Source organism: Dermacentor albipictus, chromosome 3 (genome assembly GCF_038994185.2).
Source record: "Dermacentor albipictus isolate Rhodes 1998 colony chromosome 3, USDA_Dalb.pri_finalv2, whole genome shotgun sequence".
NCBI classification, from domain to species: Eukaryota; Metazoa; Arthropoda; class Arachnida; order Ixodida; family Ixodidae; genus Dermacentor; species Dermacentor albipictus.
Genome location: NC_091823.1, coordinates 41,427,001 through 41,498,928, shown reverse-complemented (window position 1 = coordinate 41,498,928; position 71,928 = coordinate 41,427,001). Strand labels below are relative to the sequence as shown.

The 71,928-nt window shown below is 46.0% G+C and overlaps 3 protein-coding genes across 5 annotated transcripts in view; 1 reads left to right on the top strand and 2 right to left on the bottom strand.

The window, feature by feature from the left end:
* LOC139057696 (cytochrome P450 3A14-like) overlaps positions 1 to 14,185 on the bottom strand; it is a 26,555-nt gene extending 12,370 nt beyond the window's left edge. Inside the window, exons 1-7 of the mRNA XM_070536432.1 lie at positions 14,127 to 14,185; positions 11,308 to 11,404; positions 10,512 to 10,564; positions 10,284 to 10,380; positions 6,989 to 7,114; positions 3,515 to 3,752; positions 2,670 to 2,800 (exon numbers count right to left, since the gene is read on the bottom strand). Coding sequence (XP_070392533.1) covers positions 2,670 to 2,800; positions 3,515 to 3,752; positions 6,989 to 7,114; positions 10,284 to 10,380; positions 10,512 to 10,564; positions 11,308 to 11,404; positions 14,127 to 14,185 — 801 coding nt within the window. The remainder of the gene's footprint in view (positions 1 to 2,669; positions 2,801 to 3,514; positions 3,753 to 6,988; positions 7,115 to 10,283; positions 10,381 to 10,511; positions 10,565 to 11,307; positions 11,405 to 14,126) is intronic.
* Positions 14,186 to 21,227: 7,042 nt separating this feature from the next.
* LOC135902506 (cytochrome P450 3A14-like) lies at positions 21,228 to 57,375 on the bottom strand. Of its 3 annotated transcripts, XM_070536583.1 has the most exons (14): positions 57,247 to 57,375; positions 54,554 to 54,650; positions 53,747 to 53,799; positions 53,310 to 53,406; positions 50,669 to 50,794; positions 46,958 to 47,195; positions 46,133 to 46,263; positions 36,454 to 36,541; positions 34,663 to 34,732; positions 33,565 to 33,673; positions 32,783 to 32,874; positions 31,279 to 31,419; positions 23,701 to 23,863; positions 21,228 to 21,472 (listed from the first exon to the last, which is right to left on the bottom strand). In XM_070536583.1, the coding sequence occupies exons 1-14, from the start codon at positions 57,303 to 57,305 to the stop codon at positions 21,383 to 21,385; spliced, it is 1,554 nt and encodes a 517-aa protein (XP_070392684.1). In that variant the 5' UTR covers positions 57,306 to 57,375; the 3' UTR covers positions 21,228 to 21,382. The 3 variants fall into 3 exon arrangements, with proteins under 3 accessions (XP_070392684.1, XP_070392685.1, XP_070392686.1); XM_070536584.1 differs by lacking the exon at positions 23,701 to 23,863; XM_070536585.1 differs by lacking the exons at positions 36,454 to 36,541; positions 46,133 to 46,263.
* LOC135909723 (uncharacterized) lies at positions 40,301 to 42,877 on the top strand. Its single transcript, XM_065441813.2, has one exon. It carries the CDS (start codon positions 40,333 to 40,335, stop codon positions 41,521 to 41,523), a length of 1,191 nt encoding a protein of 396 aa, XP_065297885.2. The 5' UTR covers positions 40,301 to 40,332; the 3' UTR covers positions 41,524 to 42,877.
* Positions 57,376 to 71,928: the final 14,553 nt, after the last annotated feature.

The window sequence follows — 71,928 nt, the reverse complement described above, 5'->3', positions numbered from 1 at the left end:
CCCAGCAAGGAATTCTGCTAGTCGCATCAGCTGTCACCTGCGAGTGGACGCAATATGACTACATGACGGCCGTGTCATGTAAGTAGAACAAAGCTTTAAATATGTAGTAATATACCTTTGACACAAATGCCGGCAGTATATTGTCTACAGTCATCTTGAGTTACTCAAACTATTTGTTGAAAAGCAATGAGTTAGCCAATGAGCTACATATATACATGCAAAATTTCACATGTGTGTTTTAGAGCATAGGTCGTATTTGAAATGTTGTATAGCGTACTCAGAAATACGTATTAAAGTTGTTGTTCCTGCTATTACGCTATCATTTACGTGTTTTCTTCCCCTGAGTGTTGAATATGGCCCGCAAAATATGAAAAATAAAGAAAAATATATTTAAAAATCCAGTGCGTGCTTGCGCATCTGGACCGCAGCGCTCTCAATCCTGTTTCGAAAGAATGAATCCCGCTTGCCAATCGCAAAAGAAAACTACTGGGCTCTGTGTCCAGTGTACTTGCCCATCTTGGTTGGGAAAGTCTAAATCCGCTACGGACCTAATGATAAGCCAGCGCTGAACACGGACGCAAACAATCGAGTTTCATACAATTGACTATTGAGTCAATTGACTATAACTATTGAGCGGAATGCGGCGCTAGTATTTAATGAAGCTGCAAATAGGGTGACTCAGCTAGCATAGGAATAATGGTTAGCACATGTATTTGCATAAACTTGGTCCTTCTGGCTTTGCATATTGATCATTTTCGACAATGTGCTCCATTATAAATAATTAATAAATTGCGGCAGAACGCATCACACGATGTGTGTGGGCGGTAATGCGTTAGTATGGAATCAGTATAGTGACACGATGTACTTTCACCGTCGAAACGAGTTATGTATTAGGCGTATACTGTAGCGGGATCCCTATTTTACGCATCCCTAACAACATTTGGCGCCATGTAGCCCCGACACCCCAAAGCCTGCACGTGGCCTCCGAGATGCATGGCGCGCCAGGGCGTGCAAACGCTGAGGAACACGTCATCCGGCCGCACAACGGGCTCCTCTCTCGCGCTTATTTCTGGACACGTCGCGCCATCTGGTGGCGCTGCCGAGAAGTCCGCGCGTGGTCTCCCAACGACAAAGGTGGCGCACCGGTGCCTGCAAACGCTGAGAATCGTTCTCTCGCTTGCCGCGCAGACAGTGGCACATCCTCAGTGACTCACGTTGGCCCGAGGTTCACTGAAGTGGGGCAAATACCTATAGAATGCATGGCGCAGTTTGCTAAAGCGTTGGCCTGAAAGGAGTTCATTGAAAAGCGCCACACACGAAGCGCATTTTTGGCACAGCGTAATACTGCGTCGCGTTGCTGTCCTTGAGGAATGCCTCTTGCGTGGACTCGTTTCCCCTAAGCATCGGATAAATTTAAGGGATCTTTTCCGTCATTGCACATTCCCAGGGGCACATACACGTAGTTAGCCAAGGTGGCGTCAAAGACTTCCATTGAAGGCAAGCACACACCTCCTGGCAGGTAACCAGTGGCCCAGGTTAACATCCAACAGGTTCACGGGCGACTGGCACTGACCCAGTGGTACATACTTAGTACTTCAAGTAGGCATAAAAGAGTTTTATTCGAACAGGGGCACCTACCCAGTCCCGCGTCTACAGTGACCTATGTCGACGTGAAAGAGGTTCGTTGAAGACCGGCACGTATGTACAGATTGCCACACACTCATTGACCAAAGTTCGTATGACGGTTGGTTTCTAACCCAGTTACTTCCACACAGCAGCCTGATTATCTAACCCTTTCCATAACTGAGTGCCCAGTGAGCCAGGTAGATCGGAAAATGGTTAGATATGAACATACAGACATATATAGATAGCCCTCAGAAAGAGCGTGAATTATCCAAAAGTGCTTGCGCATTCATAATCATTATTGAAACTGTGCGACAGCAGGAATCTAAAACGGTACCATACACAAGCAGCACCATTGGAACTCGAAGCATTTATTCTTGTTGGCAGAGTCTTCTTGCCTCTTGTATTTTAAGAAAAACATAAATTGCCGCGAAGTTTAGGTCAATCAAGGCATATAAGCCGTAATAAACGAAGCGATAAGAACTTCTGAAGTCCATCCGCGAACCATCATTCCCTTGATGGCTTGACGATCACACCGCCAGTCTTTCCTCTAGTACTTATTGCAGGCAACTCTTTGATGCAAACACACTCGTAGGATTTTCATAGACGTGCGGCAATACCTTCGTTGAAACACGATAGAAAGCGCTGCTACCCAGATCCACAAGACTCAGTGAGGTTATTATTCTACATATTTCGTGGGCTTTCTTCCGCTCCCCGGAAAAAAGAGAACCGCGTGAGAGATAACGTCATGAAAGCCACTTTATTAGGTGTTTCTGAGCACGCTCTAGAACTCTTCAAATACGAATTCTGTAAGCTAAGTAAGCTAAGTAAGCTAAGTAAAAGCACTTCAAAAACTATGTTACGTAACTCAAGACAACTGCAAACAATATGCTGTTAGTCTCATTCGTCTAATGAGCTATATCAGTTAAATTTAAAATTCTCGCTGTAGTTACCCGGTACACATGGTGCACACGAGTAGGCAATATTATTCCTTCCATCTACAGCAGCGATTTCTAATACGGGAACGGCACAAACTTTGCACTCACCGAGGGGTCGCTCTTTCTCAGCTGAATCACCTTAGCTGTCTGTTCATTCAGGTCTTCAAATGAAAATTTTCCAAGGACAAGCGAAAGCCAGTAGAGCGGCTTCATGAGCCTTCCAAATGAGGTCGTGCTCTCTAAAGACAAAACATTTATGAAAAGCTGAGTTCCAGTGAGTGTTCACAATGGCTGAGCTCATTCAGTGAAATTTTTTAGTAAACTTTTCTTTGAGATCCTTGCTACACAATAGTTAATTTACCAGCCTTCAGGGAAACTCGGTGTCTGCAGCATGATATTAGAGGGGCGGTGCCACAGATAGAGCAAGCCAAGGGAAAGACGATGAGTTTAAGCAGGGATTTTCTTTGGTTCGCCACCCTGTTGGGAGGATGGGGAAAGTGATGCGTCCTATAAGAGACTGTTTTATTGAATTGAGGGTAGGGGGGGGGGGGGGGGGGGCAAGGTCGCTGAGCATGATTTTCTGGGCTTCTAGTTACTGTCACTTTATGGCGTTAGGAGGGGGCTATGGTAGGGGCGGGAGGAAATTTCGGGTGCCCTGCCCCCTCGCGACCATTTAGACTCACCCCTGTGATAGCGTTTCTTTTTTTTTTGTCGAAGGTGAAGTTACTGGTTTTCGATTTCGAGAATGTTCTATTGCAGACCGTTATTTGAGCAATAAATATATGTGATTTTGAATTTCTCCACAAGTGTAGATGCGTAGGCCAGTTGATGTAGTATTGTCAAGGATAAAATAGCACAAAGCACAGCACCAAGTAACACTACACAACACCTGGGTCATAGATAATGAATTGAAGAAGGGCAAATATTTGCCTTAGGGCAAAGGATGAACTCACGTGCGATCATATGAAAAGGTCCCTTCATGACACCCCTGAAGGTAGCCTTGGCGACGGCCATGAGCGGGTGGTCAGGCTTCCCTTGAAAGCGTTCGTCGATGCCGAATGCTCCTCGGGCTACGTAGTCCATGGAGAGTTCCTCAAACTTGCGAAGCATGTGCACCTCTTCTCCAGTGTCCGCGTACTGCCCAAGAGACTTGATGAAGATGCTTGCATCTTCTTCAATGTGTGGCATCATCTAGAGTTTAGAACGCTTGCACTGTATGTGGTGCGTTCACTACTTATCTAGAATGGCACACTGCTTGTGGCTTCGTAATAAAGATAACCGAACTTGAAGGAGACACAGCATAAGCCATTAAGACAAACAGAGTATCGTTCGAAGTCATGCAAAGTTACTCAGAATATTCCTTGCGGTGTGATTACTTAAATTGTTAGCTGAGTTTATTGATGTAAAATTTGGAATATCTGTTTTAGCGCACGCATTTGAATAGGAAAGCTTTAGCGTGTGCTCTGAAACGTGCCATGATGTTCTTCCCGTATTCCAGCTTTTACGCTGGCTCTGAAAAAAGTCCATGAAATAGTGGGCCTCCACGCCTACTTTTTATCTCTCTCAATTGTGTTCCGAAAAAAAATCAAAGTCGCAAAGCTGCGTCTCCACTGTAGAAAGAAGCGGTAGACCGTGACCTGCCAGGATGAGTCAGTCCGTAGTTGTGAATTCAGAAACCTGTCATGGCCCAACATGACAAGCGATATTTATAGCTCAGGTTGAACAGAACGACTAGAACAAGGACACAAAGAAATAAATACCATAGCCAAGCGCTGTTGACACCGGGCTCAAAACCGTTGCGCTGTTTCTGTTCTTTCTTTCATTGGAGATCGCAGCCTCCCACGTTTCAGCGTGAAACGTTGGAGGCTGCGATATTCAAGCCGGACCTGGTCGACCAGCGCGCACTCGTCGCCCGGGCCCGGAGGGCGATCCAAGCCAGAGGGTTCCTGGAATAAGGGACCCTCCCACCTCGACTGACAAGTCACTGCTTCAAATAAAGGTTTCATTCATTTATTTAGTCTTTCATTGTACCAGAATGCTCCTATGTACATTCCTAACATGTATTGTCTAGCCGATCTTGTATTGATTGCATTTATGAAACTCAGACTATTCGTTTCTTCGTCTCCTTGTTTTATTCGCACTGTTCAAACTCAGTTCTATAAATGAATCAACTAGCCCTCGTCGCGATCGTAGTAATGAGAAACGATAGGCCAGTGCTGACAGGGCCTGGAAGCGTAATGATTTCTTTTCTCTTAATGCGGTCATGCGTACTTCGTTCTTTGGAAACGAGGTTGAAAGTACTGAAAACCGAACGCACAAATCTGAAGATGCGTTTTTTTTTCATATTGCTCAGTTTTCTTAAGAGCCCGGTAAGGCGAACACCTAAAAAATCCGTCATGGAAACAACTTCATTGTCGATTTCTGATTCTCGTCCACAAATTTTTGTTCACACATTTGGTCTAAAACTGATTTTCAAAACCTTGCCTAATAAACTTTGTTAAGTATTATAGCACTTCAAAAAAAACACTGTGAGTAAATCACGACGACAAATGACAATCCCTTAAGACGTACCATGTTTTAAATCTTGATTCAACATATGTGAAACATCCGGTATTTCTATGCACGACACCTAACAAGAAATATCTTGGTTGCGGTTCTTCTGTAGCTTCTGAGACGAAAATAGACTACGTGGAGCAGCTATCCTATAACTAAAGCCTCTATACTAAATATACTGGTATACGCTGTAATCCCCTACATGCAATATGACCTGCAACACAGGTGCCCGTGGTTGAAGGGGCCCCAAGAATGTACGGCTGCACAGACACAGGGTAGGTTCCATACTTAAACGCAGCTTCAATTAGTGGTATTTATTAAACTGCTCTTTCACATGTCAGCCCCGTCGACCACGGACAAGGCTGTTGCAAGTGACATCGCCACGCGACTCTATACATTCTCGTAAGTTCATAGTTTTGTCATGTTTGCTTTAAAAATTTGCCCCGATTTTTATTTCGATTAGTTTAACTTACCACCCTATATTTCACCCAGCGCACACCTCTAGTGCAGTGCTTTGCTGAAGAGCAGGCAAAAGGCACATGGTCAGTGACTCACAGCCACGTGCGTTGATAACGAAAGCAATGGTTACCATATATGGTTGCCATATAGCATCAACGACACCTCGCACAATCTAGCATAGACCCTTTGTCTTCAGAGAAATACCTCAGGACCACATTACCTGTTTACTGAAATGGCTTCGTCATTCGTCCTGAATATAATGTTCAGCGACAGTCCCTGGCATCTGTTCTAGCGCGCCTTGACAGTAGACCATAGTCCCTCGACACGATTTTCACATGCCGCCGACAGAAGATATCGCAGATGAAGGCGACAAAGGGACTACTTCGGTTTTTGAAAGAGACGGGATTGGACAAGCGGCTGTGAGAGTGACGTCGCGTACCATGCCAGATTGATGGACTCCAACGGACGATGTGTGTGTGCTGTGCTATGTGCTCTCCCTCCCTCTCCCCCTTCCCCATCTTTAATCTCCCCCATCCCTCTCCCATGTGTAGAGTAGCAAACCGGTTAAGCCAAACTGGTTAACCTCCCTACCTTTCCTTCTCCACTTTTTCCTTCCTTCCTTCATCGTTCGTTCATCAGGTTCGCCCTTATTTTTACCGTGGGTTAGAATTTAGGGAAATGAGTTGAATCAACGTTTGACAAATTGCCCCTTACTAGCTTCCGCTCATCTTGAAGCTTCGCCAAATCCAGAGATGTATCTATGAGAGGCACATGAACCGTACGTACGAGATGAATACCAAGGATCCTTTCTTCAGGTAGATTAAATTCCCAATCGACTTAATATTTCTCTGTTATCAACAACTAGCCTCGGTAGCTCAGTGCCTATGGGATCGCACTGCAGAGTTCGTGGTCGCAGTTTCGATTCCGATTGCAGCTTCAATCTCGGCTGTGGCAGCTGCATTCCGATGGGAGCAGACTTCATGGATGCTCGAAGAGGTCAGCACATAGCTCATAAAAATTAACTTTTCTAGGATTTTACGTGCCAAACTGTGTTTTTATTGTGAGGCATTCCATAGCGGAGGATTCCCGATTCTTTTTGCTACCACCTGGGTCTCCTTAACCTGCATACAATGCACGGCAAAAGAGTGTTTTTGCATTCTTCCTCCGTTACAATGCAGCTGCCGCTGCCGAGATGGCACCCGGACCTCGCGCTCAGCAGCGCAATGCCATAGCCACAGATCTATCAAAGTTTCATGAAATTCCAATGAAAATTTGACTGACAAGAGATAGCTCTTAAGTGTTGCTGTTTTAAATATCTGTGACAGTATAAATGAGGCACACAAGGTAACATGTCTGTCTGTGAAAACACATCTGTGTACCTAGCGAAAATGTTTACAGAAAACTTGACGGGGCACCTGTTTCAGCTTGCTGCTACTGAAGCCCTGCGCAACACATGACCGGATACTTTTCCACGGGTGGCCGCCGGTGTGCAAGATGGAGTTCTTCAACACAGGGTGATTTTTGTCGGTCACCATTGTGTTCTGTAAAAACGAGAACATTCGTTACACCTCTGTAATTACCGAACAAAACGTTTTATCTGAACGCATTACCCAACCAGGGTAGCATATATGACCACTACTTGCCGCTGCTGCATTATGACTGATTGGATATCTTCAGCTTGTTAAACAGCACCCACGAAGCGCCCTAGTAAATCCTGAAGTAGCCTTCCCAGTCATCTCCATCATCATGATCGTCGTAGTCGACGTCGTCGTAATTGTCATCCTTACCAACTTACCTTTGTTCACTCCAGGACAACAGCCATGCAGCTATCTCGAATCACGCCTGTCTTGCACCAGCTGACCCCCATCTCATGCCAGAAAATTTGCTAATTTTGTTAGACCAGCTATTCTCTGCAGTCCTCGACTGCGCTTTTCTCTCGGTACACGTTTCGTAACTTTTCCTAACTGTTCCTTCCTGTCTCTGTAAAACATAACTTACACATACTGTTATGGCATAAGATTTTCAAGGCAAGAGGTTGTGTAAAAAAGTCAACACAATTAATAAGGAACATCCTGATGTCATAATGCTAGAGGAGCCACACTGTAAGGCCAAATTATCCTGGTATAGATTATTCTGTAATTCCGACGAGGAGACAAGAGCTGTCAGCACTCTAGTAAAACGTGCCTGCACGATCGTTCAGCATGATACAGGCATTACGGATGTAGACAATATATTATTCGAGTTAAAACCTACCAGAAAAAACAATCAAAGTCTATTTCTCTTTAATTTTTGTAGTAACCCAAGAAACAAGTGTCCCAATTTCCGATTACTATTCCGCAAGACTCTCACTATCACAGAAGGCAGATCCTTAGTGATTGGGGGGGATTTCAATGCTTAACACACGGCATAGGGATACAAGTTTGAAAACCCCAAAGGTAGACATGGCATCAAAGGTGATATGCCCAGGCACATCAAAGACATGATAACCATCCGTCCAATACCCAAGAATATGCATCTTACCCACCATCAGGGTAGGCGGGAAAGCAGAGCATGCAATGCACAGAAGAAATTCGGTAACAGCAAGGACGCCACATTTGTAGACGCAGCTAGATACAGACACAAGCACCCCTACACAGCAGCGGTGATAAATTATGAGGGAAAATGCCCGACGAGCGCTACAGTCAACACGCTACATGCTAAAACCGCAGAGGAAATAGCTTTTGCGCTAGCCATAGCACACACACAAGCGAGCATAAGCAACAGTGATTCCCAGACAGCCATACGAAACTTCACCAACGGTCGAATCTCCCCAGAGGCACTACGACTCCTAAAATTAGCTAATAACCTCGGCAACAAAAGTGTCGATCTCCTCTGGACACCCGCTCACACACTACCTGACGGTAGCAATGAGGCGGCGCACCGCGTGACTCGAGAGCTTACGGACCGAGCCTCGGTTAGCCCTGCCTCACAGACTACAGATAAGTGGGAGTGGGAACACGAGGGTTGCAATGTGGGCTTGTTGGTAACGCATCTTCAAGGGGAGTATGGTAGCGCGATTCAAAGACGGGACAAGAGTCCCGTCTTTGAATCACGCTACCATACTCCCCTTGAAGGGAGTGGGAAGATCGAATGACCAGATTTCACGAAATTACACAACACCATAGATTGCAGAGACGTACATTGCTGCCGCCGCACCCAATATTAAGCAAAAACCAATCTGTAGAATGGCAGCAGTTACAGACCAGATCCTATCCGAGTCCAGTTATTATGCACCTAACACACCCAGATTTCTACACGACGAACAAGGGCAGACATAGCGACTCTAAAGCCAACCTGGAGCATATCCTATGGGAATATCCGGCTCTAATACAGGATAACGGTGATGCAATCTCAAACAGCGACAGCCTCCACGCGCGCTGGGAGTCTGCGTTGCTCAGCTTAGGCCTGCAGCACCAACTCTGGGCTGCACAGCGAGCCGAGGAAGCCGCCAAGGGCCAACAACCCTTGGCAGAAACCTAGGCGGGGTCCAGGCCGACCCTACGAAATCGCAGGGCACTGATTAAAGTTGTTTGAATGAATGAATGAATGAATGAATGAATGAATATCGGTTCATGACCGCTCTGGAACCAGACGTTAACAGTGACTGCGGCAGTTGTTGCAGCTTTTTATTGTTAAAATAGAGTACACTCACTCGAAATTTTTGTTATGCCACTCGTCCATGTCGAGGACATTGTTTATGGGAAGGGGCGTGTTTTCAGTTCTCTTTCAATCAGCTTTACTGAAGGTGAACTGCATGTTGCCAAATATTTACCTTGAAGCAACGCCAGTTCGTCCTTCCCACATAACATAAATACGTTAAAAACATGCCACATCAATGAAATAATTTTACACACCTGCAATGTCATCAATAAATCAAGGGAGAACAAGAGAGGCAACGCAGAGAAATTAACCACACGCTAGTCTTCGCTCCCAATATCAGTCGATCCAAGGTAACGTACGGCAGTCAACATGAGCCCTCGTAGACTTTATGCAGCATAAACCCAATGCAGCCAGTCGTGCAATATTAGCTGCAACACGGCGCCCGAGGTTAAAGTCACCCCAGGACTACACAGAGGCGCTCACATACAAAAACAAATTATTTCACAAATACCAGTAATCAGAATGGGGCCCAGATCTGCAATGTTTTGTATGTTTGCGCTTGCGACCAGTCTTATGGCTCGTGATAACACAGTGTAGCCCAACTTGACGAGGGGAGAACATTTTGACACACACACAGTGCGGTGTATGTGCGTGTCCAATTCTTCTCTGTTCGCGTCCATTGAAGCCTGCACTGTGTTACTATGAATTTCAATGGATGGTCTTAGTCTTTGGTCTTGGGGCCCCTTCACTCACGGGCACTGTATCGCGATTGATATTAAACGCGACTATACAATGTACAACACGAATAAACGATTTGGTACACGAAGAAAAACAAGCTGATACAGAAACAAAAGAAAAGTAACAATAACGAAGGGGTTAATATTGGATGTCTAGATTTTGCTTTACAGTAAATAAGATCTAGTTTTCAAAATACTTCGGCACCATTCAAGTTGGTACCCCTTTAATCATATTAAACTGCAAATTGAAATATCATGCGCATCCACCGATATGGCACCTCACCAATAGCGCAGTAGCCAGACATTAGGAAAAGCGTCATTACAGAATACTCACACCGCGATCGACGAAGTTCTGAAAGTTGCGAACAAAGACGTGCTCTACGAAGTTTATGTCCCTGGTCACAACAAAAGGAACGTCGCCATTGTAGAACCTGCGTAGTCAAATTGCATTCGTGCCAAGCCGCTTTGAGGTGCTACATCACTTGCACAAAGCTAAGAAATATGCCTTGAGTGTAGCGTGAAAACAGTTAGTTGGTCGAGGATATCTTCAGAAAAAACTTACCCATATATATCGCCGTACTGGTCAAGCCATTTTCCTATCACTTTGTAAATCTCCTGTCGGAATATAGGTAGAATAATGCATGAGACAGCTGCTGAAGGAACAGAGCATAGACTCTAAAAGCAGTTTAGGGCTGGCAACTCGTTTACGGTCATACGAATGTCAACACCTTTTATGACTTAAGCAAAATAAAATCGTTTTTACGGCCTTTGGCGATCAACTTGCAGTCGCCCTAGGATAGTATTTACTCTGCGTGTGCCGAACCGGCGAAAATATTATTAGCGAGAGCGTCACGTCAATGAATAAGAGTTCTAACTAATAAATATATTTAAGAACGTGGCCTCCCTTCGCAGTACCAGCCTGCTTTCTATCAGTGCTTCTACAAACTATAATTTCGTGCTAAATAAGGCAGTTTTTTTTATACTGCAAGAGAAAAAAACGAAGTCTTTGATTTTTTTTCACGCTTGCTCAGCACCGGTCGTTGCTTGATTGCTCTGCTAATTCAATTCAGTGCAACCCTTTCCTATGTTCAGGGCGGTGCGCTAGACGTTTAGTGTTGGAAAAAAAATGTGGCAACGGCTGAAACGTCCCTCTAACGCATTTGTTCATTTTCTTGCTGCTTTTGAATGTAAAAGCTGCTGAACCTCGATGATAAGCCTCTTGGACACCGTTTGCAGCTGATAAAAGCTTGAATCGCAATGCTCCCAAATTGTAGCAGCAAGTTCCTAGACAAACGGCTTAAATGTGGGCCTAAAGAGAATCATTGAATGAACACCGTATAAATACACGTAAATCTTACCATTGAGTGGTACTCCCGGATATTTCCCCAGATTAGGCTAGGCTTCGGTCCTGGGATGCCAATTCTCTCGAAGTAAGAGAAATGCCACCAGCGCCATCTAGAAATAGAAAGAAAGACAACTCAAGTGCATTTCCTATTCTTGAAGTCATCGATAATTACACGACGATCACCGGTAAAAAACGACAGTGAACTTATCTTGGATTGGCTAGAGGGCTTTCAAAACGATACAAGTAATCGGGGAATCAACATTTGACAGTAGACGTCTGCTATTCTTGAAAAACTCCACACAGAGAGCAAACCAAACCTATTATCCCAGTATGCTTCTCCAGACAAAAAAAACATAATTATAATAAGCAGTACTTCATATTCAATCATCAATGTGCTCAATACCGCCACAGCACACCAAATAAAACAATGTCACGCATTAGCCATACGTATTTATGGTAGTATATTGAATACAATTAAGTGCCTAGTGTTGCTAATAAAGCTGCGAATTTTTTAGGCTTCAAAAGTTCCAAAATTTTGATTAAAGGAATTTTATTTCAAGGATACGGTGATTTCTGCTTAATTTTGTTAATGTGATTCATACATGTGCGTATCATTTTCTTTTTGCATAAATGATCGTTACTGAAATACTGCTCCTATGGCTTGCATATACCTTGCTTGAAATTTCTTTTTAAGTACTAATATAAATGCTTCTTTTTCTCAGTGGTCGCGGCAATCCCCTATATTGTTTTGGAAGCGCGCTTACTTTTCTATCATTCACACAATATTTTAATAACAAGATAAAGTAGATTGCATATAAAATAAGTTGAAGTAGAATTAAACTTTATATTGTTGCTTCTGCACGTGAATGTTGCGGATACAGGGATTGCTTGCGCCTGCGTACCAAAATATTCCTTTCGAGCAAACGCTTCCTTCAATTACACCTCAGCTTTTTGCTTCAATTTCACATACGGGGCGTATAATAAAGAATAAACAGAGAGAGAGGGAGGCGGGGCCATGTAGCACTTACTTTCAACTAAACGTTTATTGACGTCACGTTGTTTCTTAAATACGTATTCTGCCACAAATTCGCCAGGCATTGACATTTCATTTTCTCCAAAAGCTTTCTCTCTAAAGTCATTTTTCTCATAGCGCGATACATTTCATATCCGTTCAGCTTCAGTTCTCTCTCCGATTACCTGGTTACAATTCTTCCCGACAACTTAAGTTATCAAAAAACAAAAGAAACGAGTATTCTACGGTCACAAATATTGCAGTAAAGGTGAGGAAAGCCTCCAGTCTTCTTTTCGACGTTGTTTCTATCTTCCCTAAGTACATCGCTTCAGAATCTATCTGTGTATACTTTTAATTCGAATTTATTGTGCGTACGTACGTGCAAAGAAAGAAAGAAAGAAAGAAAGAAAGAAAGAAAGAAAGAAAGAAAGAAAGAAAGAAAGAAAGAAAGAAAGAAAGAAAGAAAGAAAGAAAGAAAGAAAGAAAGAAAGAAAACTACGATGATGACAGTGACCTCGAAGCGCTGGCGCTGCTATCAGACACGACTTGTTGGCCGGCCTTGACTTCCTTTCAGCTAACAGGCTCTCATATCACCCTCGTTCGCGTCTCCGCATACGCTTGTCAAATCAATATATTGTTGCGCTCTCTTTATCTGTACCAGGGGAACGACAGCATTCTTTTCCCTGTGCTTTATACTTTGATAAATAAGCTTGTAGAGAGGTTATTGTCAAGGTTAATGCCTACGACACATTCGAGGTCACAAGAACGTACGTAAAAGGCTCGCCCGCCGTGTAGACAAGCGGAGAGTATTTGCGCTTGTCCAAGGGAGTACTGCGTGTCTTGTAGTAGCAAGTGTACGTACACGTATAATATATTCACGAGCGTGCGACAGCGCACAGGCGTGCATGCTTGTCTCAATTAATTGATAGACACGTTATCTTTACTTCCTCAAGCCATATATGGTGTATTAGGCTTCCTTAACGGCATCCTAAACTAACGTTACCGACGACAATATTGTAGGCGTAAAGCAGATAAACCGTCCCACTGAGAGCATACCTCCTGAAATACGGTGCAAGGCGTTCATTCCTTCCTTTTTTCGGGGCTACGAAGTTAGAAAATTGCATCATTTAAAGCCTTACTAAAATGTCCAGTCATTTTTTTTTCATCAAAGCATTGATACCCACGTCTGCTGCTACGGCAAAAGCTGATGGTATACATCTTCTAAAACTCCTAGGTTGAATGTAAATTGGAGTCGCGCAAAAGTAGTGGGACAAGAAATACCAAAAAACAAACACAACAGGGCTAACATCCTCATCATCATCATCAGCCTACTTTAAGTCCACTTCAGGACGTAGGCCTCTCCCTGCGATCTCCAATTACCCTTGTCCGGCGCCAACCGATTCCTACTAGCCCTTACTCCCAATAAACCTTTATTCGAAGAAGCACCAGGCAATTATTATAATCTGTCAAAAAAAAATAAACAAGAACCATCTGCCTTGACAGGCATTTGCAAAGGGCGCACTGCTTCAGCTCACATTCAAGATGGGCCAACTCGCCGAAATCATGACTTTGCTTTAGGTGTTTTCACATTTATGCTATAACGCTCCTGTAATGCCGCAATGACGTCTCGAAGGCCCTCGTGCCGCAAGATCCCGTGTTGCACTCGTACACCAGAGCGCAATACTACTGCATACTTACATGCGCTGTTTCGCTTGACAATAATAAACACTGAATACGGCACCTAAATTTTAATTCTCGCCCGCTCGACATCCGAGCGTTCCTGCTAGGCAAGTACACCCGCCAGCTTTCCATCCACTCACATGAGAAGCGCTGCCAGTAGCCCAGCCGCGAGGAACAGCAGTGCACCCGTGACGAACATATTCAAGCACATTAGCGAAAAACCCGAGCTCCGCAGTCAGCGCCTTTCTATAGCCTCCGTTGGCGAGAGGAAAACCTGGGAGAGGAGGTGTCCTTTCTCCCGCTCTGCAATCCACCGTCTCTCCTTAACTGACACGCCGCAGCGACGAACAATAGTCGGTATTTGCGCACCGCAGCAAAGGTAACGTTGATGTGCGCCTGGTACTACGGTGCTCCTTGACGCCAATCTTCTCCATACAGGGTGGGTACACGTCTGTTTGGGCCGCCATATTGTGTCGGAAGACATAGAGGCGCAGTAGGACTGACAGCGGGAATTAAGGATCTGTGCGCGCTGACAGCGTAAAAATTTCACATTTTCACCGTTTGTACAATTGCGTGCATTGGATTTATTTACATCTCACCTTTAAAACAGAGATTGAAGGCTCACTGTACAGCAATACTAGAATGAGTTTCGAGCCAAGCTGACAACTAATCCTTTTTTTCCGCGGTTTCGCTTAAACTAATTTTTTTTTCATACCCAGAGTTTACGCATATGGTGTACTCCAAAGGTTTTAGCGGTTCTCCTTCAAAAAGGTGGACGCAACTGTTGACCTTAATGTTTTAGCTACGCCATGCTGTGAATTTTCCGGAGTTGTTTAAAATCGCCTATAGCACACAACGTAATACTAGTCATTGAGATGGATTACTCAGATAGGCGCACATTAATTGCACAAAAAATCAAAACACACATTGAATTACTTAAAAAGGGACTAATTAAATTCTTAATTACTTCAATGGCACGTAAAGGCTCAAAGGATAGTAGCTGGTAAGTTTGCAAGGGGTTTTCTTTCAGAATTGCGAAAAACTTCGAAAAGGTCACCACGCATAACTGTCACTCGAGCAAAACCTGAGGAAGACAACCCGAAAACTGTAATGTAGTTCAAGGGAGCTCACCAACACGTTCAATGTGCCTGAAGCCACAGGAAGGCATGCACACAAACGCGAAAGTATTTACAGAGCAACGCTGAAGCATATACCGCTTATCATAAACAACAAAAGACATCGTTTCAAGTTTACAGCTGCGGCGGTTTTACTTCCACATTCCAGCTCCCTCGTTACATCTGGCTGGTACGATCAGTGCAAGTATAAATCCTGAGCCACAACAAGAACTCCTCGAGAACATTTGTCCATCATTTGGATGCACAGTGCGTGGGATTGTTTATGAATCACATATTAAGATTCATCCCCTTGATTAAATGATTGAGAAAGGAAACGCCTAGTTTATCTGTAAATTTCCTGGAGGCCGTTTCAGAAGAAGACATGAATTTAGGCATCATGGCTAAGATGGACGAGGTTCATGTCGACTTTTTTGCTATGTTCTTGGTCACGGTGAAAAATTACATGGGTGTCACTTTTCGGTTGAGTTGGTGCACAAATGTGGGCAGCAAACGGGCAAGACGGAGTATGTTTAGTGATAAAATCATCAAGCACCTCTCATCTCACGTCGCGAGCCCGAAAATTCTATTTAGTTGAAATTCAGCACTGTTGAAATAACAAACACCAGGCAAACACGAACGCGCCACACTGACTAATGCACGCACGGCCGCTTTAGCAGCTCCGACAAGATATGGCAGATTTGCGGCGCGGGCCTTGTCAAAGGATGTCACCAAGCTGAACGGTGAGAGGCGGCGCTAATATCGAGGCGCCCTAGCTGGCACTGCATAGCATGGAAGCATGCATAATTTACTGCAGCTGGCCGTCATAGTTTACCTCCCGACGCATGCACGTGGTGGAAAGGACATGCATGTTGTCTCTTGAAGCGACACGCGCACACACACACTCACACACGCACGCAGATACGCAAAGGCACATACACTCGCACGCACCCATACAAACGCCCAAAAGAGCGCCGGCTTCTAAACCCATTGAACAAGAGTCGTCGTCCGCTTTGTCGGGCCATTATGAGCCCATCACTGAACGCCAATTTATCCGTTAGGGTTCAAACACTTGTGAGGCTCGCCTACTGAGCCTAATGTGGTGTGAAGTTATGCTGTCATTGCGCACACCGGTGCCCGAAAAGCTGCCGCTACGACAAAGAACAACTTGGAGAGAGGGAGAAACATTTCTTAAAACTAAGTAAATAAAGGTAACCCCTGTAGAGCTTGCTGTGAGGTGCCTATACAGTAAATTTAGTGTTCCGCTTCACAACAGGTAAAGCCGCAAGGTGTCGCATGGCTTCCCAATGGACACGGAAACCTCTTAGAAATATCCAGTCGTTTTAACGTAATAATTGAGATGCTGCAGCACTAACTTGTCACTAAATTTCGCCTTGGTAACGTCGAAGTTTGGGCTAATTGGTTCTGCAATATCTGAAGTTTATTCGTGCTATTTCTCGACACGGAGGGAACTCAAAAACAAACGAGGACAAGCGCGGTCCCTCTCTGTTCTTCGGTTTGGTCTCCGTCATGAAATTGACCTGTTGTACTTTACGTTCTGACGAAAAGAAAATGATGGCTTTATATGACAAATCTGGAGAAAAAAGCGCCCACGCCTTCCATGGAAGAGGGAAGACAAGTTATGCTGTTGCACAGCCCATTAAGTTCAACAATACCTCGGTACGCGCGCAACCAAGGCGTCAACTGTCTCCTTGTCTCAACCTAAATAACAACACAAGACTTGTCTGATTAGAGTGACGAGGCAACGTTCTCAAAGTCGATCGTGTAGGTCCGTTGACAACAGGATCTCGAGCGGTGCAGATATTGCATTAAGCGGGGAGTTCCTTATCGAACATTCACCTAGAACATTTTGTTCCGATAGGGCAAGACTGCCAAACCATTCAAGCACTTCACTTTGCACATCACTTATCTATCCGGACTAGAGTATGCACAGCCACCGAGGAGGTATCTGATGCTCTTTGCATGTGTGCATGCGTATCAGCTGTGGCTGTCAGCCATCTCATTGAGGATGACACGAGACTTGGTGAACGAAACACAAGGCCACAAACGTTATAAAATGGTATGTTTCGGCGGCGGTACAAAGGCAGTAAACGATTATAAGTCTTAGGACAAGAAAAGCAGACGACATACCATCAGAGCGTTCGAGTATGAGAGAGTGTTTTCTTTTAGGAGGAGGACAAAGTGAGGGAAAGTGTGAGGGTGAATCAGAAATTCTATGCCCCTATTTTTTTTTTTTAGCCAAATTACGGCCGTAAATGCGAAGCCAACGTATACATTCCAAGCGGTGGACTTTTCTTGGACCAGCCCGGCCTTAGCTGCCGTTAGCTTCGCGGCACGGCGCTGCTGTCAGTTGTTTAAAATGACGGTTGTGCTTCACGACAATGCGAGGCCACATGTGGCAATCAGAGCCGCCGATAAGCTGCGGTCATTTCACTGGGAGTGTCTGGGCCACCCAGGATGCAGTTCAGACCTCGTCCCTAGTGATTACCACGTTTTCTGTCTGGTGAAGAGGTTCCTGGAAGGGCATCGATTCACGTGCAACGATGAAGCCAAGACAGCAGTCCGATGGTGGTAAACCACAGAGGCATCTCAAATTTAGCACTGCGATGGGGCAAATGTGTCAACCGGTGCCGAGACTATGTGGGAAAATAGTGTAAGCTACGTAGAATAGTGCATATATTTGTAGTTACTTGCATATACCTTATTTTAGCTAATAAACTGTAGCTAATGTGCTAATTGTAGCTAATAAACAACAGGGGAAACATCTTTCTGAATCGCCCTTGTATAAAACTGACTAGCTACATCGTAAATTAGCAAGAGATATCTGAGAATAAAGAGAGAAAAAAATGGAAGACAGAAAAAAATGAAAAATTGTCTACACAACGCGAGACAGCACACGAACACTCGACGTATGTCACAAGGTACGTAGATACTCAGGAAGCGAAGACGTACCCTAAGTTCTTTCGGTGCTGATGGCCATCTAGACCAGTGTCTCAGTGAGGTCTCCGCAGTTAATCAGCCATCGTCAAGTCTATCTAGCGTAGTGGAGATTAGTTTACTTTGTGCACTAAAGTGAACGTAGTCGTTTTCTCACTTGTTGTTCTGTTAAACGTGTGGTTGTTATTCTGCCGAAAGCGTTAGACGGCTCAAGGGACGAAAAATCCGTGTCTGGCTATCCGTCTTTAGGACAACAAAATTCAAAGGAGTCGGACCCTGGTCCTTTGCTCTGAGTCGAACCCCCTGCTTGTGGCGTTAATTCAGGCGAAATTTATTAGGCCCTACGTCCTTTGGTGGGAGTCGAGACCTCGACCTTTCGTATAAGTTAGAGCAAAGTAGGCTAGTGATTTCTTTTAAGAAAGAGTGAAGCCGAGGCGAAGAAGCGTCAGCCCAACTTGTGGTGTTAATTGAGGGATAGTTATTTAAGGCAACTCGAACCCACGACCTTTTCGGGAGTTGAACCCACTCAAAGATATAAGCGAACCAGCCATACCTCCAAGTTGGATTCCAATTGCCATCGCGAACGTCGAGAGTCGAATCCACGACCTCAGGTGGGAGTCGAACGAACGACAGTGTTCAATTGACGCAAATTAAGGCACAGTTAGTAAGGATAAGTTTATTTAAAGCGCTCGAACCCACCATATTTATTAGGAGGGAAGCAATTTAGAGATGTCGGGGAGCCGGCGATATCTCCAAGTTGGTTTCCAATAGACATCGTGAAGGTCGAGAGTCAAAGCCACGACCTTTGGTCGGAGTCGAACGCACCACCTTTTGTGTTATTTATGGCAAGTAAATAGTGTACGGATAATTAGGATATAGTTAAGGCACTCGGACACTACTCGGACTCGGACACTACTCTGAAAATGTGCCGTGTTTCGTTTTTTGTATGTTATGGTCCTGGTGGAATTGTGCCGTGATTGTGACTCAGTGTTCTTATTGTCTCTTGTCGAAATAAACTTCTTCTAAACAACCTTTATTGAAAGGGAGGAGGGGGAAGGGGGGGGGGAGGTGTCTGAATGATCGGGCTCAAGTAAGGCCCTGGGCCTGCTTAGCTTTCTCCGCCCAGTCCACCAATACAAGCTGTTGGTTGACGTCCTCGGCCCTGAGCCACGTGGTCCAGTCAGTCTCGCTGCTGACCGGTGGATGAGAAAGCGGGAGGGAGGTGCATTCTCATATTATGTGTGTGAGTGTGCCTGTTTGTGAAAGGAGCCTGCATAGTTCGCTTTCCTTGCCCCCTGTGGTTTCGTTAATATACTTTGAATGTGGGTATGTGTTTGATTGGGGTCGCCTAAATGCTTGCGTTTTATCGAGTTGCTTGGCCTGTGGTGGCAGCGGGCGACGCATCCGCGGACGAGGCTCTGCGCGCGAGATCTCGAGCCAAACTGTGAGCCGATGCATTGCCAGGCACACTCGTGTGAGCGGGGGTCCGCGCGAGGGTTTTCCAAACGCTTTGGCGGCGCAGCGTGGGGACACGGTATGCCTGTTACTCGGTTATTCGGTACGCCGAAGGGACAAAGACGGATATGTGGTCTGTGTAGACAAGATACACAGACCACATGTTCCTTTGGTTTTAAATGTGTAACCATTTCTATGCCGGTCCAACGAGGAAACCCGCCCATCCGTTCGCCTGTCGCGTTGGATAAATCTCTATAAAGAAATCAATGTATAAAAAAATCATTTGAAAGTAAATACGCTGGCGGTGGTGAGTTTCACACCTACGACCCCAGGCGCTCAGAGCCAAGTGTCTTGCACAATTGGCTCAACACCCACGCTTGCAGATGGTAAATATTTCTAAACCATATGAATTCGTTGTAACGGGGGGTACACATCAAATCTCAAAGAACATTTTCAATAGAGACTTTGTATGAAGATTTAGTAGTGGTGGAACAGAATCCATCTCTAGAACCACATGTAGAGCAGACTTGGAGCATTGTAGACATCCAGAAAATTCCGACTTTGCGAAAATTTTATACCTAACACGCCACATCCCCAATGCCTTGATGTGGTCGGGGGATGCACGTTCCGTTGGGGTACTCTATTGCAGCATTCCATCAGCAGTCGACATGCCACCGATCTCTGAGGTCTCAAAGATCGGATGAGGGCGCAACACACACAGATAAGCAGTCAATCAGTTGATAAGGATGATAGGTAGGAACGAGTTATATGGATCTCAGCACAGATGACAATGCTTCGACGCGGATATCAAGTCCTAAAGAGACATAAGGGCTTATAATTAAAGGAGCAATTCTTATAAAGTCGATAAAGACTAATAACGGTTGATAAAGGTTGGATCAACTTCGATAAGCATGATAACAAAAACGATAAAGATTGATAATAAGGGTCAGCTCTAGTCTGATCACGTTGATAACGACTGATAAGAGCTTGTACGGGTCAGCTCAAGTTTAACAACATTGATAATGACACCGGACTGCTCGGAGATGTGCAAGTAGCACAATGAAAGGGAAGCCAGAACGCGACAAACTCATGTTCTGATCAAACGACAAATAAAAGCATGTCTGCTGGCGAGTGATTGACTTCTTCGTATCGTTGGCGAGTTTGCAGCCATGTTTTCATACTAATCCCATAGAAACAAACGTTGTCCGCATCGACGAAATTATGCATTTACACCACTGACACTGTTTATGACTAGAGAAGAAAGTGAGGCGTTCGCCTACAGGTACGGTGCAACCAAACGAACCAAATGACATGATCGCTTCTACCAGCCTCTTCCTTTCCCATACTATTTGGTCTATTCTCTGGCTGTGCACTGATTCGTCTCGATTATCCTTCCTCACTTCCTAACTAGTTTCTACGATAACCACGAACGCTGACCGTTCTTGGTCCATGTAATGTTATCGTTATAAAAGTGCTGTACTATTTTTTACACACGCTCGGGTTTGTCTGCACTTTTCCAACATTCTTAGCGCTCGGCCTTGCATCTGCACCAAAAAAAGATGTGATGGAGGAATTTTGTGTCACTACACATTTAGGTTGGATGCATTTCATTATCGCGCACAATTTTACCGCCACCCACAGCATTAATAAACCGTTTGTGTACTATTATTTAATTATAATATGCCGTGTTACAACTCCTGCAGTTAATAAAGAATATAGAACAAACACTCGAGAATGTTTATTAAAGAACATGTTTATGCGCATCACAAAGCCACATACGTTGTGATGACAAATGACAGAAAGGAACAACCCCACATATGAAGGAATGCTTACATCACTATTTAAAACGCCCACTCAGAGAATGAGTTGTCTCAGTGTTCATTCGCCAAACTGTGTAGGACAATCCAGGGCCCTCTTGCGGGCGTCGATACCATCGCATATTGGCCCAGCTCCATGGTTCCCTAAAAGGTTGCAGAACAGGCATAAAATACCATTTTATTTAAACAGTACAAACAAAAGAAAAAAGCAACACCTCAGCTAGGGCTCCGAATTAAGTCTAACGAGCTTGCGCGTTCGAACGCTCTCCTAAATCGTATGCGTTCGTTTTCGCATTCCGCCGATATCGGAATGTACTAGCTCGCCACATGGAATCGAAAGACGTGATTTCATACTCAGCAGCAGCTTTCTTTAACAGTAATTGAGCATTTTCATCAATTTTCCGCTCCTTACGGATACAGTCTTCTTGTAAGCGAATGATGAGGAGCTGCAAGAACCCTACAAAAGAATGCACCGGCAAACTGCGAGTGCTTCATTGAGTCCACATCGCATAATAGTATTTGTGTCATGCTACTTTTGCCCTGTACTACTCAAGAGGTGCCAGTCTTTCTGAGGTTACTACATTTGCGACAGCCGTAGAGATTTAACTATCATTGTAATAACTGTAATTGTTTTTCTTACATGCTGTTAACAATGTCTTATGATGTGCGCGTGCAACGTACGTAGAAAAATTTATCCGATGTTTTGATCGCTCCCGCATATTCTTCATCTGCAACCCTGTTTTATGGGTTACAGATGAAGTTATTCAGTGCGACTGTCTTCGCGCACCGTGGCTCTCTCAGGTCAGGTTACGCACCTGCGGCAAGACCTTCGATTCCTCCATGGTGTATGAGCCGTACTCAAGTAAACTTTACAATCCCAGGACTTCAGAAAAAGTCGGACTAGCCATCATCAGCACTCGAGCTACTAACTTTACTTCTCTTGTACGAGAAATACAGCGGCTACACACACGTCTATACTGATGTATAAACTACATCAACCAGTTCCGGTGGCACTGTAGTTATACCAGCAATGAGAATAACCCAGCGGTTCAACACTTCCTATGTGACTACGTCTACAGGTGTAGAGCTCGCGGCTCTCCGCGAAGCGCTTCATGTGATAAATGCAAAATTCCTCGAAAATGGCCTGTCTTCTGCGATTCAAGACCAGCCTGGCATGGAACTCACGATCAGCTCGCGTGCGAAATCGTATGACTTGCCCATCACTTGAGAGAAAACGGCCATGATATCTTTTTTCAATGGATAACAGGTCATTGCGGCATCAATGGAAATGATGATGCAGATAAGGCAGCCTGAACGTCAAACCAAGAAGACCACTGCGTCCCCATTCCTCTCTCAAGGACCAACAGTGCGAGACAACTTCGCATTCTAGCACGCACGCTCTCCTTAGCGAAGTGGAATGCCTACATAAAAGGCGCACCAGACTGCACAGACTAAACCCTTCACTGCAACTCAGACCCCCGGCCGGACTGCACAGATGTGAACCGTCTCTTCTGTGTTGGTTGTGGCTTGCTGTTGCCTTCACGAATGTCTCCTCAGTACTAATTGGAATGGATAATTGTCCTGCATGGGATGTTTGCGTATGCGAGGAGAACATTGACCACTTATTGTGCCATTGTCCTCAATTTCAAGCATAAAGACAAGATTTGTCCAACACATTAAAGAAATTAGGTGATCGTCCTCTGAGTGAACATGCACTACCAGAGCACCATCCCCACCGATCATCGGCTATGTGGAGGCACTTTTGTGCTTTCTGGGAACGTCTCGTTTGCGCAAGCGGCTTTAACTCGAGTGCTGTCCGTGCACGTCTATACACCTTCTCTTCCTTCTCTCTCTTCCCCTTCTCCCTGCCTCCAGCGTAGGGTAGCCAAGCAGACTCTTGACTGGTTAACTTCCCTGCTTTCCTATATTCCTCTCTCTCTCTGTTTTATGACGATGATTTCTACTCATCGTTGCAGTATTCACGTGCACAACTCTCTTGGAGTGATTCTCCCCTTACGCAATGCCCCTCATTAGGCCAAGGGGCAAATAGCACACGCAGCAAACGCACTATAAATAAACAGCCCGAGCTGGCGCATTGCTAAGTTTAGCCATGCTTCTTTCGTACGCTCCGTCACCCGATTGCACCACCCGTCCTCAGTCCCGCCATGCAGTGTACGCTCAGTCACTAGAATGTACAAGTATAGACGCTGTGTATTGGTTTTCCACTGAACCTCGATTCTGTACTAGATAAGTGAATCGAAAACTACAAACGCACCGTTCCATAAGAACCCTTGACTGAGATAATATAAGTAAGGTAAAGCAGTGCGGTTGGCAGACTCATTCTTCGTAGTGCAGTGTGAAATGATTGTCACCTTCTGAGACGGGCCTAGTTCCATGCGGTACTTCTGGACCATCTTGGCCACAGTGTACCTGACTTTTAGCAATGCCAGCCTCATTCCAACGCAATTGCGAGGCCCGACACCAAAGGGCATGAGTGCGGCTTTCGTGAACGAGGCCTCACTTCCTGGGAAAAACCTGCGTGGTATGAAAAGAACATGTACGTGATGAAGCCGCAAAGTTACATTTACAAACGTTCGATACCCTTTACTAACGTCCCTTTGTTTGTTTGTTTTCGTTCTGCTTTTTTTCCTTTTTTTTCAATATGTCTAGGACAGTTGGCATCATGAGTGGTGCCCGCTACTCGTTACCGTTTGACAAAAATATCTAGAAACATAGGCCGGCTTCAAGAAGCTACAAACAAAATTGAAGGAAAAAAAAGAAAGGTCGTGGAAGACATAAAGTGAGGTTATCTGAACACTCTTGGATCAATCATTGTGGCTGTGTACTATAAGACTTGTTCTTGTATGTGTTTGGTTATAGTCGACATAAGGCATTTTAGCGTTTTCAAGTGTTAACCACGGCTTCAATACGTTAATAAGTATACCAAGGAGAAGTGATGATAGGTTGTGACGGGAAATGTTGGAAGCTTATCATATTATGAAAAGAATTCACGGATTGTATTAGTGACAGATCACTCTATCTCTTCCCTAGTGAATACTTAAACGCTGCACGCATCCGCATTTGGTTATCTTCTTGCATCGTTCTGTCTTCAGAATCAATCAGTTGATGTCAGCGCTCGACCCTGACCACTGTCTTCTTCTTATCCTCATTCTCAGTCATTCCGTTTCTTTCATTGCGATAACATGCCTAATACCGGCGCTGCATTAGGTGGATGTACAATTTTCATTCTGGTGCAAGCCATCTGTGTACCTGAATGTAGTGCCTGAGTGTAGAGTGAAAGTAAGAGGGAGGTAACTGTTGTAGGACGTTTTTGTTCTTAGCTCAATTTTATGAGGTCTTGCATCTGCACTTTCCTAAAGGTAGCTTGAACCTGTCCCGGACATTAGACACCACTAGCAATTTTAAGTTCGTAGCACATCAAACTAAAGTGCATGTCTTAGTAGTCGCGTCAGCAGTTACATTCTCAGCATAATTCTCAGGTTTTCCTCATTAAGCCGTTTCAATTTCCACATTCTACTATTGGTATATTAGGAACCTAACAAATTAGTTACGCCTTTATTGTTCGGGAGAAAGCGTGCTTGTGAAATGAATGCACATGGAATCTATAGTATTATCTCCACTACCACTTTCAACAAGGCACAAAGCTGAGTGCTTCAGCTATCCTACATTGTTGGAGCTATCCTACCAGACAGGACTTACTCAATTTATTCACTCACATTCACTCGCAATTCCAGTCGTGGTTGCGCCATCGCTAAAAACAGATCACTGTTGCTTACTTTCTCTATAAGGCCGTTTATGGCCTGTATTTGGCGCTGTGACTTCTGCGCGGGACACATCCTAATCAGTCAAGAATTATTCAATCTATAAACCTACAGAAAATAATTGTTCTGAGAAAAACGCTGGAAGTCATTTTGGGCTTAAAGTTACAAAAACAGTTTGACGGGTTCCGAAACGCCTCATATAGCTTTAGGAAACATCTGTGTGACACAGAAGAAGCTCTTGTTCTGGCTTCTTTAGAGTGCGTTCTAATTCTGACCAGCATTGGCGGAAGTCCACGTTGACAGCTAAGAAAACAGCTTCGATGCCAAGTAAAGGGACGTATCTGGAAAACGTCTCTGCGACTAGGCTCCAGCTAGTGCTTACATGTAAAACCGAAGAAATAGATATATCATAGCTGTATATGACGGCCTTGCTTCTGCGAACCTGTGGGAAACACAACGTGCCTTACAATAAGCGCATAGGGAAGCCTGACGAAGTTTTATTGTGTGCAGGCAACATTCCCGTCGAGCTTTCAAAGATTCCGGCCAGCCGCCGTTTTGTTCGGACAACAAGGTAGCCTGCTTCACTCATTTAAGGGGAGATGAAGCCTTAAGTGGCTCGTGGACAAGTGGTCGAAGCCTTAAGTGGTCTACTCGAGCAGTACAAACAATATCATCATAAACAATGGCTCATACCCCCGCAAGGATGATGATGATGATGAAGCAACATTTGCTGGGCCCGAAATAAATCGGTGGTGCACGCAGGCACCAGACGGGGTGGTTCCCTAGTTACGGGACCCATATGTTTCCAGCAGCTCCTGGCCCCTGTCCGTCAGTGCGAGCTGAATCGGTAGGGCGGGGCTGGATAACAAGGTCTCCCATCGCTCAAGGGGTTGTTGGGGTTTGGGGGTGTTGGTGGGAAGGGGAGGAGGGGGGGTCTTGAGCTCTGTGCACTCTGCCAAGACGTGCGGCAGGGTACCCTTTTCTCGTCTGCAAAAAGGACAGAGCATATCGTATTCCGCAGGGTACATGCGGTTCATGAGTACGGGGTGCGCAAGCGATCCCGCCTGCGCTCGACGCAGGATCGTCTGTTGTTGCCTGGTGAGTTTGGGGTGCGGTTCTGGCAGTCTGCACCTTTCCTCTCGGTACATCCGGGTAATGTCCCGAAAGCTGGTAACCGGGTGCGGTAGCTCTTCCGGCTCGTGCTCGGCCCGGATCGACATTTCTCGGGCATGGTAGTCGGCGATGGTGTTGCCTGCTACCTGCGAGTGAGCCGGGACCCACACGAGCTCTATGGCTCCTCCCGGAGGCTTGTGCTTGGCTAGAATGGCTCGGGCCGCGGAGGAGATTACCCCCCTGCGGAAGCTTCTGTAGGCTGTCTTTGAGTCGGTGACTACGGTGTTCACGCTCGGCTGTGTGAGTGCGAGGGCCACGGCCACTTCTTCGGCAACTGCGGGGTCTGCTGTCTTCAGGGACGCGCTGACGATCAGCCTGTCTTTGGATGTAACCACCACCGCGGCACGGTCACTGTGTTTTCGGAGCGAGGCGTCCGCGTAGAGGACCCTGGGGTTCTCTTCCAGTTTCCGGGCTAGTGCTTTAGCTCGCGCGGTGCGCCTCTCGTCGTCCTTGCCCGGCGTCATGTTCCGGGGAAGGGGTTTTGTCTGAATGATCATTTTCCAGTCTTCCGGAAGGGCCATCTTGATGGGTACTGGCTCGATCTGCCATCCTATTTTGCGTAGGAGGGCTCGTCCGTGTACCGTGTGACTGAGCCGGATTCTCTGATTAGAGAGGTGGGCTTCGATGAGCTCCTCCACAGTGTTGTGGGCGCCCATGTCTAGCAGTTTTTGAGTGGACGAGTAAATAGGCATGCCCAGTGCTTGTTTCGTTGCCTTACGAAGCATCGTGTTTAGGGTGTCCCTATTCGCCTTCGTCAGCTGGAGATACGGCGCGGCGTAGGTAACCCGCGACACGACGAACGCGCGTACCAGGCGCATGGCATCGTCCTCTTTAAGTCCTCGGTTTCTGTTAGATACCCTCCGAATCATACCAAGTATCTGGTCGGTTGAAGTCTTGATTTTTGTGATGGCGGCCTGTGCCTTCCCGTCGCTCTGTAGTAGTAGGCCGAGAATCCTAATCTGCTGTGTTGGCTTGATCGTAGTTCCAGCGATGGTGATAGTCACGTTCGGCGGCAGCTCCTTCTTGGATTTTCCCGGTTGGATCATGAGCAGCTCTGATTTCTGGGGAGCGCAGCTCAGTCCGCACGACTTTGCGTACTCGTGCACGGTCGTTGCCGCCCGCTGCAAGACTTCCTCCATCCAGGCATCGGATCCGGCTCGGGCCATCCACACCGTAATATCGTCGGCGTAGAACGCGTGGTCCACGCCTTCAATTTGCTTGAGTAGATCGGGCAGGGGCAGCAGGGCCAGATTGAAGAGCAGGGGCGACAAGACCGATCCCTGAGGGGTGCCCCTATCGCCGAGTTCGACAGGGTCCGACTTCTCTTCCCCTATCCTGATGGTCGCAGTTCGGTTCGACAGAAATTCTTTTATGTAGCCAAATGTCTTTCGGCCACACCGGGTTTTGTTTAGATTTTGCAACACGCTCGCGTGGGACACGTTGTCAAATGCTCCCTTCAGGTCGAGAGCGAGTATCCCGCGCGGCGCGTGCCTCGTTGCCGGCTTAACGACCAGTTCGTGGAGTTGGATCATCACGTCTTGGGTGCTGAGATGTTGCCTGAAGCCGTACAACGTCTCTGGCATCTGATCCGTTTCTTCGAGGTGCTTCTGTAGCCGGCGAAGGACCATGCGCTCCATCACCTTCCCCACGCAGGATGTGAGGGAGATGGGCCGCATGTTGTCTATCGTGAGGGCCTTTCCGGGCTTTGGAATGAAGCGGACCTCGGCGTCCTTCCATTCCTTCGGCAACTGCGAGCTCTCCCAGGCTTCGTTAATGTGCTCTAGGAGGCCGCTGGCCGCTGTACCGCTCATGTTACCGAGTAATTTGTAAGTTATGGCGTCCCTGCCGGGTGCACTTCTCTTGTTACTGTCATCTATCGCTGTCCACAGTTCTGTCATGGTAAACGGCCGGTCCAGTTCTTCGTTGACGGGTCCTTCGTACCTCTCGGGCACCGGGTACTGGCCCTTCTCTGTCTTTAAGTACTTGGCCTTCAGGTCTTCCAGGAGCCTGCGGCCGTCTCCCTTGTACGTGTTCAATACTTTGGTGAGGTTGCGATTGGTCGCAGTTTTGCTACTCAGCGGGTCGATCAGATGCCTCAAGAGACACCACGTCTTCCACGTCGAGAGCTTGCCCTGCAGGCCGTCGCAGGTCTTCAGCCAATTTTCCTTACATAGTTTGGCCGCGTGCTCGGCGATCTGTTTGTTCAAGACTGCTATGCGCTTGGCCAGCTTTCTGTTGTGTCTCTGACGTTTCCACCGCCGCGTTAACGAGTGCCGGGCCGCCCACATGTGGGTCAGTCTGGCGTCCACGTACGGTGTCTGCGACGTCGTTGCGATTTCTTGGGTAAATTTATCGAGGGCCTTCTTCTGGTCCCTCGCCCATTCGGTGTAGGTCCTTTGTGTTTCAGCTTGTCCCGATTCTTCCTCAGACGCCTCTTGTTCTTGGGTAAACTTTCGCATCTTGTCCCAATCTGTGATCCGCGCCGTCCCCAGCACAGCCCGATATCGGGAGCCTCGGATTGTAATGCCGATCACGCTGTGGTCAGACCCCAGGTCAACTTCTTCGCTTCTCCAGGAGACGTCTAGCGTGCCTGATAACCATGACAGGTCTGGCGTGGTGTCCCTCGCGGCACTGTTGCCTCTTCTGGTGGTTACGTCCGGCTCGTTCAGGAGGGCCAACTCGTGATCCTCCATTACTTTGGCCAATGCTTTTCCTCTCTTGGACTGAAACTTATAGCCCCACGTTGTGTGAGGGGCGTTAAAGTCGCCGAGGATCAGGAGCGGTCTGGTCCCCGCCAACCCTTTCGCCTGGCTCACGATGCGGTCAAATTCGTACTGCCGTTGTGACGGCCGGCAGTACGCGCTCATTACAAATAAATTACCCGAGCTGCCAATTTCTCTCGCATGAATTTCGACCAGCGTGTGCTCGCACCCACCCTGCGCCGTGACATGTTGAGTTGCCGCCACGTTGCTGCGGACGAGCACCGCCGTTCCTCTCTCCGTGGGGTCCGTGTAAGTGACGTACCCCGGTAGTCTTGGTTTCCCGTTTGTTTCTTGCAAAGCAATTACATCAGGCTTGTTTTCTTGCCCGTCAATGTGTAATAATAGTTCCGCTTCTTTGTTGCGAATCCCGCGGCAGTTCCATTGGTAAATTACGGTGGTATCCCCCCCGGTTTTCTTCTTGTGCTTCCTACTTTGCTTCTGCATCATCCTTTCCGGACGTCTCGAGTCGATTGCGCCTTTTCGCGATCGCGCCTTTGATTTTTTCGGACCGCTCCTTTTTCAGGGATGCGAAGCGCAAGGAAGCAAAGATGCAATGACTCATACCCCGTTGAAGCAGAGGCTACAAGCGCTCACCAAGGAGAAGTGGACAGTGACTACATTCATTTAAATCTCCCATACAACACATCGAGCATCTGAACCATCAATAAATCATCGCATACATGCCTCGGAAGTACGCTACGGCCAATGATGTCCGCCAAGCGAGAAACGAGGTGAGGTGTGCGAAGCGGCGGGTAGAAGTCGCTCTACCGCGAGTGTTGCTTTCCCCTTTTGAGACGATGGAACATAAACTCGAAGAGAAACGTCCTTGGTACGAGTCTGAGCCCGCAATAAGAGTGCACGAAGCGGCAGCTAAGCGTCGAAAACGAGCAGAAGAAGCCGAACTGCTAAAGCAGCAACGCGACGATGCGAGATGACCATGTAGAGAGGAGGCGAAAGCTCGCAGACAACGGCTTGTCTCACGTGTTCTTCCCACTGCGGCTTTCGTCTCCACGTGTTGCAGCAATGTTACACGCTGCCGCACTTTTCCTTACAGCGGTGCTGTATATATGGCTAGGGTGCCATAGATTTTCGTCTCCGCACACAAAAACTATATTCATCAATGGTACATACTCGAGCAAGCACTCGTATAACGGCTCGTAGTAAGGAAGGGCTACAAGCACTCAGCAAAGTGAAGCGAACAGTGCTTACATTCTTTAGAATCATGGAAACAACATACCGAACAGCACATCGGAAATTGTAATTGTCTGCTTCGGAGGAAACAATGGTTGGTCTCGTCTAGGCTCTGCTGGGACTCCGTAAAGTGCCTAGTTTAGTAGTGTTGAGAATCAGTTGCCATAGGGAGGCCGCGCGTGGTTGGACTGTCGAAGACCAGCACGCTTACGAAGCCCAGCGGCGCGAACTTAGACAAGAGTACGACCGACAGTGGTGGCGGTGCCGAAAAGGAGTGTTTTACACGTTTATTGTTGGAGACATTTCACTTGCGATGCCACATCAATCCGGCTCAACTGACCGTCCAGTGTCGTACGTGCATCGATTTGACATAATCAGAGAATGTGTCTGCAGTTGCGAGTATGCCGAACAGTGCATATCGTACCGACCACAAACCCAATGTGACCGCCGTTACCAAGTGGCAATGAGTGATGCAATAAAGTCTTTACGACAAGTGTTTTTACCACATATTTAGAAATCCTTTGTCATCCACTGTCGCAGGGCGGGATGACGTTGAATTTTGTCTCTCCTTTTTTATTTTTTTTATTTCGATGTGCTATTCTAGAAGCTGCTTTTCTTGCCGGCTTCGTCACAATTACTGCTATAGTTAAGTTGGCCGCTGTCCACTTAGCCATTTATTTAGCCATATATAGGGAGTAATCATATTAGAACACAGCCCTACTCTCAGCCCCTCTGGCTCCGAACGGAGCAGCGACAAGTAACTTCTTAGTTTCATGTAACAACTATTATCTAAAATAGGCTTAAAACATGTCTCCTTCGAAGTAGCAAAACATTTCAATTTCTCTGTAAGACTTTCGTTGCATTCAAGCGGTAAAGTGCACCGCGTGCTTTTTTTCAAATGAGCAATATACTCCATAATTATGTTTCACTTATTTTGAATTCTACTCCCTGAGTAGTGTACTTGCTTTCCCAATGCACTAAACGTGGTCCGCAAGCTTGCGTTCCAAGGAGTGTCAGTAGAGTAAGTAGTAAGTTCACTCACCTGTCGGGATTAAATTCCAGAGGGTTCGAAAAATATCGTGGATCTCTTTGTATCTGGTACAACGCCGCCATGACGTTTGTACCTGCCTTGTACTTGATACCATTGTATTCGAAGTCTTCTTTGGCCTGTCGATTCACGGGCCTGCAAAGTAACATTTCGTGGAAGATCAAATGCAGCAGAGCGTTATATTATATACCTTTCTGCAGCTAACAAAACAATTATCAATTTGTCGATAAAGTCTTTCTCTCATAAAGTATCTTGTTGCAGAGTCGTTCTGCACCTCTGTTAACAGCACAAACAATGCCCCGGAGAGTCTCTGACAGCTTGAACAACAATTAAAACCGTAAACACGTACTTTATTTCAAAAGAAAGGAGAGATTGGCTTTTACACCCGCTTCGAACTATTATTCATTCAATGTCGCAGAATATAACATGAGACAAGTGTATTAACCAGAGCAAGCTCGAAGTTTAGCCACACTTCGAAATAAATTTAGGGTTAAAAATACGATGCCGCTGAATAATTACAGTAATGGTTCACTAAGGTGCTTATGCTTAGATGCAATAGATGCATTGTGCTTTCAACATTGGGGATCAATGGAGTCTACGGTATCGCTATACTATACTAAGTTTGCAACACGCTCCGTCACTAGGTTAAGAAGTCGCTGAGCGTAATTCTTGGCATTTAGTCATTAATATTTGACCACTCAGTGATGTGCTGCTTTAGGAAAAAGACCAGATCAATTTAATCTTCCTATTCTAGAAAACCAGTACATCATAAACCTCTTTACGTGAAAGTGTAGCTCGTATTTCTATCGTTCGCCTGATCCTCAGGTCAAGCGATTTATTTGCATGTAAATGTCCAACCGTAAAAAAAATATTCGTGATCTAGCAAATATTTCTGCAGTTCTTTGCGAATAAGGGGTGAGAATGAAATGCAGGAACGTTGCTGGAGATATGTTATTTCAGCAGGTGCAAGAAACATTTGTGTCAGCGATTCTGCTGACAGCAGCTGTGCAGCGGTCAACGCCCGCCGTGGTAGCCGAGTGCCTACGGCTTTACGCTGCTCAGCTTGCGGGCGCGGGCTCAACCCCGGTCACGGCGGCCGCATTCCGACAGGGTTCAATGCAAAAACGTCCGTGTATCGTGCATTGTGTGCATGCTATTAAAACCCAGGCGGCGAAAAATTATTCCCGAGTCTTCCGTTAAGGCGCGCCTCATAATAACATTGTGGTTTAGTTTTGGCACGTGAAATGCCAGAATCTTATGTATTTTTTTAATTGTACGGTCAACAGCATAACACAATTCACCGTTTGTACAGAATACATCATGTTGTGAGTAGCCTGCATTATTTTGCTTTTAAAAGCAACCGTAGACGGTTACCTTTGAGTCAACTAATCAAGCTGCTCTCTTGGGTACTGCTCAGATGATAATGAGCGCGCAATTTGATGCCAAGCCTAGTTCGTCGGTGGAAGTTGTCGCAGTTTGTCACACTGAGTGTACTCACGATAATCCTGGAGGATAAAGTCGTAGTGTTTCATCCACTACGTGTTCCAGGTATTTCAGCTTTTTCATGATGGTGTCATAGTCCAAGGAGCCCTAAAAACATGAATGTAAGTAATTTCGCACAGCATTCAAAGTTTCACAAGCGGCCCATGACTATTTCATTGAAAGCTTAATCTGGAACCGAAACTTCATTATCGTTAGCTTCGCATAGAATAGTTCGGGCTGTGAACCTCGTTTTCTGTGGTACGGAAAGCGGATAGAAAAACTAAGAATCTAAGCATGTTGGGTGTCCATGTTAAGCGCAAGCCAATGAATGCCTGCGAGCAATCTCATAGCATCCATTAGTGATGCCACCTTAAATAAATTTTTCATACTTAACTTGACCAGCAAAAAGTAATAACTCTTTATGCCACCACTTCGCAAATAGCTTGGAAAGAGATAGACAGGAAGTGTGCGTACGTCCCCGCACACATACAGCATCGGCCTCACATTAACTTTCCTCACCGTTTATGAAGTCAGCAGAGCGATACTTGGTGATGGCTCGAAGAGGTTAACTGTTATTTTTTTTATGATTGCAACAACCAGGCCAAATGTCATTTAATTGCGCGGTATCCCATGACTTAGTAAACAACGATATCTAGTTACAAAAAAGAAGCAGTCATCTTTGCTGACGTAAGAAAATCCAGAAATATTTCCGTGTCCGCAGCAAGAATTTTAGATCCTCAACTTTAGGAAGATCGAAGAGCCCGACCTGCATTTCATTATAATATCAGCGTCACTTACGTCGGGACCGGCGGCATCGAGGACTTCTCGCCGAAGCTTCTCTTGGACATCAGGGTGTTTCGCGAGGCAGTAGGCAATGTAACTCAGAGCCGTTGCTGTAGTTTCAAACCTGCATTTATTCAAGATACGTTAGCTGCATCTAACGTATCATCTGTGAACACAGACAATTTAGATATTCAATCAATCAATCAATCAAAGCAACTTTATTTTGCAACTTTACAAGGCGAAAGAGGTGGCCCAGTCAAGCTGCTACACTGCAGCTTGACTGGGCTCCAGCCACCCATCAGCAATGGAGACGAAACACATTTAGCATTACTAAACCTTCCTAAAAAGCACTGTACCAGACATACAATGAATCCAAGATTACATTGCAATCAAACACGCCTCTCTAAGCACATGAAATAGGGAGGCTAAGTGCTCATAATATACATACATAATACAATGGCTAGACACAACAAAACAAAACAATTTTTTTATTTTGTTGAGGGAATAAACTTTTTATGTCTTTCTTCGCTAACGTTGTGATGTCAGTATTGAGTGTGTCATAGTTATTTAATGTCGTCGGCAATGCATGCCGAGTTCTCTGTCGGTCGTACTGTGTGCGCGAAAAACGAACGTGCCATGGTGGTTGATACCGGAAAGGATATGCTGTCGGGTGTGCTCAAGTTGTGCGATATCGAGAAAAGCATCTAATCTGCCTTGAACTGCTTTCTTATAGGAACACAGTAGAGTGTAAGTGTACAAATCCAGAACATTATGGATTTTATGTTTGTTTCTTTTTTTTTTCAAAAAGAGGCGCGGTGTGTTCCATAACGTCTTGCAAAGAAACTACGCTGAATCACAATGTTGCTTGGCACTGCATTGTCTTAGTGCTTGCGTTCATATATATCAGACGCTCGATCATTCTACGAACTAGATTGCTTATTCTGTTTTATGAACTAATCTAGGTATCACCGTAGTTCTCAATTCAGGATTTGATTGTGTCTAGAGGCCCCATCAGTTCAAGTAAATTCTCATGATGGTGATTAGCATGAAAGGCGACCATAATTCAATTACTCGTTCTTTACGCATAACATCAGGTGCGCTTTTAATTCTTACCCGGCACTGAAAAGCACTGCAGCGCTCGTTATAATTTCTTCGGTGGTCAGAGCCCTCTTTCTGGCACTTCCTGAAAGAGAGCAAGAACAATTTATTTTAGCTCGTTCTTCGTAACATTCCGAGGAAATTTATACTCTCACTTCTTCTAAAGTTCTGTGTTCAATATTGTATACAATCTTCTTGCAGTCTATAATGACATTCCTTTGTTCTTCTTTATGCTCTATGTAATTTTGTCGTCTTTCCTCTCTCATGGCACAATGCTCCGATTGTAACCTGAGATGTATGTATGTATGTATGTATGTATGTATGTATGTATGTATGTATGTATGTATGTATGTATGTATGTATGTATGTATGTATGTATGTATGTATGTATGTATGTATGTATGTATGTATGTATAGATAAATAAATAACTAGACATTTTCTGTAATTTCATAGATTATGTAAGAAAAGTAACGTAGCACACGTTTTTACGTGGAGGTAGACGAATACCATAAGAGGTTGAGAGCAGTGGCAGCCACAGGACTGTTTAATGACAGTTCGTTAAAAATGAAAATCACAGCAGGAGAGTACAAACCATGAAAATACTGATTATACTAGCGGCCGCAAGCACCTCATTGTCACAATCGTAAGCCCTGACAATCGCGAGGACATCGTGCACTCTTATATTTCATTCGTGCTTAGTAGCTGGATTGTTCTTTTACAACGACTTGAGCTCGACTTCTAGGAAATTGGAGTGTTATTATGTCGTAGCTGAGCATTCATAAATATCATCAGCTCGCTCAACCTGGTTATAGACAACACATTTTCTGAAGGTAACGGGTTGATTGGTTAAAGTACAGTGAAGGCTGCAGGTGAGTGTAGTCCTGCGCTCTGAGTATCGTGACAGTGAGCACAATTTAGCGAGCGTGTGGGGTGAAAAGAGTGTTGAAGCATTAGAAAATTCTAATGTAATGAATTACAGTATACATATCGTACATATTCGATATAATGATTTTACATTCTTTTTTTATATATATTTTTCAAGACCGAATGTTAGGACAGTAGCTTCGCTATCAAAAACAACAAGCATTCTTTAAATCACTTGATCCCTAATGGAGTTAGGGGCCGTGCAATTCATGACTATCTGATAGCCGCTCCAACACCCCGCTTCGCTCCCCCAGATGTGCTTAACTATTTCTATACAGTATTTTGAGTGAAAGGTTATTTTCAGTTCACGAAAAGTGTCGTTGCTACAAGATGTGTTCGCGAATCAGCTTCATAAGCGGTTATTTTTTCGCGCCGTAACGTACTCTGGTCCTATCATGGACAAAGGCTTTGCGACTGTCTGCCAGTTGTGATACTGGTTTGAATATCACCTTATCACTCGCTGCTTCTTGAGGCCAACCCTTTCTTCTATGATTATGGCTATGTTTCGCGCTATGCACAACGCTTTTAAGCCTCTATTTAGGAACAGTATTTATTTTCATATTTGCGTTGATATATGGCGAAATGTGGTTTCTCATACTCAGTCGTATTGTGTTTCCTCTGCTATTATTGCTCTTCCAAAGATTACATAATTTATGCTAAAATTTGCTTGCTGAGCAGCAGAATAAGTCTGTATTTTGCACTCTTTGTATTCAGGATGCCGCATTTTATATCACACTAAGCAAATGTTATCCATATTTATGCCTGCTTTTTTCGAAATTTTACAGTGAGGACATCCTTAGCTATATTTTCTCTATTTAAACAGTTCGCGTTACGCAGCACGATAGAAAGGACTATTAAGGGAAACAAATTTACAGAGTCACCATTTGAAACTTTGTTATCGCCACGTTCCTCTTCTGCCTCGATGTACTCCGCGTCAAGGAGATTTTGCAAGACGTCATGCTTTCGCAGCTGTCACGGGATTGAAAAAGAAAATTAGCTCAACCTAGTCTCCCACAAGGCAATAGATCACGAAGAAAATTTTCGCTTGGCGCCAGTGATCTGGCTGAAGGAGGAGTAGATTTTAATGAACAGAAAGGAGGAGAGGTCGGCCTGGAGAGCGTGCCTCTAGCCTGCTACTCCTCACTGGGGAAAGGGAAGTGGGAAATCTGACTGACTGGGGAAAGGGGAAGTGGAAAATCTGGCTGATTTCACTCGAGAAAGAATGTGAAGCCTGGTTTGTTAGTAACAGTGGTCCGTACCTTGAATTCTCACTACACGTGGTGGACCAATTGGATCTAATATCTTAATAATTCAACAGATCGTCACGTCACGAGTGTATTAAAGCTCAGGCTTGTGGACGCCCGACAACGCATGGGCTTCGCTGATATTAATTAAATGAATGGATTGATGGATACAAAACTTTAATGAAGGTCTTGAGGCACGTGACTCAGCGCGCTGCGGGCCGCTCCCACGTTGGGACAGTCAGGCCATGACCGACCGCCGCATCGTCGGCCCTCTGGACAGCCCATAGTTGCGCCCCGGCATCGGGGCTCTTGATAGCGGAGAGCCACTTGTCATCATTGCTTTGTTCTGTGCCTCGTAATGAGGGGCAACACCAGAGCATATGACCTAGACTAGCTAAGTCATTGCAGTGCCTGCAAGAACTAGTGGCATAGGTGTCGGAATAAAGCTTGTAGAATAAAGCCGGGCTGGGATACGAGCCTCTTTGCAATAATCTGAGGGTCAATGGCTGTGCTCTATTCAACTTCTTGTGTGGAAGGAAAAGTGTCTCCTGCCGAGATAAAATTGCTGCGTAATTTCATTGTATGTATCGGTTGATCTCTGTTCTCCACCACCGCGGCACGGCGTTGGAGTTCTCCATGTTCGCGGAAAGCGAGACCTCGCGCCTTGGAGTGGGCCAACTCGTTGAGGTTTGTGGGGCCTCCCATGATAGATCCCATGTGAGCGGGGAACCACGTGAGTGTGTGGGCGGCGATGCTTTCTCCGTCGAGGATGCGACAGGCTTCCTTACAGACGGCACCAACGCTGAAGGCGCAGATAGCTGCACTGGAGTCGCTGAAGGTATTGGCATGCTTGTCGTCCTGGAGGGCCAAGACAATGGCCACTTGCTCGGCCACACACGACGAAGTGCTTCGTACGGAAGCGGCGTTAACGGTCGAACCCCTGTGGTTGATCGACACTAAAGTGAAATTGTTGCTTTTGCCATACTGGGCCACGTCAACGAAGCAGCTGCCGCCAGGGAGTTCTGTCGCATGGCGTAGGAGTGCCACCGCCCTGGCCTTCATTCTTTCTATGTTGTGCTGGGGATGCATATTGCGTGGGGCGGGCGATATGATGATGTTATCTTTCCGCTTTGTCAGAAGGCCCTGGTAGGCGTCTTCGACAGTGGCCGGGGGGACGCCCATCTCTGTTAGGAGTTGTCTGCCCACCCTGGTGCCAGAGAGCCTGAGAATCTGTTATTTACTGAAGCAATTATTTATTAAGACAGACTAACTAGGTCATTCTCGAGTGCAATTATGACCAAGCGCATCACAAGCTATCGTTAATATCCGCTAATGTTGCCATCACGCCCTGTATCAAATATTAGTCTCGACGAAATGCAGCGCTAAAATTCGCAAGCAAAAAGGGAAGCGACATGCCATCGCGCTAGTACAACACCCTTGCTGAACGCTCCTATGGCTTCCATATTTTTTCCTTGCGAATGTTCGTGCTGGTTTTCTCATTTTAGTTCCACTGTGAGCCCAGCAAGGAAATCTGTTAGTCGCGACTGTTCGTTTATCACCTGCGAATAGACGCAACATGAATATTCAGCGGCCGTTTCGGGTAACTAGAACCAAGCTTTAAATATGTTGTAATATAACTCTGACAAATATGCCGATGGTAAGTTCTCTATAGTCATTTTGAGTTACTCAAACCATTTGTCGAAACACAATTATTTAGCTAATTAGCTACATTTATATATGCAAAATTTTACCTGGGTGTTTTAGAGCTTAGGTGGTACATGATATGGTGTAGAGCGTACTCAGAAACGCCTAATAAAGTTGTTGTTCTTGCTATTACGCTAGCGTTTACGAGGTTCTTTTCCCTGAGGGCTGAATATGGCCCGCAGAATACGAAAAGTAAAGAAAACGAGAACGGGAAAGAAACGGGAAAACGGGTATTACGGTTAGCCCATTGATTTGCCTAAACTTCGTCCTTCTGGCTTTGCATATTGATCATTTTCGACAAAGTACTGTATCATACATAACAAAGAAATTGCGACAGAACCCGTCACACCATGACTGAAGACGGTAATGCGTTTGTATGGAATCACTAAAGCGACACGATGTGCTGCTGCCGTCAGAACGAGTTATATATTAGGCGTATACTGTAGCGGGACTCCTCTTTCGCGCATCCCTAACTACATTAGGCGCTGTGTAGCGCCGCCACCCCAAAGCCTGCACGTTGCCTCCGAAATGCATGGCGCGCCGGTGCGTGCGAACGCTGAGGAACGCGTCATCCGCCCACCGGGCTCCTCCCTCGCGCTTCTTTCTGTACACGCCACGCCATCTAGTGGCACTGCCGAGAAGTCTGCGCGTGGTCTGCGAGACGAGAAACATGGCGCACCGGTGCCTGCAAACGCTGAGAATCGTTCTCGCGCTTGCGGCACACACAGTGGCAGATACACGTTGATGAGAAGTTCACTGAAGAGCGAGAAATACCCATTGAATTCATGACGCACTCTGCTAAAGCGCTGGCGTGAAAGGCGTTCCCTGAAAAGCGCCACGCACGAAGTGCATTTGTGGCGCAGCCTAATACTGCGTCGGATTGCTGTTCCTGAGGAACACTTCTTACCTGGGCTCGTTTCCGCTAAGTATCGGAGAAATTTAAGGGATCTTTACCGTCATTGCACATTCCCAGTGGCACATACACCTATTTAGCCAAGTTCACGTCAGAGACTTTCGATGAAGAGTGGCACACAACTACTGGCACATACCCATTGAACCGAGCTGACATCCAAGGGGTTCATTCGCAACTGGCATAGACTCAGTGGCGCATACTCAGTACTCCAAGTCGGTGTCAGATAATTTCTTCGAACAAGGACACCTACCCAGTCCCGCGTCTGCAGTGACCCATGTCGGCGTGAAAGAGGTTCGTTGAAGACCGGCACGTATGTACAGATTGCCACATACTCACGGACCGAAGATCGACTGATTGTTTGTTTCGAACACTGTTACTTCCACACAGCAGCCTTATGAGCTACGCCTTTCGATCACTGATTAACCAGTGACCCAGGTATACTATAGATGAAAAAAAAATGGCTGTGGCTTAGGTAAGGTTAAGCCCAGGATGCGAAGCATACTAGCCTTTATTTTAGTTGTTGAACCACTGTTTAGCCTGGTGAACTGCTGTTGCTTGGCTATATTAGGTTCGGCTAGACGAAGAAACAACTCATGCATTACTGCTTCGCCTTCAAGAGTGGAACGCGACAGCGTTCCCGTCGACCCGCCAAGGGGTGTAAGACAATGGGCTACAGGGCAGCTACTACGCGCCCCGCATTGGACGCGGTGAGCGTCGAGCAAAGCAGCGTTCGGCGCGGCAATGAAATGTGCGCCTGAGCAAGAGACGCACGCCTTAGAAACAGCTCGTTTCGAAGGCAACACCGCATTCACTAGAGGCGCTTTTGTACCGCTTTGAAGCATCGCACTCGTGGCTCAGTGAGACGCGTCTTGGCTACCGAAGTGGAAGGACGTGCTATCATGTGCTCCCTTGTAGGGGCGGTTTCAGCGGCCCGTGTGGGCCGTGGTATCAGGTGTACTGAAAAGCCGGCTGAAGACTACCAGGTTGTTCTGCCTCATCTGCCCACAGGTGCTTCTGTTTTAAACACCGTTTTTTTGCATGCCGATGTGAAAGCCAGGCCATATCGAGTGGAGCATGTCCGAGATAGCCTTGCACGTCTTTCGTTGCTGCCGGAAGTGGTGGCCCTCGGGGCATACCAAATGAATCACCTGTGGGCAGTGACGTTTAAGGACGAGGAAGGCAAGAGGAAGATATTAGAAGCTGAAGCGTTCAACGTTAAAGACCACCGCTGCATGGTCATCGACCCGCGCGACCGAGGTGTCCGACTGAAGCTATACTGGCTGCTTCATGGCGTACCGGACGAAGACGTGCGAGTGGCTTTGGCGCCGTTTGGAAAAGTGACGGAAATTAGCAGAGACAAGTGGAAGGTCAAGGGCTGCATTGACAAAGGATCAACCACCCGCTCGGTGACGCTGAAATTAAATGTGGGCCTCACTGTGGACGACCTACCACACCAACTGCGTGTTGCTGAGGATATGGCGCTCGTCTTCGTTCCTGGCAGAGCGCCGCTCTGCCTCCGATGCCGTGGCATCGGACACATCAGGCGAGAGTGCCGCGTTCCACGATGTGGGGTCTGTCGTCGCTTCGGCCACGATGATTCCCAATGTGTGCGCTCTTATGCCAGCGTTACAGGCCCACTCCAAAGGGACGTAGTATCCGAACACATGATGGACGCCGCAGATGCCGAAGAAGCTAGCAGGGAGGACAACGACGTGGCGAAGACTCCTGCAAAGCCCCTTGAACCCTCCCCAGGAGCTGTCCAGGAAGCGACCCTGGGGGGTGAGCCCTTGGCTGCAGCCCCGGAAACGAAGCCAGAGACTGCGACATGCGACGCAGGCGTGAACGCAGCAAGCGCGTCATCGTCACTGCCGCAAGAAGTCGGCCAGGAAGCAACGGACGTCGAGATGATTACGACCGGAAGCATCGCTGCAAAGCGTGCTCACGAAGACACTGGCGATGCAGGAATAACTACTGCGTCGGGCACCGGCGAACCTCCAACGAAGGCATCGACTACGCGGCGGTCTATGCGCAAACCGCAGCCGAACGTGCCGCCTGGCAGTAGGGTGGCCCCTAAAACGCCTCCGCCCTAGCGGAGGACCCGTTCCAGTAGCCTTCAACGATGACTACAAGAACCCCACAGCTTCGATGTGAGTAGGACGCTTGGCCAAGCAACCCCATGAGATGGCGTCTAACTTTAAATCTAGCCTACGCGTTGCGACATTGAATGTGCGAGGAATGTGTTCGCGCAGGCGGCAGTGCCAGATTAGTCGCATGCTTTTAGAGAATGACGTTGACCTTCTGGCTGTGCAAGAAACAAAAATTGAGAGTGAGGAGCAAACAGAACAGATGGTTCAAGTTTTTCGATCTAGATACAGTGTATGTGTGTGCCATGCTGTTGGACGGTCAGGAGGCTGCGTCATTTTTATTCGCAATAGCATATCGGTTGTAGAAAAAGTGTCCACCTGCGAAAGTGGGAGACTTGTAGCATGTGATTTTATTTTTGCTGGTCTACTGTGGCGCGCTGTCTGCATCTACGCACCGAACAAAATTCATGAACGCGAAATTTTTTTTAAGTATGCTGAAGGATTTTTGAAAACAGAACGACATGTTGTGCTTCTTGGGGATTTCAACTGCGTCTGTACAGCTGAAGATAAAACGATGAGCCTCAAAGTACGCGATAGAAGCGCTGAGCTGTTGAACGCGATAGTAAATGAGAGAGAGCTTGAGGACATTGGTTATGCAATGACGCGAGATGGCCAAGCACGGTATACGCACTTTCAAGGTGATTCCCATGCGAGGCTTGATAGAATATACGTACCGGCGAAGTTTGTACCACTGTGTTCCTCTTATGAAACACAATATCTCAGTTTTAGCGATCATAGTTTGGTCTCGATTACGATTGGCGAAAAACGAAAGAGTGTCAAGTTTAATTGGTTCCTGTGGAAGTTCAATGAAAAACTGCTGCAAGATGAATTGTTTGTCACGAGAGCCAAGGAGTATCTTTCAAATGCCCTGCATACGGAAACCAACTGTTTCATATCAGTGTGGGAGCAGTTCAAATGCGACTTTAAAATTGCTGCCATCGATAGAGCATGCGTATTGCGTCACAAGGACAGGCAACAAGAGGAACAGTTACACAGTGAACTAGTGTACATGTTAGGGGTAGAACATGAAGTGCCTGGAGCGTTTAAAAAAGAAATACGAGAGGTGAAAGCGAAACTCGAGTTGATCGACGAAGATAAGTACCGCGGCGCAATGATAAGGGCGCGCACTGAAAAGTTGTGGCTGGGCGAAACGCCCAATAAGCGTGTGCTAAGTGAAGAAAAGAAGCATGCTGCAAATAAGGAGATAAATGAAATTCGCTATTACAACAAAATTACACGAGAAAGCGAAGAAATAAAACGTGCATTTGTTGATTTTTATACCGAACTTCTTGGAGGAAGAATTTATGACCCCGAGTACTTCAAAACCCACTTTCTAACTCTTATGCCAAGATTAGAGGACACGGTTAGAGAATCACTGGAATCTGAAATTACCGTGGCCGAAATTGAAGCGGCAATCGATGACTTGGGTAATGGCAAGTCGCCTGGGCCAGATGGACTGGGCGCAGCCGTATACAAATTTTTTAAGGCAGAAATGGCAGTGGCTTTACACCGAGTGATCGCTGAATGCTATGAAAAAAAGCAAGCGCCTCTCTCGTTCAGGACAGCGCACGTAGTAATGATCCCCAAAACTGACGATCCTGCAAAATTACTTTCAGTTGAGTCCTACCGTCCCATTAGTTTGACCAATACAGATTATAAAATATACATGAAAGTGTTAGCTAGAAGGCTCCAAAACGTTATTAAGTCCCTCGTTGGCCCGCATCAAACCTGTGGCATTAAAGGTAGAACAATTTTTACAAACATACACATAGCAAGAAGTATTCTGGAATGTTGTGACGCAATGCATGACCGCGTAGCTATGATTCAGCTAGATTTACATAAAGCGTTCGACAAAGTTGTACATGAAGTTCTGTTTTTATTGCTGGAGCACGTAAATGTTGGATCTGTAATTACTGAAGGCGTTAAAATGGTGTATCATGATTGCACAGCCAAATTAGTGATCAACAAAGAATTAAGTATGTCAATTCCTGTGCGGTCGAGTGTGAAACAAGGATGTGCGTTGTCCCCTCTACTTTTTGCGATATACTTGGAGCCGTTTTGTTTACGTTTGCTTGCAACACCATGTATTCGAGGCTTCACTTTTTTCAGCAGTGAAGTTAAGGTCTTAGCGTACGCGGACGACATAGCCGTGTTTTGCACTGATGCTAGAAGCGTGCAGGAAGTTGTCAGTGTTGCTAATGCGTTCTGCACAGCAACTGGTAGCGTGATCAGTTGGTCGAAATGCCTTGGATTTTGGCATGGCAACTGGCAGAGCACCCCCGAGGTGTACTGTAATATGAATTGGACCGTCTCCCCCGGAAATTACCTCGGTGTCCCGCTAAATAACTACCTCAATGCTGATGAATATTGGTCTGAGGAAAATAAACGCGTCAAAAATGCTACCGATAAATGGGGTGGCCATAACTTCTCAATGTTCGCAAGAGCTTCCGTTTGTAATATGTTTTTAATTGCAAAAGTGTTCTACGTGTTGCAAGTGATGGCCATGACAAGAACTTCGGTTCAAAAAATCCACCGAGTGTTTGCGACCTTTATTTGGGGATCGCAATGGGAGCGCACAAGCCGGTGCAATTTGTTTCACAAGGTGAAAAATGGTGGGCTAGGGCTCTCACACCTGTTTTTCAAGCAGCTAGTAAGCAGATTCTTCTTTGTGCGGGACCAAACTGATGTGTTTTTGAGAACTGTGATCCAAGCACGATTGCAGGATTATCTATCTGACTTTGTCGTGTCATCTGTTTCTTTTGGAGCTGGACCGCTCAGTCCTTATTTTCGTGAAGTGGTTACTTCTGTACGCCTGCTCAAGGCAAGGTTCTCATATGAATACTTGTGTGATGTCACGAAAAAGCGTTTGTATTCTGATATTCTCGATGTATTTTTACCATTACCGGTTTACCGAGCTGCCTACAGGCTAGGTCCTGAGCGCGATGTGCTAAAGCGCGTTAAAAAAATGCCAGTGAGACCCTCTGCTAAAACGTTCTTTTTTCAATTACATACTGACACTCTCCCTGTAAAGCCATGGTTACAAAGCAAAGGTCTTTCTGTACCTTGGTCGGTAAACTGCTTAATCTGTAATAAGCCAGAATCAATTGAGCATATTTTTATTGACTGCCATGACGCCGTATTTCTGTGGGACGTCCTACAAAGAACACTTAAAAAAGAATTGCCGATAAGCCCTTTTGGAATCCGGTTTCTTCCACGTGCAGAAACAGGGGAAGCGCCGAGTGATATGCTAATGCTGCTTTGCATGCACAGCGTATGGAAGACGAGAATGGACATCAGACATTGTCATATACAGGCTCACTCAGCAAGACACTATTTTGTTGAGAGCATTATATACACACGCGACTTGTTCAGAGCACTATGTGAACCCCCGGAATGGCTTCCTGTACTAGACCAATTGGCTTCTGTGAAGCCCTTCTAAACACCTTACACTGGCCGAGCTGTGGCTGGTGTTTTTAGAATATGTACATGTCGTGTAATTGATCTTTTTGTTTGCGTTTGTGAAAAGGCAATAAAGAAAAAAAAATACTCGTGGCTCAGTGGTAGCGTCTCCGTCCCACACTCCGGAGACCCTGGTTCGATTCCCACCCAGCCCGTCTTGCAAGAGTTGAGCCAAAGCCACTTCTCCTCTGTCGTGACGTCACGGTGTCACGTGGTTTCATGGCGACACCGCCACGCCTGAGGAGCTGGGTTGAGCTCTCGTAATATGCTTCGCATAAAAACGGTTAGATATGAACATACACACATAGATAGCCACCGGAAAGAGCGTGAAGTATCCAAAGAATGCTAGCGCATTAATATACACTCTTGAAACTTTCCGACAGCAGAATTCCAAACAGTACCACTAGCTCAAAATGCCGATACTGAAACCATTACGGAACGGACCCATCGACAAGAAACACCACTGCAATTAGTAGTGGTTATGCTTATTCGCAGAGTCTTATTGCCTTCTGTATTTTAAGAAAAGTATAAATCGCCTCAATTTCTAGGACAATCAATGCAGATAAAGCGTAATAAACAAAGCCACAAGAACGTCTCAAATACGTGTGGTAACCATGATTCCTATGGTGGCTTAACGATCAGGCCGCCAGTGCTTCCTCTAGCACTTATTGTAGGAAACTCTTTGGCGCAAGCACCCTCGTAGTCTTTTGACGGGCATCTAGACGGGGTTTCTAGAACCCCGAAAAAAAGAGCCACGTATGAGTTAACGCCATGAAAGCCACTTTATGAAGTGTTTCTGAGCATGCTCAATAACTTTTTAATACGACTTGTGCCCGAAAAGGAATAATAATAATCTTGCAGAGGTAAATGGGACTAGTAAGCTAAGTAAAAGCACTTCCAATAAATATTTTGCGTAACTCAAGACGACTGCAAACAATATGCTGTTGGACTCATTCGTCTAATGAGACATACGACATTAATTCTAAATTTTGGTTCTAGTTACCTGGTACACAGGGTATACCCAAATAGGCAAAATTATTCCTTCGATCTCCAACAGCAATTCCTAATACGTGAATGGCGAGAACTTTGCACTCACCGAGGGATCACCCTTTCTCAGTTGAATCACCTTGGCTGTCTGTTCATTCAGGTCTTCAAATGAAAATTCTCCAAGGACAAGTGAAAGCCAGTAGAGCGGCTTCATGAGCGCCCCAAATGAGGTCGTGCTCTCTAAATAGAAAACATTTATAAAAAGCTACAATGGCTTAGCTCGTTCAGTGGAATTTTTTTGTAAATATTTCGTTGAGATTCCTGCAACGCATTAGTTATTTATCTGCCTTGAGGGAAACTGGGTCTCCAGCATGATATTACAGGGGCGGTGCCACAGCCAAAGAGAGAAAGACAAAGCAAATACCTGGAGGTTAACCAGAGATTATCTCCGGTTAGCTACCCTGTACTGGGGGAAGGGAAAAGGGATTCGATTTATGAGAGGTTCTTTTGTTTTAAGGGTGGGGGGGAGGGGCGGCAGGGATTGTGAAGCATGCTTTTCCAGGCACACAATAACTGCCAGTTTATGGTGCTAGATGAGGGCGATGGGTGGGGGGGGGGAGGGCTGGAAGAAATTTTCGTTGCCCTGCACCCTCGCCACCACTTAGACTCGCCCCTACGATATCGTTCTTCTCGCCGAAGGTCAATTGGATGATTTTTGATTTTGAGAACGTTCTACTCCACACCATTGCAAGAGCGATAAGTATATGTGATTCTGAAATTCTTCAGAAGCGTAGATGCGTAGGTAAATTGGTGTATAATTGTCAAATTTAAAAGAGCTCAATACACAGCGCCGAGTAAGACGACACAGCACCGGACTCAGGCATAATCAATTGAAGAAGGGTAAATATTTGTCTTGGGCAAAGTATGAACTCACGTGCAATCATATGAAAAGGTCCCTTTATGAGACCCCTTAGGGTAGCCTTGGCGATGGCCATGAGCGGGTGGTCAGGCTTCCCTTGAAAGCGTTCGTCGATGCCGAACGCTCCTCGGGCTGTGTAGTCCATAGAGAGTTCCTCAAACTTGCGAAGCATGTGCACCTCTTCTCCAGTGTCCGCGTACTGCTCAAGAGACTTGATAAAGATGCTTGCATCTTCTTCAATGTGTGGCATCATCTAGAGTTTAGAACGCTTGCACTGTATGTGGTGCATTCACTACTTATCTAGAAAGGCGCACTTGTTTTGGCTTCGTAATAAACATGAATGAACTTGTAGGTGATACGCCATAAGCAATTAAGACCAACTACGTATCGTTCGTAATCGTCCTAGGCGGGTCAGAATATTTTTTCGATGTATTTAGTTAGCTCATTAGCTAATTTTACTGTTGTGAAAGTTTCAATGCCTTTTTTAGGGCATATCTTTCAATAAAGAAGCTTTAGGGCGTGCTCACAAACAGACAATCACGCTCCTTCGATGTGCCTACTGTTACGCTGGTTCTTAAGGAAGTCCATGAAATTGCGGTCTTGCTGCTCTGGTTTGTATCGTTCTCAATTCTGTTTCGAAAAAAGACGCTGCAAGGCTGCATGTCCAGCGTAAAAAGAAGCGGTCGACCTATTCTATTTCTACTTTCTTTTTCTATTTTCACAAGAACTACTGACTGATGCTGCCTGGCTGGTGCCAGGCAGCATGAGTTACCCCATCGTTGTGAAAATAGAAATCTTCCGTGGCCCAAAATGATAAGCGATAGGCCGGTGCTGAAAGTGGATCAAAACGTACTTATTCCGTTTAACTTATGATAGGCATGCTTACTTCGTTCTTTGGAAACAATGTTGAGAGTGCTGCAAACCAAAAGCTTAAACGCGAAGGTACGGCTTTATTTTTTACTGTCGTATTTCCCATACTTTCTTAAGAGCTCGGTAAGGCGAACATGTAAAAATTATGTAATGGAAACAACTTCATTGTGAATTCCTGATTGTCCTCTACAACTTCTATATTTACACTTATGGCGTAAAACACATCTCTAAAACCTTGCCTAAAATACTTTGTTGAGTATTATAGGACTCCAAAAAATTACTTTTAGTAAGTGAGGATGACAAATAACAATAGCTTAAGGCGTACAATGTTTTGTTAAAGCTTGGTTCAACGTATGTGCAACACCAGATATTTCTATGCACGACACCCTACGAGGTATACCTCAGTTGCCGTTCTCTATCATTTGAGACGAGGAGGATAGACTATGCGCAGCAGCTATCCTATAAGTGGAACCTCTATACTTATTATATACACTAACTATAGCGATATACCCTCTACCGCCCCTACATGTACGTTCAGGTTAATTCATAGTGTTGTAACGTTTGCTTCAGAAAGTATCCCCGATTGTTATTTCCATGGGTTAAATTTACCAAACTCACAGCACGCCCTTAACAACATAGCGTTGGTGAGGCGCAGCCCAAACGCGCATCATCAGTGATGTCCTGCCGCGAGCGTTCATAAAGAAAGCAATGATCACCATATATGGCTTTTATAAGGCATGAACGAGACCTCGCATAATCGGGTATAGACCCTGTTTTCGCTGAAAGATAAGTCAGGAGCACATTAACTGCTTACTCAAATTGGGTTCATCGTGCACTGATCTATTCCTCCCTCATTTCCACCATCAGTTACAATATGCGGAATTGAGTATAATCAACGTTTGACACATTGTCCCCGACTACCTTCCACTAATATTGAAACTGCGCCAAATCCAGAGAAAGGTATCTGGGAGAGGCAAATGAAACGTTCGTACGAGATGTGTACCAACAACTTATTTGCAGGTTGACTGCGTTCCCGATCCATTTACAATATCTGTGTTATGAACAACTAGCCTCGGTATATCAGTGCCTATGACAACGCACTGTTGAGTTCGAGGTCGCAGTTTCGATCCCGACATCGGCTTCGATCACGGCAGTGGCGACCCCATTCCGATGGGAGCAGACTTCAAAGATGCGCGGAGGGGTCAACGCTTACCTGATAAAAATGAAATTTTCTAGGATTTTACGTGCCAAACTACGATCTGATTAAGAGGCATGCGTTAGTGAAGAAGTAGCTGACAAAAGCTTTCTTTCGAATCAGAACGATTCGCGTCCTGCGAGTTAGTGGGCTCGAGAACACGCCGAGGTTGCGCCCAAGAGTTTTAGTCTCCCGGTGGCTTCCTTGGCCTGCTGTGCTGCCCAGAGTCGGTGTTCCAGGTTCGAGCCGAGCAGCGCGGCCTGCCATCGCGCGCAGAGGCTGTCAGTGGAGGTCTCGCTCTCATCGTCGCGTATTAGTCTCTGGCATTCCCATAGTATGTGTTCTAGCGTGGCTTTGGTGCTACGCACTTTGCATCTATCTACTGCGTATATTTCTGTATAGATAGCGTGTATTAGGACTCTTGTAACATTTGGTTTGTAGTTGTCGCCACTGGATAGCTTCGGATCTATTGAGTTCTGGATTGGGGGGTGGATAAGTGCATCTTTGCATCTTGTAATGGTTGGTGATGTCGCTGAACCTGATCATTCTGTCTTCCCATTCTCATACGTAGGTGGATCCTGTCGAGGGGTCCACGTTCGTCGCATCTCGGAAAGTAAGTCTTCGAGCTACGTTGTGTGCCACCCTGTTAGGGTGGTCCTCTCCCGTTGAGTCGGGAGTGTGGGCTGGTATCCATAGGATTTGGACGCATCTGCCTTCCCCTGTTGTTTTGCCTTTTCTGGATATGTTTATGGCCTCAGGTGAGATCCGGCCACTCGCGAAGTTGCGTACTGCCTTTTCCGAGTCGCTGATTATATAGTTTGCGTTGGTTTGTGCTACGGCTAACGCTAAAGCCACTTCCTCCGCCGTTTCGATGCGTGTCGTGTGTATAGTCTGGCTTATGCAGCATTGTCTGTTGTGGTTAAGTAATGCTGTGACAAAGCTACGTTTGTGTTTGTAACGTGCAAGGTGTACAAAGACCACGTCCTTGTCTCTTCCGTTGCTCTTCACCATGCTCTTTGTCCTGCTTCATCTCCTGCCCTCGTGGTGCACAAGATGCATATTCTCGGCTAAGTGGAGGTACCACGAGTTTGGCCCTTAATTCCTCGGTTATGTCCCATTTGTCTCCGTTTTGTGTGTTATAGCGGACGCCTCGTTTATCTAGGATGTATCTGTCCGCCGTGGTCTTGGAGAGGCATTCGTATAGTGCTATACGTTGCACTTATATTATTTCCTCTAGCGTATTGTGCAGTCCCAGCTCTAGGAGTTTATCTGTGTTCGTGCTGAGCATGAATCCAATCGCTTGTTGATATACATTCCTAATCAGGCAGTCTATCTTCTTCTTTTCTGCGGCGTACCATCTGTGCTATGCCGCCACATACGTCAACCTCAGTGGAGGACTCCGGATTATCTTTCCGACCACCTGGGGCTCCTTAGCCTGCATACAATGTACGGCTCAGAAGCGGATTGCCATACCCACTGATTTATGAAAGATTCGTGCAATGCCAATTAAAATTTCACTGACAAGACATGGCTGTTAAGTGTTGCTGTTTTAGATGGCTGGGACAGTGTAAATGAGGAAAACAACGTAACATGTCTGTCTGTCAAAGCACCTCAGTATATGTACGTAGCGAAAGGGTTTACAGAAAAACTTGACGGGGCACCTGTTTCAGCTTGCTGCAACTGAAGCCCTGCGCAACACATGACCGGATACTTTTCCACGGGAGGCCGCAGGCGTGCAAGATAGACTTCTTCAACACAGGGTGATTTTGATCGGTCACCATTGTGATCTGGAAAAAGGAGAACCCTTTAAGTGTCGATGGAAATGTTTGATCTGAACGCATTTCCCAACAGGGCAGCGTCTATGACTACGACTCGCCGCTGTTACACTATGGCTGATTAGATATCTTCAGCTTGTAAAATAAGTCTCGAAGTGCCCCAGTCAGCCTGGAAGTAGCCTTCCTAGTCATCTCCATCATCATCATCATCATCACAGTCATCGTCGTCATCCTTATCAGCCTATCCTCGTCCACTGCAAGACGAACATTCATGCACCTAACTCGAATTGCGCTTGTCTTGCGCCAACCCCCATCTCAGGCCAGAAAATTTTCTAATTTCGTCAGACCATCTATTCTATGCCGTCCGAGACTGCGCTTTTCTTCTCTCGGTTTCGCAACGTTTTGTAACTCTTCCTTCCTGCCTCTGTCAGTGTAAAACATAGATAGAGAGATAGGATAATGCAGAGAAAGGCAGGGAGGTTAACCAGAGGTAGTTCCGGTTGGCTACCGTGCGCAGGGGGAAGGGTTAAAGGGGATAAAAAGAGAAGTGTAAAACATAACTTACACATATTGTTATGGCATATGATTTCAAAAGCAAGGGGTTATGTAAAAAGTCAAAACATATCGGTTCATGACCGCTGAGAAACCAGACGTTAACAGTGACTGTGGCAGTTGTTAGACCTTTTTATAATTAAGATGGAGGCCCCTCAATTGAAATTTAAATTGTTATGCCACTCAGCCATGCCTGGAACGTTATTTATGGAGAGGGCGTGTATTCAATTTTTTCAGTTGGCAGTACTGAAGGTGAATAACATGTTTCCAAATATTTACCTTGTAGTGACGCCAGCTGGTCCTTCCCACATAAAAATAAATACGTGAAAGCATGCCACAGGAATACAATAATTTTACACAGGTGCAATGTCATCAATAGAGCAACGCAAAGCAAGATAGGAAAGACAGATAAATTAAACAGATGCTAGTCTCCGGTTCCCATATCAGTCGATCCAAGTTAACGTACTGTAGTCAACATGAGTACTAGTAGACGTTATGCGGCATAAACACAATGCACCGTCACGCACAATATTAGTCGCAACACGGTGCCCGAGGTCTAAGTCACCCCAGCACTACACGGAGGAGCTGACATACAAAAACAAATTAGTTCACAAATACCAATAATCGGAATGGCGTTTAGATCTTCAATTAAAAACCCGTCGACAATAAGTACAACCAGAGCCTTTGAAACGTTGATTCACCGTATGCATCTCGGTACCACGTACACAAATCACTTTCTACATAAAATATCAAGAGCTCATAGTGCGGAATGCACATGTGACCACGCTTATAAAGATGCACAGCATCCTCTGCTAGAGTGTCAGTGACACAACACACACAGACAGCACTTAGGACTTGATTTAGTGGCATTAGACTGCAGGCTCTATAGCCTCAGCAAGATCTTAGGACCTTGGCAAACATATCATTGCAAAGACGAGCGTTACTGGCCCTACAGAGATTTCTAGAAGCGAGCAAGATACTCGGAAAGTCTTGAATGGAGTGTTTAAATGAGATAGCGCATCGTACGTTTTCCTTTTACCTGACTTTGACCAATCCAGTGGCTGGTTTTTTATAACTTCATAAGACTAATCCGTGAGTGCTTAGGTGCCCTTATTTTAGTCTAGCTAAGTGACCGGGCATTGTGTTTACTTTAGGGCACGTATGTGTCTGGACTCTTTGTTGCTGTGTTACTGAGTTGACTTTCAGCTTTATTGTGGCATTAGTCTACTTACGTGACTGGACTTTGTGCTTTTACGATTTGGAGTTGTCTTTCAGTTATAGTGCGGCATTAGTATACTTATGTTACCGGAATTTGTGTTGTTACGATATCACTTCTTTTGTTACGATTTATTAGTTTTCTTTTTAAATCCCTATGTGAAAAGGGGTAGCCGGCACCATTTAAACGCGACATCTCCTAAATACCATAGAATTAAAAAAAATCTCCAACGTTTCGTATGTCAGTGCTGGCGAGCAGTGTTATGGCTCGTGATAACACCGTGTAGCCCAACTGGACGAGGATAGAGAACAACTTGACACACACACACAGTGCTATGCTATGCTATGCTATGTACGCTAAATTCCTTTCTGTCCCCGTCAAGTCCAGCTGCCTGCGCTGTGTTACCGCGAACCTCAATGAATAATCCCACGAACGTGCTTTTTTAGCCTTGGGGCCTTTTCAATCACGGGCACCGTATCGCAGCTCATATTGGACGTGACAGTGCAATGTACAATGCAAATCAACAATTTGCTACACGAAGAAAAGCAAGCTGATACAGAAACGAAGAAAACAATAACGAAAGGGGAAGTATTGCGTGTCCATTGAATAAGATCTACTTTTCAAAGTACTTCGGCACCATTCAAGCTGGTAACCCTTTAATCATATTAAACTGAAATATCATGCGCATCCACTGATATGGCACCTCAGCAATAGCGCAGCAGCCAGACATTAAGAAAAGCGCCATTGCAGAATACTCACGCCACGATCGACGAAGTTCTGAAAGTTGCGAACAAAGACGTGCTCTACGAAGTTTATGTCCCTGGTCACGACAAAAGGAGCGTCGCCGTTGTAGAACCTGCGTAGTGAAATTGCATTTGTGCCAAGCCGCTTTGAGGTGCTACATCACTTGCACAAGCCCAGTGGCGTAGCAACAGGGGGGGCCGGGGGACCGTGGGCCCCGGGTGCAAGGGGCCAGTGGGGAGGGAGGGGGGGAAGGGGTGTTATATACGTCTGAAGACACGCTTCTTTCCGCCGGCTACACTCCGGGGGGGGGGGGGGGGAGGGAGGTGACAGAAGACCTACGGGCCCCGGGTGCCAGACGACCTAGCTACGCCACTGCACAAGCCTACGAAAGATGGCTTGAGTGTAGCGTGAGAACAGTTAGTTGGTCGAGGATATCTTGTGGAAAAACTTACCCGTATGTATCGCCGTACTGGTCAAGCCATTTTCCCATCACCTTGTAAATCTCCTGTCAGAATATAGGTCGAGTAATGCATGAAACAGCTGCTGAAGGAACAGAGCATAGACTCTAAAAGAAGTTTAGGCTGGCAATTCGTTTACGGTCATACGAATGTCAACACCTTTTATGACTTAAGCAAACGAAAATCGCTTTTACGGCCTCTGGCGATCAACTCGCAGTCGCCCTAGGATAGTATTTACTCTGCGTGTGCCGAACCAGCGAAAATATTATTAGCGAGAGCGTCACGTCAATGAATAAGAGTTCTAACTAATAAATATATTTGAGAACGTGGCCTCCCTTTGCAGTACCAGCCTGCTTTCTTTCAGTGCTGCTACAAACTATAATTTCGTGCTAAATAAGGCAGTTGTTTTTTTTTTTTACTGTAATAGAAAAAAAACGAAGCCACGATTGTCTTTGATTTTTTTTCACGCTTGCTCAGCACCGGTCGTTGCTTGATTGCTCTACTAATTCAATTCAGTGCAACCCTTTCCTATGTACAGGGCGGTGCGCTAGACGTTTAGTTATGAAAAAAAAATATGGGAACGGCTGCAACGTCCCTTTAACGCATTTGTTCATTTTCTTGCTGCTTCTTTCAAATACTGTTGAACCTCGATGATAAGCGTCCTGGACACCGTTTGCAGCTGATAACAACTTCAATCGTATTGCACGGAAATTTACGCAGAAAGTTCCTAGTCAAACTACTTAAATGTGGGCCTAAAGAGAATCATTGAATTAACACCGTCTAAATACACGTTGATATTACCATTGAGTGGTACTCCCGGATATTTCCCCAGATTAGGCTAGGCTTTGGTCCTGGGATTCCAATTCTCTCGAAGTAAGAGAAATGCTGCCGGCGCCATCTAGAAAGAGACAGAAAGAGAACTTAAATCAACAAAGAGAACTTGAAAAAAGACAACTTGAAAACATCGACAATTATACGAAGATCAGCGGAGAAAAACGACAGTGAATTTATCTTGGATCGGCTAGAGGGCTTTCAAAACGATACTACCGTAATCGGGGAATCAGTATCATACAGCACGCGTCCGCCATTCTTGAAAACACTGTACAGAGAGCGAACCAAATCTGTTGTCCCAGGTTGCTTCTCCAGACAACAAAAAATATTAAGGAATACTTCATACGCAATTCTCAATCTGTTCAATGCCACCACCGCAGACAAATTAAATAAATGTCACGCGTTAGCGATACCTATTGACGGTAGTATATCGAATGAAATTAGGTCCCTAGTCTTGTAAATAAAGCTAAGGTATTAAAAGTTCTAAAAGTCGTAAAATCATGATTGAAGAAATATTGTTTAAAATATACATTGATTTCTGCTTAATTCTGTTAGTGTGTTTCTTACAAGTGCGTATAATTTTCTTTGTTGCCCAATGATCGTTACTGAAATACTGCTAATATTGCTTGCATATACTTTACTTGAGGCTTCTTCTTAAGTACTAATATAACTGCTTCTTTTTCTCGTTGGTCGCGGCAATTTTCTACATTGTTTTGTGAGCGTTCTTATTTTTCTATAATTGACATAGTTTTTTTTACAACTGAGGTAGCATAGATTACATATAAAATTAATTGAAGTACGATTAAATTTTATATTGTTGCTTGTGCATATTTATGTTGCGCATACAAATATTGCTTGCGCCTGCGTACCGAAATATTGCTTTCGGAGGAAACCCTTCCATCAGTCTCGGCTAGGCATTTTGTTTCATTTCATATACGTAGCGTATACCAAAAAATAAACAGAAAGAGAGAGGCGGGCACCACGTAGCACTGACCTTCAACTAAACGTTTATTGACATAAACATTCTTATATGGACGTTCTGCCCCACATGCGCCAGGTATTAAATTTACATCTTCTTCAAAATTGTTTTCTCCAAGGTTATTTTTCTGATAGCGCGATTGATGGCTCCGACACAAACTTCAGAAAGCTTCTATATCAGTTCCGCTTCACTACTCTCTTCGATTACCGGTTTACGATCCTTCCCGACAATTTAGGTTATCAACAAAAAAAAAAACAAGGCTCGACAGGGACAAGTATTGCAGCAAAGGTCAAGAAAGCCTCCATTATTCTTGTCGACATATTTTCGGGGTTCTCGAAGTCGATCGCTTTAGAATCTATATTTGTATACTTTTAATTCAAATTTAGTGTGCTTACGTACGTGCAAATAAAAGGGAGACAGTTAGACAGACAGAAAACTACGACGATGATAGTGACCTCGAAGCGCTGACACTGGTATCAGACTCGACCTGTTGGCCGGCCTTGACTTATTTTAGCTAACGAGCTCTCATATCACCCTTCTTTGCGTCACAGCCTCCGCTTGTCAAACGAACATATTGTTGTGCTCTCTTTACCTGTGCCAGGGGAACGACAGTGTTCTTTTCCCTATCCTTTATACTTTCATAAATAAGTTTGTGGAGAGGTTATCGTCAAGGTTAATGCCTGCGACACGTTCAAGGATACGAGAACGTACGTAAAAGGCTCGCCCGGCGCGTAGATAAGCGGGAAGTATTTTCGCTTATCCGAGTGTACTGCGTCTCTTGTAGTAGCAAGTGTAGAAACACGTATAATATATTCACGAGCGTGCGACAGCGCACAGGTGCATGCTTTTCTCGCGATTACTTGGCAGACACGTTCTCTTTACTTCCTCAAGCCTAATACGGAGTATTAGGCTTCCTTAACGGCACGCTTGACTTACGTTAACGGCGACAAAATTGTAAGCGTAAAGCATGTCATCACCCGTTCAACGGAGAGCATAACTCATAAACTACGGCGCATGGCGTTCGTTCATTCTTGTTTTGGAGCTACGAGGTTACAAATTTGCATCTTTAAAGTCTTACTAACATGTCCAGTCATAGGTGTTTTTCATCAGAGCAATAACACCCACGTCTGCAGCTACGACGAAAGCTCATTGCTTACGTCTTCATAAACTGTTTATATAAATTGGTTTTATAAATTGAAAACGGTTTTATATAAATTGAAGTAGTGCGATGGGGCTGGGACAAGAAATACAAGAATACACACACAGCAGGACAAGTGCTTGCTCCTAATAAAACTTTATTCGAAGAAGCACCAGCCAATTATCATAATCTGTCAAAAAAAAAGAAACAAGAACCATCTGCATTGACAGGCATTTGCAAAGGGCGCACTGCTTCAGCTCACATTCAAGATGGGCCAACTTGCCAAAATCATGATTTCCCTTTAACTGCTTTCACTTTGATGCTATAACGCCCCTGTAATGCCACAATGACGTCTCGAAGGCCCTCGTGCCGCGAGATCCCGTGTTGCACTCGTACACAGAGCGCGACAGTACTGCACAATTACATGCGCTATTTCGCTTAACAATAATTAACACTGAATACGGCGCATAAATTTTAATTCTCGCCTGCTCGACATCCGACCGTTCCTACTAGGCAATCACACCCGCCAGCTCTCCCTCAACTCACATGAGAAGTGCAGCCAGTAGAGCAGCCGAAAGGAACAGCAGTGCGCCCGTCACGAACATATTGAAGCACGTTAGCGAAAAACCTGAGCTCCGCGGTCAGCGCCTTTCTATAGCCTCCGGTGGCGAGAGGAAAACCTGGGAGAGGAGGTCTCCTTTCTCCCGCTCTGCAATGCACCGTCTCTCCTTAACTGACATGCCGCGGCGACGAACAATGGGGAACCAGCGCTGGATAGGCGGCGCGTCGAAAAGAGTGCGTTGCACGCCGCCCTGGCGACGAAACGCGGCATATTTCAGCCACACAGCCAGACGCACACACATACGCAGCCGTATTATAGTTCGTATGTTACGTTTTCGCGCTGCTTCAAGTGAAGTTTTTGTAAAGAAGCTAGCGCCATCAAGTGAAGAAATGACGAAAGAAGCTTTTAAGCTCTATATGTTTTTCACAGTGCGTCGCGGTGAGCACGTGTTTCTTTAACGGTTGCGTCGTGTATCGATGCCGTGCTTGCGTGGCTGCCTGCCTCGCAAATCTAGCAGTTATGGCTCCGGTCGTGCTGCGCTATGGTTTCGTAAGTATTAGTTGGCCTGAAGATATTCCATATTTCTCTGGCTAGACATAAAAAATTCTGATGTTACTTCGCGACAGCAGTCAATGGAGAAGAAAGCTTTATCGCATCAGCTGACTCGCACAAGCAAATGTATGAGTGCTCCGCTACTTGATCCGTAACAATCCTGGCTACATATAGCACTAAATACATAAATCTGCCGGATGCGCAGCGCCGAGTCCTCATCCGCATGCGAATTTTTATAAACACATAGGTGGCTTAGTCGCGCGTGCGCCGACACTATGCGCATACAACTCGTATTACAAGGCAGCTTCCCTCCCACATAATTCTTGGCAATGAATGGATAATTTTTACCTTTCGTATCGTTCACTTGGTGCGGTGGCGTTGGAAGGGGCTTGGCGGTGGCATTGCGAAGGAAAAATGGTACATATGCCGGATGGTGCATGCTATTGCTCATTTTGTTTCCGACGAAATACCGACTGCAGATTCTGCTGTTTGGTATTGTCTGCCATGGCTGACCGTCTTCACTATCGAATAAACCAAGGATACACGCGAAATTTGATTTAGAAACCAGCCCGACACCGCTTGACAAGGCGACAAGACGGGAGCTTACTCCGCTCGCCTGACTGCTTGGATCCAACGCCGCCTCCGTTCTTGTTCGTAGGGTTTAGATAGAAAGACGCAGAAGGATACACCCTCCCTCATCCTGACTTAGTTGTGGCACTTGTATACGCAACAATATCGTTGGCGCCCTTTTGTTTTCCTTCGACTTTAAGGGCACGCAACGCAATTTTCGTCCGCGGGGGAGGCTGCATTGTGCACGTTCTGACCGCCAGGGCGGCGCTGCAGGCGCCGTGAAAACTCCAGCGCTGGTTCCCCATTTAGGATGTGGGTACGCTCCAGCGAAGGTAACCTTGCTGTGTAGTTGGTACTAGGGTGCCTGAATACCACTCTTCTCCTCACAGGTTGGTGACTAGTCTGCGCCGCTATATTGTGTCGGAACACATAAAGGCACGCTATGAAGGACGGCGGGAATTAAGATTCTGCGCTCGCTGACAGCGTAAAAGTCTATTCAGCGTCTGCACAATTACCTGCATTGCATTTATTTACATGTAACCTTAAGAACGGACGTTGAACGCTTACTGTAAAGCAATAAAAGAATCAGTTTCGAGCACAGCTGACAACCAATTGTTCTTGCCGTGGTTTGCCTTAGGTAAAATTAAATTTTTTATTTTTTTCAAACTCATTTTACGCATTTGGTGTACTCCAATGGCTTCAGAGGTTCTCCTTCAAAAAAGACGCCATGTGCCATGCTGTGAATTTTTAGGAATATTTAGGGATCATCTGTTGCAGGTAACGTAATTCTAATCATTGAGATGGATTACACAGATAGGGGGACATTACGTGCACGAGAAGTAAAACACATACTAAACTAATAAAAATGGGCTAATTAATTTCTTAGTTACCTTAAAGGCACATATTGCAATTTATGAATTGTAACCGGTAAGTTTGCAAGGCGTTATTTTTAAGAATCCCGGTAAACTTAGAAATTGTGACCCCGAATAACTGTCACTTGAGTCAAACCATGCAGAGGAAGACAACCGAAAAACCGAAATATAGTTCGAGGCAGCTTACCAACATGTTCAGGCTGCCTGAAGCCACAGGAGTCATGCACACAAACGCGAGAGCTTTGACAGAGCAAGGCTACAAATTTTACGCTTCTTATAAACATCAAAACAGGTCAGTTCAAGTTTACACCTTTCGGAAGTTTTACTTCCATGTTCTATCTCCTTATGTTCCATGTTCTATCTCCTTATACTTGCACTGGTACGATCAGTGCAAGTATAAATCATGAGCCGCCACAAGAACTCCCCGAGAACATTTTTTTTAACATTTGAATGCTCAGTGCGTGGGATTGTTAGGAACCACATACTGATATTTAACAGTCTTCTCATCACCTAGATTAAATTTAGACAGCAAACACCTTGTGCATCAGAAAATTTTCTGGAGGTCGTTCCACAAGAAGACACACATTTAAGCATCATGGCTAAGATGGACAACGTTCATGTCAACTTTATTGCTGCGCTCTTGGTCGCGTGGAAACATGACATGGGTGTCGCTTTTCGGTAGAGTTGGTGCACAAAGGTGCGCAGCAAACGGGCATGATGGAGTATATTTAGCGATAGAATCGTCAAGCACCTATCATCTCGCGTCGCGAGACCGACGATTCAACTCATTGAACACATATGCAGAGTAGTTGAAATTACAACCAGGCAAACACGAAAGCATCACACTTGCTAATGCACGCGCATGTACGGCTGCTTTGACAACTCTGACAAAATATGGCGGGGGGGGGGGGGGGGCGGCACGGGCCTGGTCAAAGTATGTCACCACGTTGAACGGCGAGAGAAGACGCTGTTAACGAGGCGCCCTTGCTTGCACTGTATAGTATGGAAGAATTCCATATCTACTGCAGCTGGCCGTAGAGGTTTATTGTCCCACACGAGCACGTGCGGGAAAGGACGTTGTTCTTCCGGTCGGGATCCGCACTGGAGTACACGCGCGTTGTCTCTTGAAGCGACATGCGCACACACACACGCACGCACACTCACATACATGGATGCACACATACGCACAGGCACATACACTCATACGTACCCATACACACGCACAAGAGAGCACCAGCTTTTAAAACCATTGCACAAGAGTCGTCCAGCTGTTGTCGTTCAATGCAATTATAACGTTTTGGGTTCAAACACTTGTGAGGCTCGCATACTGGGCCTAACATGGCGTAGAGTTGTGCTCTCATTGCGCATACCGGTGCCCGAAATGCTGCCGCCAAGACAAAGTACAAGTTGGAGGGAGGGAGAAATATTTATTAAAAATAATTAAATAAAGGTAACCCCTGTAGCGCTTGCTGTGAGGTGCCTAGAATAAATTTATTGTTCCGCTTCACAACAGGTATAGCAGCAAGGTGTGGCATGGCTTTCCAATGGGCACGAGTACCTCTTAGAAATATCCAGTCGTATTAACTTAATAATTGAGAAGGTGCAGCACTAATTTGTCACTAAATTTCGCTTTAGCAACGTCAAAGTTTGGGTTACTTGGTTCTGCAATATTTTATGTTTAACAGCGCAATTTCTCTACAAGGACGAAACTCAAGAACAAAGAATGACAAGCGCTGTCCCCGTTTGTTCTTCAGTTCCGTCTCCACCACAAAATGACGCAGTTGTACTTTAAATTTTCGCGAGAATAAAAGGCTGACTTTATAAAAGAACTGGAGAAAAAAATGGCCACGCTTAGCTTGGTTAAGCCAAGAATGCGTTGCATATTGCGCGGCCACGCAATATGCGGCCGCGCGCGACCGCGCCAGTTGGGGCGCAGCTTTTCCTCCGTGACGTCACGCGCCGGCGCAGCGCCCCTAGCGGGAGGAGCGGGAGTCAGGTGGTGGCTGCGGCCGCGCGCGACCGCGCGAGTTGGGGCCCAGCTTTTTCTCCGGCTGTCGTGACGTCACGTCACGTGGTTGCGCTCAAGGTCAATGGTGGCTGCCCGGCCGCGCCCAAGGGCTGAACTGAGTGAATGCAATATGCAACGCATAAAACTCCCACGCCTTCCATGGAAAAGGGAAGCCAAGTTATGCTGTAGCTCAGCACGTTGTTGAGTTCCACAATACCTCGGTACGCGTACGACCACGGCCTCAACTGTTTCCTCGTCTCAACCTAAGTAACAACACAAGGCTCGTCTGCTTACAGCCACGAGGCAACGTTCTCAAAATCGATCGTGTAAGTCCGTTTACAACAGGATCTCGAGCGGCGTAGACAGTGCATTATGTGGGGAGTTCCTCACCGAACATTGACCTCGAACGTTCTGTTCCGATAGGGTAAGATTTCGCAGTCTTTCAAGCAGTTCACTTCGCACATGACTTACCTATCCGGACTAGAGCGTGCACAGTCACCGCGGAGGTATTTGATGGTCTCGGCATGTCTACATGCGCATCTGGTGTGGCTGTTAGCCATCTCATTGCGGATGACACGAGACTTGGTGCACGAAAGGCAAGGCCACTAACGTTATAACATGGTGCGTTTGCGCATTGGTAAAAAGGCAGGAAACGATTATAAGTCTGAGGACAACTAAAGCAGACGAGAAACTATCAGAGCGTTTGAGTATGAGAGAGTGTTTTTGTATAGGAGGAGGATAAAGAGAGGGAATACAGGAGGGTACTCAGAAATCAGAAATTCTCTGCCCCCTTTTTCTCTTTCTTTGTTAGCCAAATTAAGGCTGTAAATGCAAAGTCAACACATCCATACCCCATGGTGGACCTTTCTTGGACCACCCCGGTCTTATCTGCCGGTAGCTCCACGGCACGGCGCCGCTGTCAGTCGTTGAAAGTGGCGGTTGTGCTTAACGACAATGCGAGGCCACATATGGAAATCCGAACTGCGATATGCTCCGGCCAATTTACAGGGAACGTCTGGACCACCCAGAATGCAGTATTGACCTCGGCCCTGTGATGTCCACGTTTTCTGTCCGGTGAAGAGGTTCCTGGCAGGACAGCGATTCACATGCAACGATGAAGCCAAGGCATCAGTCCGACGGTGGTTCCACAGTCAGCTCGACGAATTCTACCGCAGGGGCATCTCAAATGTACCGTTTCGATGGGGCAAATGTCAACCAGTTTGCGACTGTTTGCGACAGTCGAGTAAGGTACGCAGAATAGTACGTATATTAGTAATTATTTGTATGTACCTTATTTTGTCTAATAAACAATAGGGGCAAACACTTTCTGATTCGTCCTAGTATATGACGGACTAGGTACGGCGTAGATGAGTAAGGGGCATCGAAGTACAAAGACAGAAAAAAAGGAACAGAGAAAAACCAATGAAAAATTGTCCACACAACTCTATACAACACGTGAACTCTCAATAACTGTCGCAAAGTACGTAGATACTCAAGAAGTGGCATATACGCTTAAGTTCTTCAGTGCTGATGGTCATCTAGACCAATCTGTCAGTACCGTCTCCTCCGATAACCAGCCACCGTCAAGTCTATCTAGCATAGTCGAGATTAGTTTTCTTTATGCAGTTTAGCGAAGGCAATCGTTGTATTGCTTGTTGTTCTGGTAAATGTGCAGTCGGTATTTAAGCGAAGGCCTTAAACATCTCATGGGAAAAAATCCGATGTCTGTCGTTACGCTATCCGGCATTATGGCACCAAAGTCCATGGCACCAAAATTCATAGGGAGTCCAACCCTCAACCTTTGGTGGGAGTCGAACCCACCTCCTTTAGTGTTGGTTAAGTAGCAGGTAATTAAGGCACAGTTAATTAGGATATAGTTAATAATGGCATTCGAACACACGACCATTGGTGGGAGCCGAACCAACTTGGAGATATGCGCGAACCGGCCGTATCTCCAAGTTCGATTCTCGTTGTCATGGTGAAGGTCGAGAGTCCAACCCACGACATTGGTTTAAGTCGAACGCATTACCTTTATAGTTAATTAGGGCGAAGTGATTAAGGTGCGGTTCATTAATATAGAGTTAATTAAGGCACACGAACCCGCGCCCTATAGTAAGAGTCAGACGCATGACCTTGGTTGGAGAAAACAATAGGAAGCAACAACGCATTAGAAAGATGTCAAGTAATGGAAGTAATGTCTCATGAGTGGGCAGGCTTTCGCCTCCATCCTCTTTAGCGTATGCTAAAGTGACTGTCAAAGTTTTAAGTATGTGTATGCTATATTCCACGCCCTGATATATTACATACGGTGTATGCGGGTTCCATTGCCACACCATCCTATAACTAAAGTTTGCTCCTACCAGGTCTTACATTCTTGACATTTTTTATACTTCACCTCGCGAACGTAGCTTTTCGTTCGCATAACTCAGTCACGAACACCTTTCCATTCCATGCATCAGCGTAAAAAGCCATAAAAAAGATGTTTTCTGTATGAGCGCCTTTTGTTTGAAAGGTCGTCACCTCCGAACTTCATGCAGAACTCGTGGAGTAATGTATGTTCCGGAACTGGCATCTCCGCCTATATCTGGAATTTCTTGGTTTATCTTAATTCTGTACAAAAGCTGTCAGTGTTCATAAGAAAATACTACTTCGGTATTTTTTGTTGTTGTTGTTGCGGAGTTATTTTTACACATACCAGTTGGTCTCTTAGAGTAGCAGAATGAGTGCAGGAAAACAGCTGATGCCACAAGGAAATGAGATGGAGATGCTATGCAGAAGTTTGCAGGTGGAGGACGGATACATCGTGGCTCAAATTTGGATGAAAACTGCTCGGCGGAACGGCTAGCGCCCTGCTTCAGATAGGAAATATGAGAGTAAAAAAAAAAAGCTATACGTTTAGTGGGCGTGTTTAGCGGTGTGTTTTATGCACGCAACGTAAACAAAACACACCGTAATACACCTCATACAAGCTAATTAAAGTATCTACTTGAGACCGGTGTCTCTCAGAAAGGTTGGAAGCACCTGCTCTGCACGGGACAGAATAGAGGAGGCTGACGCAGGTAAGGTGTGTTGCAACCGGAGCTCTGGTGATGTCAGATGTTCATTCACCGTGGAGGAGGTGGGCGGGGGGAGGGACGTGGAGCTAGACTAAACATCCGAGAAGTTTTAAAACACACGTTTACATTTACATTTTGTGGAAGTTTGATGAGGAATACTGAAGGTAAGATGATCACGTTCGACTTAAACCTGCCGATCCCTTCGCCAAGCGTACGTCTCCTCTTTTACATCCTCTGTCGTCCTTTCCCCGTCGCCTCCCCCCAATCCGGCGTCAGAAGATAGATGGTATCATCCCCCTCCAATCCGCAAGTTGCTAGCCCTTTTCCTACGCGGAGAGCTTGGCCCTAAACACACGCATAGCACTGTGTACGAACAGGGTAACAGGGACTACAAGGGCCCCGTTTCCGGCGTGGTCGAGGCAGTTTGGGCTGATGTCAAGTGATGTGAAGAAATGCATCGCGTTGCTAATTGCCCCTTTCGGGCGGAGCCCAGCTGTTTGCCATGAATCACTGCAGTTGGAGATGGCTTTGACGGGATCGTAGACTCATTCACCATTGTTGCCTCCTCCGTGAGCGACTGGCTTTGTGGATAAACGGCCGGTCACGACAGGAGTAAGTGGAGATTGCAAAGAAAAGCATTTGTCCTGCCAGGCAACTCAAAAATTATTATTATTGTTGTTGTTGTTGTTGTTGTTGTTGTTGTTGTTGTTGTTGTTGTTGTTGTTGTTGTTGTTGTTGTTGTTGTTGTTGTTGTTGTTGTTGTTGTTGTTGTTGTTGTTGTTGTTGTTGTTCAAAACTTCAAGCTCACCACGTTTCTGCGTTGCGTTTTCGTTCCATTGGAGTGAAGAATGGCAGGAACCAAGGAAGTCAATTTTTTGTTACGACCATGTGAACCAAACACACGATGAAGCCATAGAAAGTAAATAAACAGCTTTTTCTGATCTATATCAATAAACTGTAAGGAAAACGGAAATGAAGATCAGCGAAAATACAACTTGCTGCACGTTTGCTGTCTTCGATGTCCGTTTGATTCATAATTTCGGCGTATGCGTTATGAACACCAATGGCATCTTTTTTTTTTCAAATCAATTAGTTTACTATTATTGTATCAAAATTGACTTAACCATTCAGCACTTCACAACGCATGTGCGTTCAGAAGAAATTGCCTCTCCTATGAGCAATTTTTTTTGAAGGTTCTTTAACGGTTTGCTCATTCCCTGTTTGTAATATTTTATGAATTCATGAGATGTTTTTTTTTCCGAAGCACAGCTATTGGAAATGTCTTCAGATGACAAGTCGCAGTAAATTGGCCTGACATGACCACTACGTTTAGCGAGAGCGATTTGATGAACGCTCTAGGCATTGTGCCAGGTGTCTAGATCCTCGAGTGAAAGTCCAAATCATATCGGACAGTTTTCCAGGCACAGACGCGGAACTACTAGAGAAACTGAAAGAACGATACATAGGACCACCATTAAACACAGACGCCCCAAACGAGACGCGACCATACCTTGGAAAGGCGAATTCCAAATTAGATGAACCTTTCACATATGCAGAAGTCTTTGAGGCAGCTCAAGCAGCCGCCAAAAACTCGGATCCTGGCCCTGATGCCATCACGAACGCGATGCTTCGGAACCTGGATGCTAGAGTCCTGACTAAAATCACAGAAGTATTCAACGGCGAGAGCTGGCTCAAAGGCCAATTGCCCCCGGAATGGAAACACGCTAAAATTATCATGATCCCCAAACCTAAAAAGACCCCCTCAATAGGCGCTCTGAGACCCATTTCTCTCACGTCCTGCCTGGGTAAACTGTACGAACGAGTAGTACAAACAAGACTGCAGCGGTACCTCGAAGAAATAAGATGGTTTCCAAACACCATGATAGGGTTCCGTACGGGGCTATCCTGTCAAGACGCATTCTTACTGATCAGAGAAGAAGTTATCGCTAACATCGCCCGCGGAGAAGAAAGACTAGTGCTCGCACTAGACCTCAAGGGCGCATTTGATAACGTTTCACACAAAACAATATTGGAGGAACTCGAATTGACGGGATGTGGAGAACGAACGTACAACTACGTGCGGGCTTTTCTCGCCAACCGCACCGCCACGATAGGAATCGGTCAAATCACTTCCCAAAAGTTCAATATGCCCGGTAGAGGGACACCCCAAGGGGCAATAATCTCACCTTTGCTGTTCAATATGGCGATGTGTCGCCTGGCGCGACAGCTGGACCAAATCCCCGATTTGGGTTACACACTGTACGCAGACGACATAACGCTATGGGCAGCAAGGGGCTCTCTGGGACACAAAGAACAAGTGCTACAGCAAGCAGCCGAGGAAGTAGACAAATTCTCGAGGAGTAGTGGCCTCAAATGTGCCCCCGAAAAATCGCAGGTCATTCGGGTACACTCGAGGGGCTACATATCCAACGGACCTGTCAACATAGTTGTGGAAGGACACACGGTCCAAGAAGTTAAGGCGATGCGTATTTTGGGTTTCTGGCTCCAAAGCAGCGGAAACGCATCCCACACCATCAAAACATTGAAAACCACCGCAAATAACATTGCGCAAATGATCCGTCGTGTAACTTATAGGAAAGTGGGCATGCAAGAACACGACACGCTGAGGCTCGTCCAAGCACTAGTAATAAGCCGAGTCACGTACGGCCTGCCCTACCACTTCCTTAGTCGCGAGGAGGAAAGGCAGGTCGACATCATAATAAGATCAGCATATAAAGCGGCCCTCGGACTACCCAAGGGGACGCCCACAGATCGCCTGCTGGCCTTAGGAGTACACAACACATTCGAAGAACTAAAACAAGCCACACTTATCTCCCAGAGGGAACGCTTGAGCTACACTCACGCAGGACGGGCCCTACTGACAAGGGTACGTATTTCCCCACACCCACAATTTATCAGCGAACAGTTATTACCACTACCACCCTCAACACGAGCTCGAATAACAGTGGCACCCATACCCAAAAACATGCACCCTGAATACAATAAAGCTAGGCGAAAAGCACGTGTACAACATATTAGAACAATGTATGAAAATAATACCACGTACAACACAATATACACAGACGCAGCCGCGTATTCGAACGTGCACTCGAACGCCAGTGATGCCCCAATGAACATCAGGAGGTACGCAGTGGCAATCATCGACACGAAAGCACGGCAACAATTTACGGCTTCCGTTAGGGCAGGTACTCCCGCGGCTGCCGAAACTTTCGCCGTGGCAATGGCCCTCGCTCACGCGGAACGCACGCAAAAGAGCGTCACCACAATAACAGATTCACAAGAAGCATGTCGCCTTTTTCTCAAGGGCCACGTGACCAAAACATGTCACTCAATAATACCGACGAAATTCGCCCATCATCACCGGATCCTATGGTGTCCAGGTCATACAGGCCTTGAGGGGAACGAACTGGCCGATTCGCTAGCCCGAGGTATTATTAACCGGGCCGACTCGACTGGGACGGTCCCAGGTAGCCACTGTATTGACCCCAATCCAACGAATGCCCGGGAGATTCTCGCTCATCAGCGTGCAACCAGAAAAAAGTACCCTCCCCCTCATCCACAACTCAGTGGAGAGGAAGCCGCCAGCTGGCGCAAAATTCAGACTGGGGTATTCCCCCACCTTAAATTACAGAATGCCATGTTCCCCACTCGCTACAGGCCCGACTGCCCGTGGTGCGGAGGCATACCAACACTACAACACATTACTTGGGATTGTGATTCACACCCGTTTGATACAACACACCACACAATGGAGCAATGGGAGGCACAGCTAACCAGCTCAGACCTGGCGGGACAACAGTCCTTCATAACACAGGTCAAGCGGGCGGCCGAGGCCAGCGGGGCCTTGGACTAAAGGGTCTCCGACCACTGCACGTCAATCGTTTATAAATAAAAGTTTCTCTCTCGAGTGAAAGACCCATCCCCGTACCAGCGGTCAGACACTGTGTATCGTACTATTCGTACAGAAAAAGCACATTTCATTATTCCCGTGTGTACGCAGAAAGCAATATGAAACGAGATATTTTTTTTTTCACAGCGAAACTGACTGTGGCTAGGATCTCAAAAAAAGTGTGAGAGATGTTGACGAAAACGATATATCATGGGGGCCGATCCTGGTGATAGTGCAGAAAGGGTCCAAAGCTGAATAGCACATACCCCTGTGGGCTCGGGGGCTTGTAACCCGCCCTTGAACTACCCTTGTCACAGGTGTTACCCAAAGAGGTCCTATGCACAAGGTTAAGAACAGATGTTTAACAACAAAATGGTCTATGGCTAGGATCTCGAAAAAAAAATGTGTCGGAGATGTTGGCAAAAACAATGCGCCGGTGCGATGAACGCTGTTGCCAAAGCGCTATATTCTATGACGATGCGTGTGGAAATGTTAGTGATAAAACGTAATAGTAATAGCTATTTCTCCAATCTATGACGATGTGTGTCAGAGCGACGGCGATAAAAATTTAGTGCCCTACCACTCTCTGAAGGATAACCACCGAAGCTGTATTGACAACACTATACTGATTGACAGACTATATTGACAACAATATTGATTTATATGGTTGTTGCTATATTGATTGAATAGACACATGCACGTAACTTCGTGGTTTTCATAGTCCTTATTTCGTCTTATTCTTTACAACAGTGATCATATCTTTGTGGTATCTGTGGCACGCCGTGATTGGTTGCACTGCTATGCTAGACACGCTCTTGCCAAAGGCTAAATCTGTAGACGACCGATGACGCGGAGTCGGCATGTTGACGTCTGTGTAGCACTCAATTCCAAACCGTTCCAACAGGAAGGATACTATCCACTTGCCGTCGGGGAGTGCTAGGTTGACGTTAGTCTCCCGCTATGACGATCGAGTTGTCTTTGACGGATGAGAACCAAACAAAAGGGTCTATTAGAAAGGTCTCAATGTATCCTTTGGACGTAGCCGGAGGGATGTAGACCATTGCGACGACGGTCCCATCTTCCATCTGCACGGCACATACACGATGTTCCCGACCCGCCGGCCGCTGCGCGTTTGGCGGCACAGGCTTCTCGTCGCTTTCGCTCCCATACACGCTTTTGTTCTCTGCTTGAGGGCACGTTCTTCCTCAGAGCGAACTACGCGCGTCCTGCCGATGGCAAGTCCAAAGTGCAACTTAAGTCGCTGGGGCACCTAGGGCGATGCTGGCTTGCCCAAGTTCACGCGCCCTTTCCCATCCCTTCCCGCGACGAACAAGCGAGCGAGATTGCAATGGACAGTTAGTCCTCTCACCCTCCTTCTTGTCCCTACCTCTCGATTTGCCTGCGCGAAGAAAGGGTACATTCTGAGCGACCGCCAGGACGACTGATAACATCACGCGGAAACAGTTGGACGGCTTATTGCTCCGGCGCATTGTTGTTGTTAACATCTCGGACACATTTTTTTCGATATCCTAGCCATCGACAGCTTCGCTGTAAAAGGCAAATGTGAAGGCGTGGCTCCATTACTTAGCCTCTACACCATTGTAGCGACACTACGATGCCCGTAGTGACAACCAACAACTGCGTACCATCCCAGATCACCGAGACGATGATGAGTACGACGACGGAATAGAGGGAGGGGTATCAGTTTCCGATCCAGATGATACCATACAATGCATCTGAGCGATGAACACATGCCCAAACGCTAGTCTATGACGATGCATGTCGAAACATCAGTGATCTGGAACAGCGCAGCAGTTGCTTGGGTATAGCACCGGGTGAGGAGATGACACCAATCTCCCTGCTATATGACGAATACGCCGAGAAGATCTCTTTCCCCCAGATCTACTTAGCTCAACCGCGGAAATTTAGTAGCTCCCACCCAACCTCATTTGCCAAAGCAACAAGTGAAATTAGGCACACCAACCGACCAAGAGGATCAGTCCATGTTTTGCACATGGCCGTGAAGGTCATCTGCCATAACATGTTTGATAAGCTGGAGACCTTCAGAGCAACTTCCGCAACTGATAACACTACGCGGCGACAGTTGGACGACAGGGAATATGCGAGGAATGCCATCGACCAAGACTTGGCGTTCCTGCAAGGAGTTCAAAACTCTGTGCATTACTGGGTGAAGCGTGAGCGACCGGTATCTGCATTGACTTAGCGTACTTGGGAAACCGACGGCAATCTTGACCATGTCCGCCTGCGAGGTCCACTGGAGTCGCCTCAGTGAATTGTTCGAGCAGCTGCGTGTACGCGGTAACGCCTCGCTGCAGTGCGCCATATTTGACCTACTTGGGTCTTGCTGAACTATGGAACAACGGCCTGGTCGCGTGCGCCATATATATATGCCTACAAAATGTTCAACGTCATTCTCAACATTCTCGAAGATTCCCGCCTCTCACCGCTTAAGCCGCACACGGTCATTGACCACTTCAGCGAATCGAATTCCAGCAACGAGAGAGCTCACACATCCACATTCTGGTGTGGTTGGACAATGCACCCAACGAAGAACTATATCCATACCTTGTACCGTATACCTGCTGAAACACCTGGTGTCTCTAGACAAGTCGGTACTGAAAAGTGCGCGGACCCAAACGCACCACTATGCAAACACCTGCTATAAGAAGAATGCCACAAAGTCTAGGTTTCAAAACCTGCAAAACCTGCAAAACCTGCAATGGCATTTCTTAAACAATGACAATTGCAAAACGACAGCGGGATGACAACACCATGAGAACAAACTTATGACGACGATCTCGTGAAGACGACGGCAAGACGACAGCCGCCAGATAAGGAAGTCAGAATAATGACAATGAAACTATCATGACGGCATCCCTACGACAGTATGACAGCGAATTCATTGACGACGTTTGTCTGGCGATGAGGCCGCGACGACGATGTGATGACAACAGCGCAAGGACAATGAAATTACGACGAGTGTATGACGACGACGGCGTGAGTCGTCGTCACCATATGCAATGGCCACATGACGACGGCGTAGCAACAAACGCATGCGACTGTATGACGACGATGTCGTTACTATCGATGGCGTGACGAGAGTCGGGTGACAAAGGTTGAATGATGACGATGCAACGACTGCGATGGCATCTCGGCCATCACAAACCCAGCAGCCAAAGCTATTAGACAACTTGGGCGACTGGGTCGGCGTAGAAGGTGTGAAGATGACGGTATGACGAGAGTCACATGACCAAGCTGGAATGACGACAATGAAACGACCATGATAGCATCATGACTACGAGCACTTAGCTACACTAGCCCAAGCTGGCCGTCAACTCGCGCCATTTTAACGGCTAAGTCGATAGGTAACTACAATAGGAGCGAAAGTTGGGCAAATTGATATAGTAACATTTTTTTTTTGCTGCACGAAAGGACGAAGACGTGGACGAGATACACCGATGACATGTTCCTTTGTTTTTAAATGCGCCAACATTCCTATGCCGGGCCAACGAGGAAACCCATCCCTCCGTCCGTCTGTCTCGTTAGACGAATCGCTATAAAGAAATTATTGTCTAAACAATTAATTCGGAAAGAAAAGTGCTGGTGGTAGTGAGTTTCGAACCTACGACTCCAAGGCGCTCCGAAGCTAAGTGTTTCACACAATGGGCTCAACACCA

What these genes read in the sequence shown, in the direction of transcription:
- LOC135909723 (XM_065441813.2), top strand. Translation starts at nt 40,333, where the DNA reads ATGTGCTCCCTTGTAGGGGCGGTTTCAGCGGCCCGTGTGGGCCGTGGT.
- LOC135902506 (XM_070536583.1), bottom strand. Translation starts at nt 57,305, where the DNA reads ATGTTCGTGACGGGCGCACTGCTGTTCCTTTCGGCTGCTCTACTGGCT. An exon ending in TGAGAAAGGGTGATCCCTCG is followed by an intron (nt 36,542 to 46,132) that starts GTGAGTGCAAAG and finishes ATCCCGTGACAG; the next exon opens with CTGCGAAAGCATGACGTCTT. An exon ending in CTGGAATTTAATCCCGACAG is followed by an intron (nt 23,864 to 31,278) that starts GTGAGTGAACTT and finishes CATACCACGCAG; the next exon opens with GTTTTTCCCAGGAAGTGAGG.